The sequence below is a fragment of the Quercus robur genome, chromosome 2 (genome assembly GCF_932294415.1).
Source record: "Quercus robur chromosome 2, dhQueRobu3.1, whole genome shotgun sequence".
Classification (NCBI taxonomy): Eukaryota; Viridiplantae; Streptophyta; class Magnoliopsida; order Fagales; family Fagaceae; genus Quercus; species Quercus robur.
The window spans coordinates 76879136-76951224 of NC_065535.1; the positions used below are offsets into that span (position 1 = coordinate 76879136).

Sequence of the window (72089 nt, forward strand, 5' to 3'; positions counted from 1 at the left end):
CCCTAAATTATCCGACTGCACACTTTGCACCCTAAACTATCACACTTATCACACTTTGCACCCTGGTGTCATTTTTGCTGTTATATTTAACAGAATCTTGTTGCATATGACAAGCACATGCTTCTTGCTTAGGTGGAACAAAGTTAAAAGACTGAAACACTCTCCTTCAAAATCAATTAAAACAAAACTCAAAAATTTCCACATCTCCCTCTGTCTCACGTGGTGCCATCCTCTTCCCCATCCACCTTCCCTAGTAAAAAGAAATGTCACCTCCCTAAAAGCTTGAGAATCCACAGATGTAATTCTTTGGCTGATTTTTTTTTCCTTTTATCGTTCTCTCCTTTGAACGAATTCACAGACGAATGTAGACTTAAAATAAGACTGCACAACTATTAAAACCAAAAGTAACCAAACAAGCCCATTAATTTATATGATCCATAACAAAACAAAAAAAAAAAAATCAAACAAAGAGGTAAGAACTAACAAAAACACTTAAACCATTTAATTATGGATTTAACAAAGTAAGCATTTTTAAGCACAAAATTAATCAGAGAAAAATAGAAAAGATTAAAAAAACCATAAACACAAATCTCCTAGTGGACAAATCGCTTCCAACAAGAACAGTAATGGCAACCTGAAAGCAAACCCAGATACCAAAAACATTAGTAAAACAAAAGTCAAAAGTTTAAACCAAAAAGTACCCAAAAGACAAAGACCCATGTTTTTGTTTTGGGTAATGAAAAAAAGAGATAGACAGAATGACGAAAGAAATGGGTAGTGAACCTGAGATGCGGCCAATTGAGCCATTGATGAGATCAATTAGAGAGGTTTGAGAGAAAGCTGAGAACACTTTGAGAAGAGAAGTGTTGTCAATAGCATTATAAGCTGACAACACTTTGAGGTGTGACTCTCTGAATGATCCTTTCAATAGTGCTATGAATTATGCTATGGAATTAGAGAGGTAAATTTAAATAGTTTAAAATTGAATCTGGGGAAGAGGATGACAACACGTGAGACAGAGGGAGATGTGGAAATTTTTAAGTTTTGTTTTAATTGATTTTGAAGAAAGGTGTTTCAGTCTTTTAACTTTGTTCCACCTAAGCAAGAAGCATGTGCTTGTCACATGCAGCAAGATTCTGTTAAATATAACAGCAAAAATAACACTAGGGTGCAAAGTGTGATAGGTGTGATAGTTTAGGGTGCAAAGTGTGTAGTCGGATAGTTTAGGGTGCAAAGTGTAATCTAGTGCATAGTTTAAGGTGGTAAAGTGTAATTTCCCCTTAAACTTAAATCTGTTAATCTAGTTTGGCAATGTTATCTAACTCAAAGGCAATCATCATATACCATCATAAATTAACGCCCAAAGCCAGTAATGTGTAACAAGTGATGCCTCATAGAGTCTTTCTATTTAGGTGTAGGTAGTCCACATCTTCAGGAATACATAAATCACTAAGCCCCTCTTCGAGATAATGTCTAGGTTTTTACACCTTCCCATGTGGATTGAAACTTACCCAACAAGAAATTTCACACTTAACAGCACTCCTATCATTAGGCCATCAACTTTCTTAATCATCTATGCATGTTCGGATCAGCTTGCTTTCGTTAGCTTATTATTTATATACATCTTTTTATAGTTTCTCTTCTTTTCAAGTATAATTGTACTTTTGTCGACTTTTAGCAAATACGCTTATGAAAAAAAAATCCAAATGCACATATTCTCTTACAGAGTTTTCCAAGTTCACAAAGATGTTTTTAGTAAACGTTTTCCTACGCCTGATCACGACGATCCCCTTGTAATAAGAAGGCACCCTTCTCTTAAAGTATTAGCATTTTGACAGAAACCAGATTCTAAAGTAGCCTAAAAAGGAAGTTGTTGATCCTTTGCTCTCAATAAGGAAAGAGATTGTAGAGCAAATATGAATGTAATTCAACCACTTCAAAACCCATCGACTTGGGGCGTAGAAAACATCACTGTTAGGACTAAAATGGTTCCCAGGAGTTATTTGACTAATATAACATGTATATCAAAGTAGGAAAATTGATTGTATTTTATAGAGCAACTAACATACATAAATAGTGTTAGATATGTTTTATCAACTGGACAAGAATTACTCAATCTTAGCATCTATTACAAATTTCTTACACAACATTAGCAATAAACCACTATCTTATTCACACATTAACAAATAAAAGACTTTTCAAGATGAGAGAGAGAAATGGTTACTGACATTTTTTACGCTTGCTCTGTTCAACCTCTTTCGATTGTAACAGTTGGAGAGAAGAGAAAGGAAAGGGTCCACCATTACCACTCAACTTATTATGAAACAATCACAACTTGACACGTTAGTTTTGTGTGAAATTGAGTACGTGCCTAGACATAGTGTCCAGTGAAGGATTTGCCTAGTCTTTAACACTTTTCTAAAGACACACTTCTAGAATCCTTAAAAGCAATCGTGGAGGTCTCAAAGGATCCTCCATATGCTCCATGCTTGACTTAAAGAAATACTTGTAACTGTTTGTTATTTCTTGTGTTTTTCAACGGGCAAAGGCATGCTTAAAAATAGAAAATAGACTAAAATATACAACCAAAGAAGATAAATACTCACCATTTAAACTGATAAAGAAGATGACCTATAGCGACCAAACATCCAGACCTGCTGGATCATCCCCATATTCTACTCACTATAGTGATCCAAAAATCTCAAGACCTCATTCAAAAATAAAAGTTGGACAAGTGGTTATACAGTTTGGCGGATTGTTTAACCACACTTTAACATACTTATCATAATTTGATTTTAGGTTGGCAGCATCTTTTTTTACCCCTTAATTTCTCTCTCCTTTGGATTTAAAAAAATAAGGCAAAAATGTATTTTGATCCCTATATTTTAAGTTCATTTCTGTTTTGGGCCCTATTCTTTTTGGGCACCTATTTTAGTCCCAAAAAATAAAAAAATCATAATCATTTTAGTCTCTATCGTCATATCACTAACAAAAATTGCTTGTTGTAGACAAAGTGTACCGTTGTCGATGTGGATGTGACCAATAAAATAATAATAAAAATTTTTATTATATATTTTAAAATGCCATCTCAGCAATTTAATTAAAAAAATAAAAACAAAAAAATATTAAAATTTTAAATTTTAAATTTATTTTGATTGAAAAAAATAAAAATTTTCAGTTTTAAAGATTGAGAAAAAAATTTATAGCAACTTTCTCAACTTTTCTTGAACTTTCTTGGCAAACAAACACATCACAAAAATTAAATATATCAGTTTTTAGAACCATGGAAAAGGGCATCTGTTGATTTCAAGTGTTCGATAATGAATGGAATAGGAAAAAAAATTAATAGTTCAATTTTTGTCCATAAACAATGACATTGGGGTCATTTTATTCAAATACTTGGGACAAGTTAGACAATAGAAAAATAATAGGCAAAAATATTATTTTAGTCTTCATATTTACATAATTGTCAATTTAATCTTTTTTTTATTATTTTTAATTTAAAATTAATTTGATTTTTACCATTAATGGAAGATTTTTATGTGACACATGATGTGCACAATTGGCACACTCCAAGTATACGCAGCCTCTAAAATAATATATATAAAAAATTATTTAACCATTAAAAAATGCAAAGTCAGTAGGTAAATTATAAATAAAACAAAAAAAAATGATTCAGAATCAAATCCTAGTGGATTTTCTGGGATTTTCATCGAACAGAGAGTGGGTATTTTCAAGATCTAGCAATTTCAAGGCTTCTCGCTTATGTTCTTTGCTTCGGAAAAACTCCAAATTTTTCTTGCACGACATAAATCGAAACCGTACACAATTCGATTCAAAAAGCAAGCAAAGAGAAGAACGTGAAGATTGCTTGTGCAGTACCAATCGAATATTTTTCTGAAGAAGTCATGGAGCTGGCCGAAAGAGAAAAGCAAGCCGTAGCTGAAGTAGGTCGTCAACTTGATCAAATACAGAATTGTTATCATTTTCACTCAAAGCTCTGTGACAATAGTTTTGAATCTGAGAAAAGAAAAATATGAGAGAATGAGAGAGAAAGAGGGATTCATAGATTGAAGAAATGATTGGATTTTTGACAAATCCTCTTTTTGGAATATGGAATTTTTCTTTTTTTTCAAATTCCTTTTTTTGGTAGGTGAATTTTTTTATTTTTTGACCTTTGCTTGTGCTTCTCTGGTTTTAGGTTCGATGTTCTTGGAATGGTCAGGGAAGGTGGAAGGGGATTTGGAATGGTTAGGCAACTTAGGCCGCTTTGAATTTCTTTTCAAAATCTTGAATTCAAGTTTCACAAACACAATCAAATTCATCACCGATCTCCACAGGATCTTTTTCAAACTGGCCTCAGTTCTACTTATACACCCAGATAAAACCAAATTCTTGATGCAGAACTAATACAATTCCATAAGATTCCTCACAATTTACATACAAGTACAATATCAAAACGATTTTCCAAAGATTATGAATTTTGAAACGCAGGTGTCCACAATAAAAGAAAGACCAAGACATAAGCAACACAGGCACCTATCTAGCATTATCTTCATACACAGATGATCTACACAATTACATATCCAGGTATTTACGTGTTTATCATTATCAGTTCATCACCATGATCACACAGAGGATCCATAAAAGTAAATTTCCATGTGTGACAGCGAGAACAAAACAGTTTCGCATAAAAATTAAAACCAAATGTATCAGCAGGTGATGAGAAAATATCTATTCCTGGCCCATCTGCGTGTGTGTGTGTGAAAGAGAGAGAGTGGAAAAAGTTAGCAATGTAATGATGCATTTTACTGGGGCTAGAGTGGAAGGGTGCACGTACATAATATAGTCAAGACTCAAGAGTAACGAGTGAAGAATTAAAAAAAGAACATGCTCTTTGTTTTAGAGTCCAAATTACTTGAGCATGGACATTAATTACTTAATATTTTGATTGAATGCTCTAACGTGATATTTTGGCCTGCTCAAACATGATTCTTAACAAATTCAATATACAGGGAACAAGAAGTTGTGTTTAATTTGGAATATCAATTTGAAGGTACGAGGGACTATGTATGTATATAATTGGGACACCAATTCTTTTACGTCCACAACCTTTGCCACACCTTGCAAGAATTAATCATGATTTGCTTAAAGTTTGTCACATGGCATGAAAAGGGGAGTAAAGCTTCAGCTCATTTTGCATGAGACGGACTTTATAAAACAAAAATTGCAAGAGACGGATGATATCAAACCCATTTTCCTTTTCTAAAACAACAAGAAAAAGTTTCCCCATGTAGATGTCGTGGAAAAAAAAAAACCTTATCAAAGAGGAAGATAAGGAAGGTTCAATCCAGAAAAATGAACACTTTTGGATGTCTTTTCTTTCCATTTCTTAAACCTTTACATTTCAAAAATGAACGCTGATGTTAGAACATTAGCATCCAAAAATATATTTCATATCCCGTTCTTTCGTACTACTCAATTTTTTTTGCAAAATATTACAATGTTTAACAAATTTGGAGAGAACTATAGAATTCGTAATAAGTTATCTTTCTCTCTGTCTTTTTTTTTTATTATTCAAACACTCTCACTTCAACAACAAAAAAAATTTGGATGTATAAAAAATTGAAGAAAATGTATATGGTATATTTGAAAAGTGAGTAGTTAAAATATAAAAAAGTGATTTTTCTTTTGTAAAATTTACAAAATCGGATGTAAATACTCTTAAAAAAAAATATATATATATATATATATATGGCCATTGGTGCCTTCGGAATAAAGTATATAAACCCCTGAATCCTAATGCAGCAAAACTCCCCAAGTTATTAAGTATATGGTCTATGAAATTGCATTTTTTTTTAATGGGGAAATTGCATTTTTCTTTTAAGCTTTTTATTTTATAATATTCTTCTGAAGCTTCCCTTTCTTAAAGTCACGAGTTTCTTATAAAAATACAGTTGTGTATATTATGTGTACATTCTTTTTTATTTTTGTAGATAATAATTTACTATGTGCACTAGTCATTTCTTTCTTTATTATCAAACAGTACTAAGAATAGTTACAACAGTCAACCAACGATGTCAACAGTCAACTCGTCAGATTCTTGGGAACGAGTCCTGAACCAAATTGCAAGCTACGCAACAAGTCCACTAGATAGATCTAGACTGACAGACAACCAACGACAGAGAAATGTGGAAATGCTGGCTTCATTATTTCTTGCGCTACGCGGAAGATATAGGGTTGGAAGTGAAATTTCCACGATGATTTGTAGAAATCATTCAAAGTCATTAGTCAAGAAGAAAGAAAAAGTAGTTGCACTCATTTAAGTGACGTTTTCAGTCATCAATACAGGAACAAAATTGTCTTGTGTCCTTTTCATCCAAATTATATAGCTTTATGTTCTCTTCCCAAACTAATTTAGGAAATGCCCCTCTTTTGAAATTCGACTTTCTTAAAATCAAGTTAAACACTAGAGTGATGTTTTTAAGAACCTATAGTGATGTTTTAAGAACCTATAGTGACGTTTTGTAACTCGAGCTCCATGAAATCGAGTTACAAAACATCACTATAGGTCTTTAAAACGTTACTGTAGGTCCTTAAAAAGGTCATTATAAGGCTCTAGAATTTTTTTTTTTTTTTTAACTCGATTTTGAGAAAATCGAATTACAAAAAAATGGGCATTTTTCTAATTAGTTTGAAAAGGGGCATAATGCTATATAATTTGGGTGAAAATAGCATAGGGCCATTTTGTCCATATATAGAGTATTTACCAATCAACCATTTGTTCTTGCATTATTGCACTCTATCAATCGATCATATACTCTAAAAATGCAATTTTTACAACATTTTCACAACAGTTTCACAAATAAATTTTAAATAGTAAGTTGTTACTACCTGTTATTGGTAGACTAAAAAGTAATTTCTGTGGTAGATTCAATTAGAACTAGAAAAAACTGATCATTTAGGATTTGTTGTAAAAGTGTTGTGAAAATGTTGCGAACGTAACACTTCTCAAAAAGTAATTTTTTTTTTTTTTGTACTTTAAAATTTACAAAACCAGATGTAAATACTCTTAAATATTAATGTGTATGGTAGGCCATTGGCGCCTTAAATATTAATGTGTATGGTAGGCCATTGGCGCCTTTGGAATAAACGATATAAACTCCCAAGGGCATTTGCATCAATGCTTGTATAATAGAAAAAGTACTACATTTTAGCCAATTAATCCCAAAATTTACCCACATCAAGTCATGCAAAGTTATGTAAAATACATAATTGCTACAATAATCGTATAAATTTACATTAGCACTGTTCATTTGGCATATAGTATTTTATTCTTTTTTTTTTTTTTATGTATCTTGAGGATAAAGAAAAAGAGTAAATGGTAGTTATTGTGTGAAAAAAGAGAAACAATTTAAAAAAATCAAGAAAATTTGATTTTTTAATGAAATGTAACCTAAATTTGATAATATGATGTGTGGTGTTTTGAAAAATAAGTGTAAAATAGGAAAATTTGGTTCTAATGCTAAAATAGTTAATAATTTTTGCACCAGCTCACCTCCCTGAGTAAAACTGAGTATATGGTCTATGAAATTGCATTTTCCTTTTAAGCTTTTTATTTTATTTTTTATAACTCTGAGCCTTTACTTTCTTATCGTTTTATAATTTTTATTACCAAACACTAAGAATACTGATTGAACTACTAAGGTTCTTCGCAACTGCGTCTGCGTCCTAGTTAAGTCCTAACTCAAATTGCAAGCTACGCTGCAAATCCTCTAGATAGAATCTTGACTAAACAATCAAACTAACGACAGTGGAATATGAAAATGTTGGCTTCAATTGCATTACGAGGAAGATTCGAAGATAAATTAATTTCCACGATGATATAATTATATGGAGGAAATCTTGCGGGAAGGTTCCAAAAAGACAATAGTACTTGGTGAGAATCACGTTGGTATTCATTCAAAGTCAAAAAGAAAAAGAAAAAGTAGCGCACTCATTTAAAGTGATGTTCAGTCATCAATGTATATAGCAATCAACCATTTGTTCTTGCATTTGCACTCATCAATCAATCATACACTCTAACAAACATGGCTCCCTCTTCCTTTGTCTCCATTTCCATTCTGTTAGTAGCATTGGTTCTTTGTATCTTCATGCATGCCACAACAATGGTTAATGCAGCTGTCTCTATGGCAGCTTCGAAATCACCAGCGCTAGAACTAGAAGCGAAGGCTCTGATGGAGACTAGGTGGTGGATTTTTCCTTCCAACGGTAAATACTTAAGTCATTGCCAGTGGTATGGCATTACATGCAATGATGGCGGAAGCGTCACAGAGATTGACATGGCTAGGTTCTATCTAGGAGATGAGATAAGTAAATTGAACTTCTCTTGCTTCCCGAATTTGATCCGTCTCAGTCTTTCTCTCACGGGACTTCGGGGGAGCATCCCACATGAGATAGGTACACTTTCGAAGCTTACCTACCTTGATCTATCCAACAATGTTCTGGAAGGTGAGTTGCCTATTTCACTTGCAAACCTCACTCAATTAGTGACATTTGACCTTTCTCATAATCTAATCAAAGGTTCCATCCCCAAAGAATTGGGAAATTTAAATAATCTTCAAGATTTAAGTCTAAATAATAACAAATTCACTGGACCAATCCTTTCAGCTCTTGCTTTTTTAACCAATCTTTCCAATTTGGATTTGTCTTTTAATGAAATCAATGGTCCTATTCCCCTAGAATTAGGAAACAATAAGAATTTGAGTTCCTTGAACCTCAATAATAACAGGCTTATTGGCTCCATCCCTTCTTCTTTGGGCAATTTAACCAACTTGGTCACTTTGTCTCTTCATTTGAACCAAATCAATGGCTCCATCCCTTCTTCTTTGGGCAATTTAACCAATTTGGTCACTTTGTCTCTTTATTCGAACCACATCAGTGGTTCCATCCCTTCTTCTCTGGGTAATTTAACCAATTTGGTCACTTTGTCTCTTGATTCGAACCACATCAGTGGTTCCATCCCTTCTTCTCTGGGTAATTTAACCAATTTGGTCACTTTGTCTCTTCATTCGAGCCACATCAGTGGTTCCATCCCTTCTTCTCTGGGTAATTTAACCAATTTGGTCACTTTGTCTCTTGATTGGAACCACATCAGTGGTTCCATCCCTTCTTCTCTGGGTAATTTAACCAATTTGGTCACTTTGTCTCTTCATTCGAACCACATCAGTGGTTCCATCCCTTCTTCTCTGGGTAATTTAACCAATTTGGTCACTTTGTCTCTTGATTCGAACCACATCAGTGGTTCCATCCCTTCTTCTCTGGGTAATTTAACCAATTTGGTCACTTTGTCTCTTGATTCAAACCACATCAGTGGTTCCATCCCTTCTTCTTTGGATAATTTAACCAATTTGGCCACTTTGTCTCTTCATCAGAACCAAATCAATGGTTCCATCCTTTCTTCTTTGGGTAATTTAACCAATTTGGTCACTTTGTCTCTTCATTCGAACCACATCAGTGGTTCCATCCCTTCTTCTCTGGGTAATTTAACCAATTTGGTCACTTTGTTTCTTGATTTGAACCACATCAGTGGTTCTATCCCTTCTTCTTTGGGTAATTTAACCAATTTGGACACTTTGTCTCTTCATTCGAACCAGATCAGTGGTTCCATCCCTTCTTCTCTGGGTAATTTAACTAGTTTGGTCATTTTGTCTCTTGATTTGAATCACATCAGTGGTTCCATCCCTTCTTCTTTGGGTAATATAACCAATTTGTTCACTTTGTCTCTTCATTTGAACCAAATCAGTGGTTCCATCCCTTCTTCTTTGGGTACTTCCAATTTGGCTATTTTGTCTCTTCACTCTAACCAAATCAATGGTTCCATTCCCCAAGAAATAGGCAACATGTATTATTTGAGGGAGTTGTACCTTAATAATAATGAGCTCACTGGAGAGATTCCATTTGAACTTGGGTATCTACAGCATTTAGAGATCTTGAATCTTAGCTACAATTCTTTACACGGTCAGATCCCAAATGGCTACTTAAAATTTTCATCTTACACATTCCTGGGCAACAAAGATTTATGTGGTGACATCAAAGGTTTCCCTCCTTGCCTCCCACACAAAAATAGATCAATTGTCCACCAAATAAAATTTATTGTTCTCGGCTTTTTGCCTGCGCTTGTAATTCTTGGGTGTGTTTTCCTCTTTCAAAGCAGGGACAAGAAAACTAAATCTAATCCAATGGAAACAAAGAATGGGGACTTGTTCTCAATATGGAATTATGATGGCAAAATTGCATATGAAGACATCATTGAAGCAACAAAAGACTTTGACATTAGATATTGTATTGGAACAGGCAGTTATGGTAGTGTTTACAAAGCACAGTTGCCTAATGGTAAAGTGGTTGCCTTAAAGAAACTTCATCGTTTAGAAGCCGAGGATCCGACATTTGGCAAGAGTTTCAAAAATGAGATCAAAATGTTAACAGAAATTCGACATAGAAATATTATTAAACTTTATGGCTATTGTTTGCATAAAAGATGCATGTTCTTGGTCTATGAGTACATGGAAATGGGAAGCTTGTTTTCTATCCTAAGCAATGATGATGAGGCTGTGCAATTGGATTGGATGAAAAGAATGATTGTCGTCAGAAGTATAGCACATGCCTTATCTTATATGCATCATGAATGTGTCCAAGTTATTGTTCATCGAGATATAAGCAGCAACAACATTCTATTTAACTCTGAGTTGGAGGCTTTTGTCTCTGATTTTGGCACAGCTAGACTTCTTGATTCGAATTCCTCCAATCAAACATTACTTGTTGGGACTTATGGTTATATTGCTCCAAGTGAATTTTCTTTTCCAACTATACCATATTTCACAATTAGGGTTTTCTTGATAATCATGCTACTTAGCTTACTTTATTGTTTTGTTATATGAACCAAACCACATATTCATGGTAGCAAACAATCATTTTCACAATGGAATTTTATATAAAAACCAACCTCTTCATAAAAAATTTAAAAATTCACAAAGAAAGAGTTCAAAAGAAAATTCAAGAAAAATAAAGGCACTACTCTTTTTTTTAATACTTTTCCTTGTTCTTTTCTTTATGTGTAGAACTGGCATATACTATGGAAGTGACAGAAAAATGTGATGTTTATAGCTTTGGTGTGCTAGCACTAGAAATATTAATGGGAACACATCCAGGTGAACTCTTGACTTCATTATCATCACCATCACACCAAAATATGATGCTTTTTGAAATATTAGACATCCGTCTTCCACCTCCAAACCGTCTAGTTGCCCAGGATATTTTCTTCATTGCTACAATTGCATTTGCATGCTTACATGCTAAACCAAAGTTTCGACCAACAATGAAATGGGTGTCTCAAGAATTTCTTTCCCAAAAGAAACCAAAAATGAAACCCTTACATGCTGTTTCCCTATGGCAATTGAGGAACCAAGAAACTTATGCGGTTGGAGAGAGTGCTTCTTGTTCGATTGAGAACCTTATTGTTTGAGCTTCTATGGAAGGAATAAAAAAATGTTGTGTATTACAATAACAATATCTTAAAAAGATTTCAATGCATTGTATCGTTTTTTTCTTAATGTTTTGTAAACTTTATTTTGCAACATGAAATTTAATTCGTTATCAATCTGAATCTTGCAAATTGAAATATAATATTAATCTAACACTTTTCTAATGACAAGCATCTAGAATCCTCATAAGAAATGCTTCATGCTTGACTTGTAGAGATACTTGTAACTGTGCCAGTTATTTCTTGTGTTTTTCAAGAGGCAAAGGCATGCTTAAAAATAGAAAATAGACTAAAATATACGCCCAATGACTAGGGACTCTGATGGTTCTGTGCTAAATACTCACCATTCAAACTGAGAAAGAAGATGACCTCTAGCGCAGACCTGCTGGATCAGCCCCATAATCTACTCACTATAGTGTTCTAAAAATCTCGAGACCTCATTCAAAAATAAAGTTGACAAGTGGTCATACAATTTGGCAGATTGTTTAACCACACTGCAACATAATTATCATAATTTGATTTTCAGTTGGCAGCATCTTTTTTTTTTTTTCTTTTTTTCTTTTTTTGTTGCTTCCTTCTCCCATTTGGATTTTAAAAAAATAATAATAATAATAAGAGCTTAGGGAATGAAAAATCCAAAGGAGTTTAATCAATCAATGGAGAAGGGCATCTGTTGAATTTCAAGTGTTTAGTAAGGAATAGAATAGGAAAAAAAAAATTAATAGTTCAATTTCTGTCCATAAACAGTGACATTGGGGGTCATTCTATGAATTTTTCACATACTTGGTACAAGTTAGACACAGGAAACATAATATATGCACGGGTAACTGGCCTCAGTTCTAAATATACACCCAGATAAAACCAAATTCTTGATGCTAACTAATACAATTCCATAAGAAACACAGGCACCTATCTAGTATTATCTTCTTACACAGATCATCTACACAATTACATATCCAGATATTTACCTGTTTATCATCATCAGTTCGTCACTATGATCACACAGAGGATCTATAAAAGTAAACATCCATGTGTGTGAGAGAGATCAAAACAGTTTCACATAAAAATTAAAATTAAATGTATCAATAGGTGAGATAATGTCTATGCCTGACCCAGCTCGATCCGTGTGTGTGTGTGTGAGATGCAAGAAAGTCCTTAAGACGTAATAGAACAGTTTCCCTTTTTCTCTTAAAAAAAAAAAAAAAAAAAAACTATGGACACTTAGGCACCCAATTTCACATCTTGCTGAGTTGACAATGGGGTGAGCAACATTATTTTCAGATGGCTCCACTATTGACACTCAACTTAATATGCACCAAACAGAAGTTGACACATTAATTGGGTAAAATTAGGTGCGTCCAAGACTTTGTTTTAAAAAACCATTGTATGTGAACTAGAGTGGAAGGGTGCACGCACACAACATAGTCAAGCGTAGGTGGTGGTTCCTCAAACCAACGAAGGTTTGGAAAAGAAAGAAACGTGCTCTTTTTTTAAGGGTCCAAATAACTCAAGTATGAAGAATAACTGCTTAAGATTTTGGTTGAATGCTCTAACATGATGCTTTGGTATGCTCAAACGTGCTTCTTAATGAAATTCAATTGAAGTACAAATATGACCCTAGAGTAATTGAGAGAAGTTACAAGGGAAGACACATATATATAATTGGGACACTGGTTTTTCTACGATCACAACTTTTACTACAATTTTCTTAAGTGATCAACTATGAGTAGTGGAAAATCACTTTCTTTTGAACCTACCATTTTTATAGTAAGCAATAGAATGGAATAGAGAGAGGCAAAATAAATAAATAAATCTGTCCATACTTGGTACCAATAGACACTGGAATCATAATATATGCACAACTTACTGGCCTCAGTTCTACATATAAACCCAGATAAAACCAAATTCTTAATGCAGAACTAATATAATACCATAAGATTCTCCACAATCTACATACAATATCTGAATGGTATTTCCAAAAAATTCTGGATTTTAAAATGTAGTTACCTACAATGCAAAGAAAGAGCAAGACAAAAAGGACCACAAGCACCTATCTAGTATAATCTTTCTATATAGCGTCTACACAAGTACATATCCAGGTATTTACATGTTTATCATCATCAGTTCATCACCATCATCACACGGGATCTACAGAAGTAAATTGAAGCATCAGCTGGCTTCTACATTAACAATCTAAATTCAATCAATTGGTATAAGCACACAGCAGCAAGATAGAAACTAATGTTGCAATTATATGATTGTATCGTGAACACATTAATAGTAGATGTGAGACATATTTAGTATTATGTAAGAACACAACAATTGGTTTCTTTGGGGCACAAACTTATCAAAATAATCATAATAATAATTGGTTTCTCTTCACAATTATGCCAGCTGCAAGCAAAAGTAAACAAGGCCTAAAATGCTGAATTACATAACTGGTCTTAGAGGAATGAATATATTGGTATAGCCAAGAAAAAAGGGGTTGCAAGATCCATTCAATTTTCACCAAACCTCTATGACTGCTAACGTTCAAAGGGAAAGTCATGAAAATAGAGCATAAAACCCATAAAACAAGCAATCTACAACAAACATATATATATAAGCAACAGGCCAAAATAACTTCTTGAACAGCAGCAAATCTTTGGAGCAAACTGAGATGCTATGTTCTGAAACTCCAATTTATCTCGCTTAAAAGATAAATCTGTGTTAGTGCTTCAAATACTAAAAATTTTGGTATCAATTGATCCAAAATAGAATGTTTAGCATACGAATAAGCTGTATCCCAACGAAACAAGGATAGCAGATTATTGAAAACGATTTCATTACTTTTTTTAATAAGTTCATAGATTTCTCTTTCTTTGTTATTGTTATTTTTTAAGTAATGAACTATAGCTCCAACCATATTATGATTCTACATAACAGTAGAATCATCAATGACTCTAAACAGGAGGTCCAAAAGTGCAGATGCATTGACCTTCAAAACTGATCGGACATTTAATCTTCATCCTAAGCTGAAAACTTAATTCAATTATTTGAACAGGGAGGGCCCAAAATCTATGTGACAAAGCTACCTAGACATCTTATTTATTTCCTATGTTAGACATCCAGATTCAATTATCTGATATTTATAGATTGAAGCCAGGTGGGAATAACATTAATGATAATGATAACAAAAGATGGTATCATGTATCAACATTAGTAGTTGTGTGATTCATCATATGCAACTGGTTACACAAACAATAGAATTACCAGTTAGAGTGAAGTTAGCTACAACGCAAAATTTTCCATTGCAAAAGAGAAAAAATACAACCATTCATCTAGAGTATGTGTATATTAATGATTCTAGTGGCAGTCAGTAAAAAAGGTTTAAGAATAAAAAACAATAACAGCAAAAAATATATAACAATCACCACAGAAGCTCCATCAAAGTGCAAACTGCTAACATCCATCTGACAAGTCATGAAATTAAAGCATGTAACTGAAAAGTATTAAGAACTAAGAGAACAGTATAAGAACATGGTAAAGTGCAAGCTCAAACTGCAGTACAAAATGTTTTCTGTGAACTGAATACTAGTTTCTGACCTCTTTTTGATAAGTTACTAGTTTCTGACCTCTGACTAACCTCTCTTTCAACATACATGTGTAGTATTGCATTCAAATGATACAAACTTGAGGTTCATCTGAAGAGCATCAAAACTGCTTTCTTTTACTTCTGAACAGTTTGTCTCTTTTTGAATAAACATAAAAGAGAGCTAGCAAACCTCCTGCAGAGAAAGAAACCAAAGTCCATGGGAATGGTGGGTCCTTAAAGCATACCAGTGATGCCTCCAGTTCATCAGAAGCAGTATAGACAAGAGAGTGGATGGCATACAGATCATGATCAGAAGACTTCAAATAGTACAAAGCCATCTCAAAATCCAAATGTGACAAAGCAGAAACTGCTTTGTCAAGCTTGTACTTGAACAAAGTCCACCTTTGTTCGAACACAAGATGTTGATTCTGTTTAAGTAGCTTCCTATCACCACCATGTTCGGCAATGGATTCAAGAAAATCAATGGCACTCGTTATACTGTAATTCATCATCGTCAAAAGAACACTCCTCTTAGCTGCATCCTTCTGCACAAAAGACAATGACAAACTCTCCGAGAACGGCCCAAATGGGGTCTGCCCTACGCTCCATGTATAATCCACCAAAGTACTATTATGTCTAGGGCTCCACAACAAATGGGTAGGCGAAACCCCCCACATGCTCTGCAGAATCGAACCAACAAGCGGCCTCTCAAGACTACTCGTCTGAGTAAACATGTGACGACCATTACAAGTATAATCACTCACAGTCTGCGTGTTCCTAGTCCTCACCGCGATAACCATGTCTTTAAAAGCAACAGACTGGTGATACCGATCGAGCAACAAATGATTATTGTAATCCAAATCAAACACATAAACCGGAAGAACCCTACCGAAATCGTTATCCACTGGCATTTCAGCCTCACTCCTAAACACCTGACCCGACTCCAACAATATCTGATGCAAACGCTTTGAATCCAAATACTCATTCACAATCAACGTATAATTATCGAAAAGAAACCTCGAGGTGTATGAGTTAATCGACCTAGAAACTGCGAACGAGCAAATCGGACACTTATCGAAACTCACCTCATAATTCTTAAACCTCAAGGTTTGATCACGTAACAACAATCCACCATCCTCACTCAAAGTCCTCTCAATCTTCTTCCAATCCAAACCATCCGAACTCGAATCCCTAGCGCTACCACTACGAACATGTATGAACTGAACCAGCAACGAATTCTCAAAAGGAACAGGAATTCTCAAAGAAGGAACGAGGAGTACCTGATAAGCACTCCAAATCAGGGAAGATACGTCGGCGAGGAGCGATTTCTGGGACTTCTGGCGGCTGTGGAAGGCGGCGAGGGGGTGGAATTCGCCGCGCGGGAGCACGCCGTCGCCGGACAAAGCCGGGCCGTAATCGACAGGTCCGGCGGCCAAGTCGATCCATAAATACCGATTTTTGGATGCGTGGATCGTTCCGAGGCAATCGGTGAAGCCGGCGGAGGAATGGGAGTCGGAGTAGGTGTAAGCGTAAGGTTTTGATTGAGGGCCGAGGTATAGGAGGTAGATGAAGATTCCGTCGCGGTTTTCGTGTTCGTTTTCGCTGCGGAAATCGGAAGAGACGATGGTATCGATCGATGAGAAGGGGATGGAGAGGAGGGAAGAGCGGAGGGGGGAAGGGGATTTGGAGATTTGGGAGGAAAGGGATTCGGAGAGGGTGGAAGTGAGGGAAGGAGGGGAGAAGGCGATATCGAAGTGGGGAGTGTGTTGGATGGAGAGAGAATGGAAAGGGGGGTTGAAAGGGGAGATGACGTGGAAGTGGTGGAGGGGTTGGGAGGCGGTGGAGAGGAAGGAGGAGAGGAGGGAAGGGGAGTTAGGGGGGAAAGTGCCGACGAGGCGGATGTGGAGGGAGAGAGGGACGGAGAAGGAGAGGAGGGAGGAGGTGAGGGAAGGGATGGAGGGGAGAGGGAATGGGGAGGAGAGGGATTTTTTTAGGGAGGTTGGGAGGGTGAGGAAGGTGTCGTTTGTGGCTTGTGGGTCTTGGCGTGATTGTTGGGCTAGATAGGAGTCTAGGCCTAGGATTGGGGAGGATGAGGTGGTGGTTGTGGTGGTGAAGAGGAGGAGGAGGAGGAGGAGGGTGGTGGTAGTGGTGGTGGTGGGCATTTTTGGGTTTGGGAGAGTGAGGTGAGAATTTGAGAAGTTGAGAATATGGAGCTTGGTTTAGATCATTTTGAGGGTGTTTCTTCTTGGGAGTTAAAAAAGGGAAATGAGCTGGTTTTTATGCTGATGAGTGACTAGACAAGCTATAGTGTATTGTCTAGTAGCAGTGTTGTCCCAAGGAGGTGATTTGAAGTCAATAGCAATTTCTTTCCACTACAATGAGTCCACAGACTATATGTTGAGAATTCAAGCCTACTTAAGATTGGGTCAGTGTGAGCTTTAGTACTTGGTTTTGGATCAAATAGGACTCATTTCATTGCATGGGTTTCCGACGGCAATCAATGAAAGGAGCAACACCGCTGACTTGTTGGGCTTCTTTAACCATTAGATATGTCTATAAATAATAGTACAAAATTTGGCAATAAAGTTTGGGAATAAATTTAGTTGTAGTCTAAGATTGTAACTTCATTCATTATCTTTTTATTAAATGTGAATTTTAACAAATTCACCATTTGATTAAATTTTCTTTTTATATCTTTCATATTTATAAAAACTCTAAGAGATCAAAGATCAATAACTATATCATCAATTAAATATTTAAATTATAAGTTTTATTGGTATAAAATTATGCATAAAAAATAAGTTTGCTGATCAAATAGTAAATAACATCCAATTTCCATCAAATTTGACATGTGTGTTAAGAATTGCAATTCAATAGTTAGATTTTCAAAATATGCAGTAATATTGATTTTTTTAGTTAAATTGTAACCTTAGGCTACAACCAAATTTGTAGCAAAATTTTGTCATAAATAATATATAATAACGACAAAGTTTTCCATTTGTAAGCAATAGTTACAAACTCCCCTTATATCTTTTTATTATATGTGAATTTTAATAAATTCACTATTAGCTCAATTGGTTATATACTTCATTTTTGCAAAATTTTAAGAAAATTAAATACCTATAACTATGTCATCAATCAAATATTTAAATTTCAATTTTTTATAATCTTAAATTATACATAAAAGTCCAAAGTATTGTAACTCAATTGATTGGCACATCTTGGTTTGTTCATGACATCCACTGTTCAAATCTCACTCCACTTGTAACTATTGAATTATCATAATAATAATAATGCATAAAAAATAAGTTTATGGATCGAATAGTTAATAACATTCAATTTAAACGTAATTTGACATATATGTTAAAAACATAAACAAAGATGCAATACACCGTTTAGATTTTCAAAATATACAACCATGTTAATTTTTTTAGTGACTCATTGCTTACAAAAATCCACCAACCAATCAATTATGTCTATCACCAAAACGAAACTATGTCTGCGATTAAGTATTCATTCAAAGAAACACCAATGATGGTACGTGGAGAATGACATCATAAAGAACTGGTGAGAGAGAGAGAGAGAGAGAAAGAGAGAGACTCTAACATAAATATGAAGTTGTATACACATACATAATTATAATTATGCAGCAACTATTGTACGAACTTAGGAAAACAATACTATATATTATGCACGGGTTCTTAGGAGGAACACAACAATACAATAAGTTTATTTATCAAATAGTAAATTACATCTGATTGCTATAAAATTGGAAGACATAATTTATTACAAGTAGGGAAAATTACCTCATTGGTCAAGTAATGAAGATGGTACAATAAAAAGTCACCGTGGTCCTGATTGAAGGCAATAATGGAGTAACAACAACAAGATTCTCTTCCTGGTTATCAACTCCAGTTCTCATGCTTGGTAAAGTTGGATTCAAAAAATAATAATCTAGATCAGATTCAACATTCACATCACCCTCCAAGACTTTAACTACCATGGACATGGAAGGTCTCTTTGTGAAATCATGTTGCAAACACCATGCTACAACCCTCATCATATTCACAACTTCAGCTCCATGTAATTGCATATCTTCATTATACGTATCAATCAAATCCAACAATTATTCCTCCACAATCTTTTTCATGAAAAGATGAAGTAAATGCATTGCTTCCTCTAACTGAGAGCGATCAAAATTTCTCTTTCCACACAATAGTTCCAAGAGCACAATTCTGAAGCTATACACATCCACTTTTTCAGTTATTATTGAACTTAACCATTCTAGAGCCATATAGCCTGGAGTCCCTCTCATGATTGTAAGAACTTGGCTCTGATCACAGTTAAATAGTTTAGACAACCTAAAATTAGAAATTTTTGCATTGAAATTTTCATCTGAGAGGATGTTATGAGGTTTTATATCTAAGTGAACTATCTTTTGTCTACAATCCTCATGTAAATAAGTTAGTCCCCTTGCTATGTCAAGGATGATCTTTTTTCTTTGTTGCCAATCAAGCAACATATCAAGAGTTTTATGAAATACTCATTTATCTAAAGATCCATTGGACATGTACTCATAAACAAGAAGCCTATGATATTTTTCAGCACAAAATCCAATTAGTCTCACCAAGTTGAAATGATGAACGCTACCAATTGTCTTAACTTCAGCCAAAAACGATTTTTTGATTTGACTAAAACCATCAAGACGCTTCACTGCAACTGTTGTACCGTCAAATAGAGTCCCTTCAAAAACTGTGCCAAATCCTCCATGACCAAACTCCTTATTGAATTGTTTTGTTATTGCTTGCAAATCAGCATAAGAATACCTCGTGGGCATTCCTGGTACAAGATCTAAAGAATACTCAGCTTCATCAGCATTTTCCTTTTTCCAAAATAGAAAAACAAGTATTCCAATGAAAAGAAGCAAAGCAAAAAAAGATGCAAGAGTGGATCCCAATATTATTTGAAGCTGGTTTTTTTGCTGCTGAGGAGGAACATTATTCTGCACCTTGATGTACACTTCAAAGTAAGTTTCTTCTTCTTCTTCAACAATGGACCTCAGTGAAAAAAATTGGGATTGTAAATAGCAATTCCCAACAAGGGAGATCGAATAATAAATAGCAGCTTTGCAAGAACAATTTTTTAAGCATGCCTGTTTACAACTCTCTAGATTTATATCTTGGTGGTCTGGATTTATATCTTGAAAGTATGACTGTTTTCTAAAGGGAAAGTATGTGACGTTCTGGGGCTCTAAAAGAATGTGATATTTGGAAGCTTCACAAGACAATTGAGTAACCAGAGAGCATCCGAGGTCGGGCCGCCTTTCTTGGATTTGCTGAAAATAGCTTGTCCCATTTCGGGGTCCAGGACAACTACACTGGTCGTTTGTAGTACAAATAGAATAATTGCCATAAACCGTAGGGTAACCACAGAAACCAATATCACTTGTTACCAGAAAATATCATACACTCTCAAGTGTCCGTCAAGCTTCATATAGCAAATTTGGTATTGACTTGAACTAATAATTATTTTGGAAAATGAACGGTTTCCTTCGATGAAATCAAAGGATTCAGTTTGAAATTGAGCATAACTAATTTTATAAGAATTACTAAATGTATAAGAATAATAGGGTTGAGGAGGATAAAAATTGAAATAAGCAAACAACCCATAAGTGGTGAGAGAGAGCGAAAACAATCCTCCTTCCCTAGTAAGTTGCTGCCCTGGCACCAAATTTTGCCCAATAACAAGCGTGTCAGTTGGATGATCAAAAGATTGCCAAATTGTTGCATTGTTTTCATCCAAAAGCTGCAGGTTGCACTTGTCGGTTAAGTTTAGACCAGCCACAAATTTGTCGCTGCTGATGTTTGTCGACCACGCTATAGTTCCATCAACGTTTTGTAACACCAAACCTCTATCTAAGGTGAGATGAAAAGTCGCATCGTAGCTAACTGGATTCTTTGGGTTAGCAGACCATAAAACATGTGGAGTATGATCACTCAGAGTGGTGTTTGCGGATAAATAATAAAGACTGAAAATGGCAAAGTGTGTACTGTTATTGCATGTTTGACTACAGAAGAAGCCACAAGCACAGGTATTTACCTGGTATATATTGGAGGGTTGACTGGAAAGTATGATTCTCACAAATGATCCATCTTTAAATTTCACAGAATTGGGAGCAGAACGACTGTTGGTCCATGAAGTAGAAGAGTTTGCAGTCAGAAAACCGCGAGGCTGGGCTGTGATTAATAAGATGGGGAAAGGTTTTTGAAAAAGAGCAAGGTAAAGAAGAAAACCACAGGAAGCCCAGCTGCTGCATATACCTATTGATTGTCCATAACACAAATACACAATGTTGTTAGAAGAAAGGCCGAGAGGACAACCAAAGGGGGATGAAATTATTGACAAGCTTAACTCAATGTTAATGGTATATAAATTAAAAACCTCTGGTCGACCAGAATAATTTATGTAATTTCAGCAATCCCTCCCTCTTGACTGGTTCACCTACAAAAGCAACTTTCTGTCCACAAGAAGCAGGACCTCATTTGGAGGTTCTTCTCTCCCTCTTTCACATGGAGATGGAAAATTACCTAATAAAATAAAAAATGAAAAATAATTTGTCAACAATACTTTTACAAAATTTTCTCAATAAATCTTAAGTGGTAAGTTGTTCTTAGTTGACAAAAAAACAATTTCAGTGATGTACTCAAATTGTAACCAATAACAATTTATCATCTAGAATTTGTTGTGAAAATGTTATGAACGTAACATTTCTCATAATAAAAAATGGACAAAATTTAACTATAAAATTAGTTATAGTATTAAGTTATAACCTTACTCAATATCTTTTTATTGGAAATGAAGTTTAACAAATCCACCATTAGATGACATATTCTTCTTATATTCTTCATACTTGCAAAATTTTTAGAAAATTAAATATCAATAGCTATGTCATCAATAAATTGTTCAAATTGCAAGATTTTGTAGTTTAAAATTATGCATAAAATATAAACTTATTTATTGTATAGTAAATAATATCCAATTAACACAAAATTTGACGTGTATATTAAAAGTATAAAAAACATGCAATTCAACCGTTATATTTTTAAAATATGTAGTAATATTTATTTTATTGAATATGATTGTAGTTTTAGGTTATAACTAATTTTGTAATTAAATTTTATCCATAGAAAATTACTAATAGTCACACTCAAAGTCTCACATATATATGCACAACATGTTTGGGGTTAATTCTCAAATACTGTGTCAAAACCGCATCGGATCTCACTATTATGATTTTCATTTTATTTTCACTCTTTTTGGCTGGTAGTGGACTAATAGTGGCTTTACATTGATGTCAGGCTATTCATATATACGAACGCCTAGACTTAGAAAAAAAAAATTATTTACATAACTATTTTTAGCTTAACTTGTTTTGTTTATCCAAAATTAAAAAAAAATAATAAAAAAAAAGAACTGAACATCTTAACTTAAGAATTCTAATAAGTGTTACTGTTTACACAAAAAAAAAAAAAAAATAGAATTGTTTATCTCATATTAGTTGTGTGTATCTAATGTCCATTGTTTATTACCTCAGTTTACAACTACAAACGTTAGACCATTTTGTAGTTATGTTCTAATTATGTAATGTATTATAAATCTGGTTTAAAATACTATTGTGGGGTCCAATAGTTTATGGGTCCAGCCCACGCGCTTATGGGAAGCCCACCGGCCCTAAACTGAAGGAGGCCAGGGCCCAAGCTCGAAACTAGGAAACATAAAAAGTGGCCCGAAGACACAGTCGAGGACGGTTTCGTCCTCGACAAGTCCAAAACCTCAAGGATAGAAATGGAACACGAGTAAGCTAGAAAGATCAGAAAATATCCTGGGGAAGTTGTCTTTAATACCCTTCCTTGACATGACACTGCCCCTAACAGAGCCGGGATCTTAGGCTTTATGGATCATCTCCAGCAATTTTGGGATTAGACTGATGGGACAGATATCTGTCCTGGAAAGATCGACCCTACACGTGGACGAAGGACAACGAACGTAGGCTAGTATAAAAGAGAATGTTATGTGACCAAAAGGGGGGCTCTCCCATCTAGCTTCTTGAGAAAGACTTGATGAAAGAGAATGCCTGGATAATATACGCCGGACACCATATAAAAACCCACCGACGGGTAACCGGGGACAGCACCATCGCTCCTCGGACATGATCCGAGGAGCCAAATCCTCCTGGATACAAGATTGAAGGGCCTGAATCTCCAGCCCAAAGCTCTTTCTCATATTGGTTCACCTATAGTCCGGCCCGAAATGTCGCCCTGTGATCCAACGCTGGCCTTTCAAGCCCACTCTCTACAAATATTATTGTGAGGGACTTTCCGTGTGCAAGCCCAACATCGTTGTTGGGCCGTTAAAGATTTTGTGTCCTTACAACTATTATTACTATATTTGTGTGTGTGAGTTTACTCAATTCCAAAAATTTGGGTTCTATAAAAATAATTTTGGCCCTCCTAAATATAATCCATTAAAAAAATCCCAAATAAAAACATTAAAATTAGCATAAACAAAGAATTTGGGTTCAACAAAAATAATTTTGACCCCAAATATTTCTTAATATCTTAAATAAAAAATAAAATAAAAGCCCAAATAGCAACAATAAAAATTAGTCCAACAATAGTTCAAACAACAACAAATAAACAAAATATTCAACAAAAAAACTTATTAAAAAACAAAAACCCTTAAACATTTTTTATTTGTAACTCATTCAACCCATTTCATAAAATAGTCTCTAATTTATTTTTCTTGAAAAAGGTATTGAGAGAGATATTATGGCCATGTGTTCTTCTCAGCAACTCAACTCGCAACTGCAACATGCGTCTCATCTCTCTCTCTCTCTCTCTCTCTCTCTCTCTCTCTCTCTCTCTCTCTCTCTCTTCAATATTCTTAGTTTTGACTACTTTATCTCTCATCCATCCTTTTTTTTTTTTTTTAATTTTAACCCTTCTTGCCATTTGGCTTTTGCCCAACTCCTGAGTTTCTATAAGTGCTTTTTTTTTTCTTTTCTTTTTTTTAAATATATAAATATAGACTATTAGTTTTTCTTTTAAGAATATTTTAACTCTTAATGGTTTGGCAACATTATTTAGTATATTTTTAACTTGTATGATAAACTATTAGACTATTAGATTTTGTATAATTTAAATTTCTTAATGACTATCCTAGAAGAAAAAAAATACAAATTAATCTTTAGTGTAAGTAAGGTTCGAACTTAAAACTCTTATTCGCCTGTTAAAAAATTTAACAAGTTTAGTGTAGTGAAACCCACCTTTATTTTCACTTCTAATTAAATTATTAGTTTTGATACAATCTAACACAGTAGAACTGATAATGTAGCATGGAGTTTATTTTTGGTCAAGTATTTTTTTGATTTGTTTTGTTTTTTATCTGTGTGTGTATATATATGTATTTTTTTTTTTTCTTTCTTTCTTTCTTTTATTATGTTGTCCAGGTCCTACAGGACAGCCGACTCTCATATAAGCAGGCACCATGCGTGATGCGACACTAAACTTTTTTTCTTTTTTTTTTTCAATACACGGTCAAAAATAACAAACAACAAAGACAAACATTAGAGATTCAGTTTACACTTTACCCCCCAAAAAAAAATAGAGATTCAGGCAAAAAAAAAAAAAAAAAAAAAAAAAAAAAAAAAAAAAAAAAAACACAAACATTAGAGACGGACCAAGAAGAGATAAACAGGTAAAGCAAATGTAAAGGTTCTGAGAAGAAGCTTAAAGATAAAGATGACAGAAGTAGTGTTAAGAAGAAGGAGCTGAAAAATAAATAGAAGAAGAGAAAGGAAAGAGAGCTAAAGTGCAGAGTACAGAAGAGAAAGCTAAAGAATAGCAAGGCAGAAGCTACAGTCGTTTAACACAAGTGACTGAAAAACTACATGTCGTGTAACACTGATTGTACAGTTAGTCCAACAGATAGTTTAGTTTGTTGTTGACTGCTGGTAATCACAGCTATTAGTCCATGTGTCAGTTTCTCATTGGTAGATTAGTAACTAGCTTAGAGTTAGTCCCAGTTCTGGAGACATATATAATGTGCTCTTGTAATTAAGATCAATGAATGAATTCATTTTCTCACTCAAGATTCATAGCAAAACCAAAAGGCCTACCAAAGGAATAATTCCTAAAACAAATAAAAATCAAAGGATTCTATTGCTCAGCACCGAGCTAATTGCAAATTGCAATCCCATACCTCAATGGTATTTTCAATTTCACCGTAAAATCACACCTCAGAAGAGTATAAATGTATGTTGGATATCTCTGAGTACCAACAGTCAGTAACCGATCATTTCTTTCTTTTTCTTTTCTTTTTTCTGAAAATGTTAAATAAATAGTTCATAATTAGAAAAATCACCAATTTTCCATTGATTGAACGTAAGCAGAATAGATGTAACCAGATTAATTAGCTAACTAAAAATTGTTCAGCACTGGTTTGCAATCTAAATTATCTAATACCTCAAGGATATTTTAAAAGTTCAGAACAAGCACATGTCTAACGTTAAACCTTTTTGTTAGATAGCTCTATCTCCAATTTATAATGCATTGAGCCAATATTTCAGGCTATAGTTAATGGATAATATAATATAATGTCTGAGTTTCTTTTTTGAGGAAAATACTAAACTGACAAAGTTGCCTTAGATTCTTTATCATCATCACCCTTGGAAAAATGATCATTTCCATTTGAAATGAAATCATTTCATTGTTTAGATTAAATATTATAAATCTAAAGATATACAAATTATCTATTTTTAAAAAATTTATACAATGTAACATTATCTATGTTGTTAGATTCAGAAAATAAGATCTTAACTGTGAAATTGATTGATTTAGCGTGCACACAAAAAAAAAAAAAAAACTGTGAAATCGATTGGAAATAAAAGGACTCCTATCCACTAGTTGATTTGACTTGAAGTTCTTGCCACACTTCCCCTACATAATTTCCAGATTTGCTTGCAGATAAATCACGCTTAACAAAGAAATCAAACAACGTTTGTATATTCTCAAAACTTAGAGCATCCACAATAAATGTGCCAAATGTCAAATATTTGACACACCAAACACAAAAACGGAGCTTTATGAGATGTACCAAATGTGTTAAATTTTTGCAACATGCTACAGTACCGTTGCATTTTGCCATGATATGGACTCAAATGGCATTTGTACTTAATTATTTTTTTATTATTCATCTTTCTCTCTCATCCCACTCAGCCACTCCATATCCACTTCTCCGAATCCTACTCTATCTCCTCCCTCTGTCCAATCGTCCTCTCTCTAGTGAAGGATGGGTTCCAATGTGGGTATATTTTGGATTAGGTTCCGACGTGGGTCAGGTGACGGTGTGGGTCATGGGTATGGCGGCATGGTGGGTCGCGGCGAGCTAGGTCTTGGCGAGGTGGGTTGCGGCAATGGTTGTTGGTGGCTGTTGTTGCGGCATTGGTGGATGTGCCGTTACTGAGTTAAGTTTCGGGTTGCTGAGTTGCTGGGTTCTAGTTTGAAAATCGGTGGCAGCTAGCTGTTTGGTTGGTTGATACTTCGCGTGGTGGTGGTTTGATGGTTGTGGGATTGAGGTTTGGGTCTGATGGTCTGATGGATTAAGGTTTGGGTTAGTGGGTTTTGGTTGATTTTGTGCATTTTGTAGTTTGGGTCAGTGGTTGATCATGGTTTGGATCAATGGGTTTTGGTTGATATTCAGAGTTTTTTGGTTTGTTGCGATACTCGGCGATGGTTGGTCGTTGATCATGGGTTTGGTGGTTTGTTGTGAATCATGTTATGTTTGGCGGTGCTATGGTAGTGGTTCAGTTGGTTTGGTATGGGTTTTTGGGGTGGTTCTCGGTATTTTTCTATGTGAATGGTTGTGAATGGTGGTGGGTCTTGGTGTTTTGCTGGGTCTTGGTGGTTTGTTGTGTTTGTGCTGGTGGTGACTATCAGTGTTGTTGCGGCAGTGGTTGTTGGTGGTTGTTGTTGCGGCAGTGGTGGATGTGCCGTTGTTGTGGTTGATGTTATTGATGGTGATGAGAGGGATGAGATAATATATTATTTTAATGTGTAGTAAATATTATTTTAATGTATAGAATTGAATGATGAAACATCTGATAAATGAAATATTGTAAAATTATATGGTAAAATAATAAAGTAGGCTTTTGGTGTATCAAAATGGCATTTTTTTTGCAACATCTGTTACAGATGCTCTTAAAAAGTGATTGTATTCCATTATTTTATATTGTCGAGATTACAACTAAATTTGTAGTCAAACTCTCTGAGTCTTGCAAATTAGCATTTGTCTATTTTCAGCATTTTGAAAACCTCGCAAATATATTAAACAAGTCAACTATATATATTATTTCTTTTTATTTGTACACCTTTCAAAAAAAGGAAAACAATTACACTGGTCTGATCAATCTTCTATACCAAAAAACAACCCTCACCATCAAACAACGGCAAGTACTAGTTAGTATTTAAAACAACCACAAGACTACAAATTATCCTGTAGTGAGACTTGTTATGCAAGATACAAATTATACCGTTCAGGATCTGAGCCATCAGTATCACTATCACTATAAGATTGTGGATCCCAAAACTTTGAAGCATGCTCATCTTCAGATTTGACAACAGGACAAGTAGCATTGTTGAAGTCCCTAAAGCGGAGACGGCTAAGTCCCTCGCCACAACTACCAGTAACAATACGACATCCATTTACAGCCAGGGCAGTACAACCAGAGCTTGGCTCCTCATCAGAAGAGCAACTTAACGAATTTATTTGTGTACCAGTGTCAGTCTCCCAAACATTAATGAAAAAATCCTCGGGGCCTCCCGTAACTATTTTGTATGGATCCATGTGCACAAATGCCACTGAGCCTGTGTGTCCATCCAACTCAGCTATAGGTCCGGGACTCGTCTCCTGGTTTCTTCTAATATCCCAAAGCAGTGCTCTGCAGCATTTTACGTATATATTTGTCAAGCATTGTTAAAATACACAATTTAGCATAAATAGTTTGAGTAACTCAAAATAATCCAGGGATCAAAAAGAGGAAGAAAAACTATAAAATAATAATAATAAAATCCAAAGAGAATACTGTCCCAGCATTTCCTTAGACAGTCCACTTGTATAACCAAGTGAGTTGCAGATTGCTAAAAAATCAATTCAAACTATGAATTCTAGTTTCATCTTACCTTCCACTAACACCAGTACAGATTAAGGATTTTGAAGGCAACATCTCAAACGAGTGCAACTTTGGCTGATAATTTGCAGCAGTAAGAACTTTTCGCATTGTCCGTAAATCGATTGCAATGACAGAGGAACCAGTAGCCACATAGAGCAGAGATTCATGGCACTTCATATTTACTGGTGAGCCAGGAAGAGATGCCATGCCCACACAGCATGATGAACGAACAGAAGATGACGCAGTTGTATCCCAAACCCTCACCTGTCAAACTCCACTATTGTTAGATGAAAAGCCAATCTCAAAATTTCACATGTCAAAAAAAAAAGGCAATCCAATTAAAAAAATGAGATGAAGTTCGTTGGTCCCCTGTAGCTTGAACAATTGTTTGTTAAGTTTTTTAGTTACTCATTTCCAAAACGAAAGTTAAGTAACTTCTATACCAAGTTACTTGTGGCTGCATTTTTTTTCCATCTACTCAAGTATAAAACGGATTCATACAATTCTAGAATTGGGAGGCTCCTTGCTGAATTCAAAAATTCCAGATCTGCTGAGATGGTTTCTGTGAGACCAACGGAGTTGCTTCAAGCATGGTCACCTCCTAGGCGTTTCTCAATTAAAATTAATGTGGATGCTGCAATTGGAATAAAATTTTCTGCTGTTGCTGCAGTGGCAAGAGATTGGAGAGGAAGGTTGGTCTTTGCTTGCTCACAAAAGGTGAATACCACCTTCCCTCTCCAAGCTGAAGCTGAAGCAGTTAAATAGGCTTTGTTGTTGGCAGCCAAGTTGGAAGTTGAGGATATTTATATTGAGACCGACTCCAAGATATGTTGTGATGCTCTTATTAATCCAAGTCAAGCCTCCCCATGGAGAATTAGGTCCAAAGTTATGGAGATGCAGATCCTGCTATATGCTCTGTCTAATGTTTTTGTCTCTTGGGTTCCTAGATTAGCCAATAGGGCAGCCCATTCTCTAGTAAAGTGGTCCTTGTCTTGTAATTTTTTTGGTTCTTTTGATACTAGCTGCTGTCCCCCTAATTTTGCCTCTGTTGTGTGGGATGAAGCTGGCAGCTAGTTGTATTTTTGTTGCTCTTCTTTGTTAATAAAGATTTTTCATTCATCAAAAAAATGGATTCATACAAATCAGGACTGAGAAAACTACATGTGCTATTTTTTTCACAGTAATCGTAATTAAGCCCGGAATTATGGTCACTTGTCCATAAAATCCTATATTATGCTTTAAAGAATGGAACATTCTGCATGAATAATAAATGTCAATAAGCCCTAACTCAAATGGCATCTCCTTCTTCTATAAGAACATGGTGGAGGGTGAGGTTTTGCATTTGAGACCATTTGGTGCATACATAATTTACCAATAAATAAAATGTGCAGGAGTATAAATAATAACTGGCATATAAGCTTTTGAGTTATCACAATTTTACACGTCATTATTTTAATATGTATGTTTAATTGAATTTAAATTCTATCGTATATTTAAACTTTTCATTCAAATATTGACATATCATATTTTCTTTAAATGTTAGAATATATAGTTTCATATACAAACACAATCATAATAAATGCGTAATGCTAAAATATATGGTTCCATATTTAAACAAAATAATAATAAATACCTTTTAATAATTATCATAATTATCGAATTACATATTTAAACAAAATAATAACAAATACCTATTAATAATTATCGAATTACATATTTTTTTAAATCATATTATGCTACTTTTCCATGCATTGCACAGGTTACCAACTAGTAATAAAAATAACATGTTCAAGAAGCATAGATAGTAATTGTCACTTAAGAAAACCTAAAATGCATGTTCAGGTTCCTCTTTCAGTTTCCATTTGGATGCTGTCCTAAGGTACGACAGAACTGTTCCACATGAAAGTCAAGACCTAAATATTTTCAAGAAGGTGGCACATTGAAACAATTCCTTCAAATTGGGGTGTCAATAGAAAAAAATTGATAGTTCTTTTTTTTTTTCTTTGGGGGGGGAGGGGGGACATTGTAAATGGGGTGAATGTTAATCATCGTTATACACTCCAGTATAATAACTGGAAAGAAACAGAGAGTTGCATGGAATACCTTGGAATCTCTCGAAAGAGTCACCAAAAGAGAAGTTTTATGCCTGGAAGAGAGGTGGAAGCAAGCATTGGTCAGTTCAGTTAGAAATAGCCACCCATGGGATGATAACAAAGATAATGATAACAAACAACTTAAATGTTCCAAACATTTTTTTAAAAGTCTATATGAGATACAGTTAATTCAGTGATTCTTTAATATTTAAAAATAACAGCAGTCGGCTGACTATACATCACTGATGTCAATTAGTTCCAACTGAAAGGACAGTGTGCTTGTGGGTTCCAAAACTCAGTGGATGAACGTGTCACTTACCGATTAAAAAAGATCAGATATTACTCATTGGTCAAATTCTTACAGTACCCAAGCCAGTTGCAAAAAGAACAACAAGAGTTAATGAGTCTTCTATTTACAACCGGATTACCAATTCTTTAAACATAAAACTAAGCAACTAGTGCTGATGAACTCTAGGTCAAATGGCACTTCCTCCCCTCAAAATAATGTGATGGAGGGTAAGATCATGAGTTTACAACTCACTAGGTGCGTGTATAACTTACCAAAAAAAAAAATTAAAATAGAGAGTGAGAAGTTGAGCAACTAGTATAATATTAGTGCAATCTTTTAAAACATAAAAGATAACAAGTGCCCAGTAAAAAAGTTGTTTTTATCTAGTCTTAGTGATTAAAGAATTATCATACCCCGCAACTGACATCAACTTTACAGGTTTCTCATGCCCATACAGAGTAGCCTTTAAAGCACTCTTGCCACGCTTGCCACTGGAGTTAAGGGACCAGAGGCGAACAGTACCATCTTCCCCTCCACTTGCCAGTACTTTGCCAATACCATCACCTAACAATTTATCTGACAAGGTAGTGACTGGCCCATTGTGACCCCTAAAACATCGTTGGCAAGAACCCTATAATGAAACCAAGATATTGAGGATCAAAAATAGGTAGAAACAAGATCCCAGAAGATAAACAATATCCTCCTGCCACCAATAATAACAACAATCACCATGAGACCAAGTAATGAAATAGAAATCAGAACTAATATTTGTTCCTCTAATTGGTTCACTGCAGTGAATGCAAGTATTGAAGATCAAGAACAGAGATCACAAATATCCACAAATTTCACTAATCCTTTGCTACAGGGTTTCAAACCAACATTAATTTATGAATTACCTTCCACCATAGACGAATGGTGTGGTCACAGCTTGAGGTGACCAACACATTTTCTTCACTTTGTGTTTCACTTCGAAACAGAGAAGTTTCATTAAGGGGAAACAACCTGCAATTAAATGATTATAATAAAAGATTAAGCAACAATTCTTTTTATTTTATAATAATGGATAACCATTTACAGATGGAAATTGGAACTATGCTAATAAGCTTCACATGATATGTTAAATTGATCTAAGGCTCATGTTTTGATGTGCGGTATAACAAAGAAAAGAATTGTTTGAGACCACATCTATCTTTAAACTAAATCCATTTCTAAATTTTGCACATTTCCAAAAAACATTTACAAGCAGAGAATTCTTGTTTGAAAATATGTAAAATGGAAGTCCAAGGGCGCAACCTATAATAAAAGATATAACGCCAAATGGCTATTTAGCATAGTCTATAAGCCTCAAGACTAGTTATCTTTTTATTAAATTCATGGGAAGAAAATACTCTTGCAAAAAGGAGCCACTGATGAAAATATAAATTGCTAATACGATGCCACTTATAACCTTTCCTGTTATAGTTCTTCAAACATCCCAGTTAAGTCCATTTGTTTGTTTCTATACACATAGGAATCCATGTCCTACATTATCCTAGGAAATTATAAAGAAGATATTTGTACCCACCCAGTCCAGTTTTCAGCCAAACATGCTACTAATAACACAACTTGATTACAAGTTTTACAGTGAAATGTAAATGACCTCGTAACTAATAATGGCAGTGTGAATACATGCAAGTGGCCCTCACTAATGCTTGAGAAATTATTATATCACTGCATGTAACATCAACTTCGGAACAAGAGAAAAGGCATGTAAGATTCTTACCTCATACAAGTTATTCTTGCGGAATGATCACTTAGCGTGAGGAGAGAACTACTCTCACATAAAAAGCAATTGATCTTTCTCATTTCAATCAATGAGCCCTAGTTTAACACACACAGCAAAGTCAATGTCAGAATGAATTTGAAAGTTCAGAAATACTAAATTATTCCCCCCCCCCCCCCCCGGTATTTTCCTTTCTTTTTACCCCTCTTCAAGCAATAGCTATAAAAAGTGTCAAAACGTTATAAAATCCTATCAACCACAAACAAAACCTCAAAATATATATCATGAGACTTGTACACAAAGATATCATAGAAGTTGTATTAAACCCCATGCATCATGGAAAGAAAGCATAACAAAGGGAGTACTCATTTCAATACCTGTGAAAAGACAAAATCATTTTTCTCCAATAATATTTGGTTGTAAGGTTTTGGAAATGTATAAATGTCAGCAACTAAGGGATCAATAAACTTGAACTGCTGCAGTGCTGTACGCCTTGCCAAATATGCTTCCCTCACATCTAATGTTTGTGGGGAGCTCGAAGGTGCTTGTTGTGGCCAATGCTCCCTATCCAATTGAATGCCAGACATACAACAGACCCTTCAGTTAAAACTTAAAAGAAAGGGAAAGGAAAAAAAAAACAAAACAAATATATTACATACTAGAAGCCTTAAAATTTCACATGAATTTTTTTTTAAGAGAGATTTTAGTCACAGCTTATGTTTACGTTTGTTATTTTTAGTTAATAGTAACAAATTTTAAATATAGGGTTTAATGTGAACACACTCCCCACCCCTCCCTCCACCCCAACCAAAAAAAAAAAAAACCTACATCAAAACAATATAATCTGTTCAAGTCTTTAATAAAGGGCAGTCAGTTAATGCAAGGAAACTGTAACCTCTTGTCATAGTGTGCAACCACGGCTTCTAAGATCCAACTTTTATTATTATTTTTGATGAAGTGGATCCTCATCAAGGCAGGGCCCTTTGGACCCACTCCTAGGGAGTAAACCCAACTTTCTTATATAGTATATTATATGCTTAAATTCAAGTTACATCTGATGTTTTTCCGGTTAACATTACACCACCTATTATCTTCTAATTGGAGAAATATGTCATCTAATCCCCTTTCAATTTATTTGTTTTTCCCATATCCACCATGCTCACCAAATATCAAGCCTATCAAAGATTAAGAATCATCTCATCTATGCCAAAGGCCTCTTGGCCTGGTGGCCCCTCTGGCTCTCCCCTAATAGGGTGAGCTCAAGCTCTGGTTCAACCCACCAACTCCCTCTATGGGGTGAGCAACTATAATAAACTTGAATGCAGAAAACTGTTTGCATTACAAAGATCAATATGTTTCACTTTCACACAGGCAAATATTTGTTCTTTTTCACTACGTCCAGCTTGAAGCAAGAAACACTCACTAGTTGCAGTGAGTCACAAGGGTTACTCACAAAAGAACATTTTGATGAAAAGAAACCATTTACAACAAAATCCACAACCTAAATTAGTTATCCGAGAAATGCCATTAAATATTTTCTCAAGTATCTAAAACTACAATTGACACACATTTCCTTTTTTTTTAAATAAAAATAAAAGGTCACAATACGCTAATAGTCCTAACAAACTTAAAGTTGTCACTTTTAATCACTAAAATACTTTAAGTGATTGTCTTTCCAGCTTGTTTTGATGGAGGGAAAGGAGAGCGGTAAGGTTTAATGAACCATGATTTGAAGTATTTTAAGGAGAGAGGGGGAGGGGTTACACTTACACACCTATATTAAAAAAATTTAAATTGTCAATTTTGCCCTTACAATGTCAATTTATATATATTTCTTTAAAATTAGCAAATGAGAATCATAATTGTCAATTTATATGACCATTCCCCTCCCATCCTCTCTATTCCATTTACTTAATTTTTTTTTTTGATAAGTAACGTAAGAATATTATTAATAATAGAAAAAGTGCCAAGCCGAGTACATTGGGGATGTACTATGGGGGCACAAATTAAGAAACAAAAGTACAACGATCAAGAAAAATAGGAAAAGAAGAACAAGAAAAATGAGAAAAAACCACACTCCATTCAAAGAGAGTGCGCAAGAAAAAAGACTTAATCTCCAACAAAGAACGTTCACAGCCCTCAAAACTTCTAGCATTCCTTTCACGCCAAATGCACCAAATCAAGCAGTGAGGCACTAATCTCCAAACATCAATGTGACGATGTCGTGCAAACTTTCCTTGCCAAGCCTCAAACAACTCAAGAACAGTATGAGGCATAACCCATTGGACACCAAACAAGCAGAAAACCAAAGACCACAACTCCCAAGCTACGGGGCAATGAAGTAGAAGATGATCTACCGACTCCCCACATCTCTTACACATATAGCACCAGTCAAGCACTATCACACGTCTTTTACGAAGGTTGTCTGTTGTTAAGATCTTACCTAAGGAAGCCGACCAAGAAAAGAAAGCCACCCTTGGAGGAACCTTTGATTTCCATATCATTCTCCATGGGAATGAAACAAGGGTAGGAGGGTAGAAATAGCTATAATATCCTCTAACCTCAAAACCTCTGTTCCTAGCAGGCTTCCAACAAACCTTATCTGGGCCAAACCCCCGCACTGTCGAAGAATAGACCAACCCCATAAACCGATCAAAGGCTTCTTCTTCCCAATCTTGTGGTGGATGACGAAATTGCACATTCCAGTGAAATCTCCCAGCAGACCAACTCATAACTTCAGCCACCGAGGATTCCTTTGACCTACTAAGACAATAGAGCTCTGGAAAGGCCTCTTGGAAAGTACACTCCCCGCACCACACATGCTTCCAAAATTTCACTCTAGTACCATCCCCCACATCATATACAAGGAATTTAGAGAAGTTCAACCAGCCACTTCTAATGTATCTCCACAGGCTGACCCCATAAGGACTTGTCACCTTTTTCGTACACCATCCACCCCAAATATTCCCATATTTTGCCTCTATAACCCTCCTCCATAAAGCATCAGTCTCCATGCCATACCTCCACAACCATTTTCCTAGCAATGCAGAATTAAAGCTTCCCAAACGTCTAATACCCAACCCCCCAACCTGCAACGGCTTACAAACCTTGGCCCATTTAACTAAATGAATTTTAGGTTCACCACCAATCCCATTCCATAGGAAATCTCTCTGTAATTTCTCCATACGCTTAGCCACCTTACCCGGTAAAGGAAGAAGGGAAAGGAAGTATGTAGGTAAAGACGAGAGTGAGCTTTTAATGAGTGTCACTTTACCCCCTTTAGATAAATACAGTCTCTTCCAACCTGCTAATCTCCTCTCCATTCTCTCTAGGATAGGATTCCAAACAGTTAAATCCTTAAACTTAGCACCTAAAGGAAGGCCCAAATATTTCAAAGGTAAAGAAGATTGCCCACACCCCAACAGACTCACCAAAGTGTCCAAATTGTGCACCCCACCAACAGGTACCAACTCAGATTTTCCCAAATTAATACGAAGCCCTGACACCCCCTCAAATCTAGCAAGAATCGCCCTCAAATTAGCAATCTGAGAAGGATCAGCATCACAAAAAATCAGAGTGTCATCTGCAAATAAAAGGTGAGACACCATCACTGATGGGCCAGCCGTACTACCCACAGAAAAGCCTGAGAATTGCCCAGCAGAGGCAGCCACATCCAACATACGACTTAATGCCTCCATCACAATATCAAACAACAGAGGAGATAATGGGTCACCTTGCCGAAGCCCCCTAGAACTTCCAAAGAAATCAGATGGACTACCATTGATCAAAATGGAAAACTTTACAGTTGAAATACAATAACTTATCCATTTTCTCCATTTCTCAGAGAAACCACACCGCCTAAGCATATACATTAAAAAATCCCAGCTCACATGATCATACGCCTTTTCCACATCCAATTTACACAACACACCCGGGACTCCTGACTTCAATCTGCTATCAATACATTCAGAAGCAATCAAGACTGAGTCCAAAATTTGTCTACCCTTCACAAAGGCATTCTGTGAATCCGAAATAAGCCCATGTGCCACCCTACGAAGCCGATTAGCCAACACCTTAGAGATAATCTTATAAATCCCACCAACTAGACTAATAGGCCGAAAGTCTTTTACCTCCACAGCATCCACTTTCTTAGGAATAAGGGCAAGGAACGAAGCATTAAGACTCTTCTCAAACACCGCCTGAGTATGAAAATTGTGGAAGACAGCCATAATTTCTGTTTTCAAAACACACCAGCAAGACTGGAAGAATGCCATGGAAAAGCCATCCGGACCAGGTGCCTTATCACCATTAAAATCATTGATTACCCCAAACACCTCTTCCTCCTCAAAAGGTCTATCTAGCCAACTTGCATCCTCCACCGAGATACTAGAGAAGTCCACATCATCTAAGACAGGTCTATAAGCCACATCCTCAAAATAAAGCTGCCTATAAAACTGAGAGATACAATCTGCTATAGCTGCCGGATCCGAAGACAACTCCCCCTCCACCATAAGTCTATCAATAGAATTAAACCTCCTATGAGAGTTAGCTATACGGTGGAAAAATTTAGTATTCCTGTCTCCTTCCCTAACACAGAGAACTCTAGATTTCTGCCTCCAACAAATTTCTTCCAGCAGAGTAGCTTTTTCTAACTCATCACGAATTCTTCCCACTTCTACTGTTTCCTCCGCTGATAAACCCCGACTATCCTCCAAATTCTCAAGAACACTAAGGTCCTTCCACAATTTTTTAATCCGATCTTCAACATGACCAAACACCTCCACATTCCATCTTTTCAAATCATTTTTTAAGAGCTTTAATTTATTGGCCAAAACAAAACTCGGTGCACCTTGAAACTGATAGGATTCCCACCAAGACCTAACCCTATCCACAAAACCCTCATCCTTGAGCCACATATTCTCAAATCTAAATGGCCTACTCCCTCTCTGAAAAGATCCACCCTCAAGGACAACTGGAAAATGATCCGAGCACAACCTAGACATCCGTCGTTGAGCAACTGTTGGAAACTTATCCTCCCAATCTGCAGAAAACAAAAATCTATCCAGCCTAGCCTTCGAAGCAACTTCTCTAGAATTTGACCAAGTGAAAGTCCCCCCTTGCAGAGGCAGATCAATGAGGCCCTGTTCCGAAATAAAATTGGAGAACTCCCGCATAGCAGCAGTGAAAGTATTAGACCCCAATCGTTCGGAAGGGAACCTAACCACATTAAAGTCACCACCCACACACCAAGGAACACTCCACCAGCTGTTTAAACCACAAAGTTCCTCCCATAAAAACCTCCTGTCCCGATGTACATTTGGACCATAAACACCAGTAAATGCCCATACAAACTGATCTGACACACATGTAAATTTACAGGAAACTGAAAATCTCCCCACTGCTTCCTCCATTTACTGTAAAGTTTAAAGGCTTAACTACACTTTCCCCCTCTATCTATTGAGTCATTCACAATTTCCCCTTAAACTATAAAATCGACTAATGTCCCCCCTTAACTATTTAAAATAAGTAAATAGGCCCTGGCATCCACTTTGCTTTTAAGGACCCAACTGACTCTTTTGATTTCTTTTAAATTCCATACCGAAATGACTAAAATACCCTTGAAGGGAATTGAAAATGACCCAATTGTTAAGAGCATTCACATCAATTCTTTTATAAATGTGTAAAATACAAATTTTGACCACTTTTACACATTTTGAACCAAAAAACACTCCATATCAGTCCGTTTAAAAATGTGTAAACTTTTGTAAAATTATCAACTAGCTACAGTACCCGTGTAAATTTACACGGGCTCTGTAGCATGTGTATTTAGTTTTTTAATAGTTTTTTCTCTCTCCTCTCTACCTGACTCTCACCTCCCTCTCTCTCAGGCGCTGTGCTCTCTCTCAGGCGCTGTGCGCTGTGCGCTCTCTCTTTCTCTCACAAAAAACCCACTCCATCCTTTCATCCTCAATTCTCTCTCCCTCTCTCACATCTCTCTCTCTCATTCAAAGCATGCCACCGGAGTTCACAACGTGGCGAGATTGGCGATGTGGGTCACAGCGTGGCGAGATCGGTGCGTGGCATGTGACGTAGTCTCGATGGTGGCAGTGTGGGTTTGGGTCGATGATCGATGGCAGCGACGTGGGGAGGTCTCGATGGTGGTTTATCTGAGTTTATGGTGTGGGTTGGTCTTGGTTTGTGTGGGTTTGCTTGGTTTGGGTTGATTTGGGTTGTGGGTTGATCTGGGTATGTGTGGAGGTGTGGAGGCGTGGAGGCATGGAGATAATGGCATTTTGATCAGCGTTGATTTTTCTCTGTGTGGGTTGATCGGTGTTGGTTGATCTGATGTTGATTTTTCTTTGATTTTGGGTGGAGATCGGGTGGGTTCTGATGGAGTTTTGATTGGCGTGTCTGGAGATTGGTTTCTGATTTAATGGCTTTTGGTTTCTAATGATGGTGGTGATGGCGGCTGGGTGGTGATGGTGGTGGTGATGGTGGCTGTGGGTCTGTGAGAGAGAGGGGCAGTGAGGGAGTGAATAATAAAAAATTGTAAAATAATGAATATTTTATTAAATAAATGTGTAGAATAGATAAACTGATGTGATGTTTTGTAAAAGTGGATGTGTAAAATAGAAAAAGTAGATTTTTTTGTGTAAAATAGACAGAAAATTTAAAAGAACTGATGTGAATGCTCTAAGGGAGGAATTGCAAATGACCTAACAATTCTGAATAATTCCACCCAAAGAACCCATGAGATGCATTTTTCTTGTATTTATCACAACTGAAAAACCTTCTAAAATTTTCATCTGTGAATGCTTTTTTCAAAGGAAGCCAAGACAGACAGTAACATTCTCATCCATAACACTCCCCCCACCCCCCAAGCTATAGTCTATTGGGTCAATGGTATTTTAGTAACTTTGGTATGGAAGAATAAAGGAATCATAAGATTCTGCTGTGTGTTAACAGCAAAGCAAACAATAGGAGGTATTTGCTTATTTTCACTAGTTATGGCCCTTATGGGGGAACATTGGTCGATTTTATAGTTTAGGGAAATTGTGAACAACCCAATAGCTAGAAGGGAGGGGGAAAGTATAATTTACCTATTTTTAAAACATCCAAACATCCAAAAAAGAGGGAATACTCCCCTCCCCACTCCTCTCCTTCCCACCTTTACCTTCTACCCTACTCTTTTTCCAAACACGCTGTTAGACTAACAAACAAACTTAAAACTGATCGCCTTTAGTCCCTATGAAGCGATGACACGTCAATAAAAGATAAACTTTAAGGACCAACAGTTTATTTAAACTAAGGTTAATTATTGTTGCATACAGCCATACACAGCCTATGAAAATCGCATTTTCAAAACACAATTTCAGTTTTTAATTGTAAAATCCTGTTTTCAAACCGCAATTCCAACTGACGTGGTGCAATGCGGCGCAATGTGTGTCTTACACGTGGTGTGTAACTATCACTACCCTTAAACTAAAAGTACATTACTTGAAATCGTGTTTTCAAAAAGCAATTTCAACTGACGTGGCGCAATGTATTCCGTACACACAGTTTGTACTTTGTAACTCATAAACTAAAAAAGTAAATTAGAAATAGTGTAAAGAGAAGAGAAGGAAAAGGAGGACCTGAACCAGCGGAGCCAAATGGAGTCGGAATAGGCGACGCGTTTGAAGTATTTGCAGGACATGGCTAAGTTTGAGAGGTCTTGGAGATTGTCGAGGTAGTTTGCACAGTGAGCCAACGAGTCCTCGTCCACATCAGTTATCTTCGTCGTCGTCGACGATTGCGATTGTGATTGTGATGGCGATGAGTCCGCCATGTTGAATTACACGATGTACAGAATGCGAATTCGTTGGAAATGTATATATTCCGAAACCCTAGAAAATTGCAACTATAATAGGAAGAGAAAGATTTGTGACTGAGCATGTGTTATGTGTTTGTATAAGTGAATCATGCCACGGGATTTTGTGGATTGATTGCTGCTGATATCGCACGACTTCTCTTTGCTTGTTTCACGTGAAAATTAGGATTTTTTTTTTTTTTTTTTTTGAAGGTAAAAATTAGGAAAACTAGAAATAATCTTGACTCAAATTTCATACACCTTTTTGGTTAATAAACAAAAACAAAACAAAAGTTTTAGACTGGACTATAATTTTAAGTAGGTTGTAAACAGGAATAGGCGAGAGCCTATAAGCTATAATTATAAGTTAAAAACTTCTTTTTTTAGATAGATATTAGTTAAAAACTTATTTATATAATAAAATCACGTCTAAAATTTTGTACCCCTCTAAAATTTTATGATTTTAAACAAAAACGGGTGGTATGTGTTATCATAAATTATAAATAATAATTTAATATCATATAAACTTATTTATAAGTTAAATAGAGTCTTTTATAAGTTGAATCGAGTCTCTAGTTACGAAATTATTCTCAAACATATTATTATAATTGAGCTTAGCTTATTTAATAGTTAAGCCTAAACTTGAGATTGAATTTAATTTCTTTGCAAAACAAACCTTTTTCTCAAGCTAAGCTCAATTTGTTCATAAATTTATTTACAGCCCTAATTTTGACCTTTAAAAGTTTGAAGTTGTTTTTATTTTAGCCTTTTATATATTAAAACTTTCATTTTAACCACAAATGTTTGATTTCGTTTTTATATACCACGCTGTCTATTTTTATTAGTAATATGATATTCTATAATATTTTTTTCTCTTTTTTTTTTTTTGAAGTGAATATTTTTTTCTTCTTACAACAATAATTGTTATTCAATAGTATCTTAAAGTTAGTATTTTGTGAAATAATTAAATATAGGCACTAAAAATGCATATTTCGAATGAAAATGGACGGCAAAATCAATATTAAAATAGAATCAAACCTTAACATGGAAATAGAATCAAACCTTAATGCGGAGTTAAAGATGGATGGAGTGCTTTCGCTTTCGAATTAAAAAAAAACCTATGGATGGAGTGGAGGTTGTGAGGGTATTGAGGTGAGAATTAAGATAGAGAAATTTTTGTTATAGGTAAAAAAGATACAAAATACTTGGGGTCCATTTAGTAAGAGATTTCTAACAACGTTGTTTAAGTATTGTAAAAATATGTATGAGTGACAAAGTGTTGTAAAAATATGTGTTGTGAAAATACGTATTATAGTGTTTAAACAAAAAATTATTGTTTAAACAATGATACCAAACAAACCCTTGATTATTGGATATAAATAAAACCTCCCTCTGGCTAGTCTAATAGATTCGTCTACCATCTAATTCGACAGTCTCAGCACTGAAATCATCCAATCATTCTTGACTAAACCATATCAGGCACAGCCCACAACTTTTCATTCCCATTCTAAATTGCAAAGCGCATATGAAAATGTACATATAAGGTGCCAATAGCAATAAGGGTTCCAGTTATCAGTACAAGAATTTCAAAATGGCTATGGTGTTATCAGTTATGGTCTATCCAGCAACATTGGTCTGCATGGAATATACCCGCAAGCTTGCCATAGAGTACACAACAGAATAGAGATATAGCATTGTCTTGCAAATCAGCAATTTGTCCATTTGCAGCATTTTGAAAACCTTGCGAACAGAATAAACAAAACATATCTCAATATGTTTTTCCTTTCATTTGTACACCTTTTGTAAAGAGGAAAAACAATTACACTGATCTGGTGTCTGTCCGCTATACCCCAAAACAAAAACCCCCCACATGACTACGGGCTATTAATTATGCATTAAACAAGTAAATCTGCTCGGCAATTTGAGTCATCAGTAATCAGAATAGTCATCTGAGCTATCAGTATAGTCATCTGAGCCATCAGTATCACTATAAGATTGTGGATCCCAAAACCTCGAAGCATGCTCATTTTCAAATTTGACAACAGGACAAGTAGCATTTTTAAAGTCCCTAAAGCGGACAACGCCAATTCCCTCACCACCACAAGCAGTAACAATACGACAACCATTTACTGCAAGGGCAGTACACCCAGAGCCAGTAGTTGGTAAATCATCAGAACGGCAACTCAATGAATTTGTTTGTGTACCAGTGTCAGTCTCCCAAACATTAATGTTAAAATCCTTACGGCCTCCTGTAACTATTTTGTATGGATCCATGTGCAAGAATGACACCGAGCCTGTGTGTGCACCCAACTCAACTATTGGTTCTGGTTTCGTCTCCTGGTTTCTTCTAATATCCCAAAGCAGTGCTCTGCAGCATTAAACACATATTTAGCCAAATAATGTTAAATATAAAATTTAGCATATATGTAGAATAACTTGAAATAATCCAGGGATCAAATAACTTGAAATATTCCAGGGATCAAAAAGAGGAAGAAAAATTAAAATTAAAATAAAATTTTAAAAAATTTAAAAAAAAAAAAATCCAATGACAATGAGACTACTGTCCCAGCATTGCCTTAGATGGTCCCCTTGTATAACTGAGTGAGTTGGGATCCACCAAAAATTCATTCAAACTGAATTCGGGTTTCATCTTACCTCCCACCAACACCAGTGCAGATCAAGGATTTTGAAGGCAACATCTCAAACGAGTGCAACTTTGGTTGATGATTTGCAGCAGTAAGAACTTTTCGCATTATCCTTAAATCGAATGCAATAACAGAGGAACCAGCAGCCACATAGAGCAGAGACTCATGGCACTTCACATTTACAGGTGACCCAGAAAGAGAGGCCTTTCCCACACAGCATGATGAATCAACAGAAGATGATTTAGTTGTATCCCAAACCCTCACCTATCATAAACTCCATAATTGTTAAATGAAAAACCAATCTCAAGATTACAAGTTTCAAAAAAAAAAAACAGATTTGTATTAGAAAATCCAATTGAAAAAATGAGGTGAAGTTCTTGATTCACAATTTTGGTCAGCAGTAGCCAGAACAATTGCTCATTATTTTTTTCCATACTCATTTCCAAAAAGAAAACAAAGCTTAATACCCAGTTATGTTTGGCTGCATATATATCCCTGGCACTGATCAACCATCTACTCAAGTATAACAACAACTCATACAAATCAGAACAGAAAACTACAGCACTACTTTGTTTCACAAAAATCATAATTAAGCCAAAAATTATGATCACTTGTCCATAAAATTCTATATTAGGCTTCAAAGCATGGAACATTTGCACGAGTAATAAATGCCAATAAGCCCCAACTCAAATGGCATCTCCTCCTATAAGAATATGGTGGAGGTTGAGGTTGTGGATTCAAGACCATTTGGTGCGTACATAATTTACCAATGATAAATAATCAAAACATATGCAGGAATTTAAATGGTAATTGGCACATAACACTAGGTTCCTCTCCAATTTCCTCATGGATAGCTTCCTTTTAAGGTTAAAAAATGGTCCAAATCAAACTAAGAAACTAAGAGCATGTTTAATTGCCTGTTTTAGAAATAGGTTTCATGATTTAAAGACAAAATGTGGTCACCTCATTATAGAAAACTTGTTTGGCCAGTTATTTCCAAAAAGCATAACTTAAAAATGGTTACTCATTTTACTGTGCAAACACCAAAAATTTTAAATATCTTTTGGGCATTTTCCCTCGTTTTCTGTTCTCAAATTACTATACACGCCATAAATTTTTTTTTTCATTCAGTCGTTCCTCTCTCTCCCTCTACATCATCCACCGAGGGTGGGAACAACAATGGGATGGGTTAGGGAGATAAAAAGGTTGGAGGGAGATGTCAGAGTACTTGGATTGATGGAGGAGAGCGATGATGGGTTCGGTGGAAGCATTCTTACAGAGGAGGCTGCAGGACTTCCTCCACCTATGTTGTCGTCTGCCTTCTTTGTCCAAGCTATCCTTGCCACCATCCTCTTTATTGCTACTGTGCAATAACCTATCGCAGTCATGCTCTCAGTCTGTATTGCCCCCAATCAATCACAATTTTTCTTTCCACTCCCTCCTTGATCTTTTGTGGAGGCTGCATTTACAGCGGTGACATCATCTAGTGGTGGGATTTTTTTGCAATTGTTGCGGATTTGCTGATTTGAGATTGTTGGAGTTTTGGACGTTTGCTGTTGCAATTTTTCTTTCTGGATTAGAAAATATATATAAAAATATAATAAATAAATAAAATTTCTTGAGGTGGTGGATTTTGCTGTTGTGATTTGAGGTTCTGAACTGGTGGTGGTGGTTATGATTTTTTTTTTTTTTTTTCATTTTTCATGGAAGAGAAGGATTGAGAGGAAAAAAAAATTAATAGAGATAAATTTTCCAAACAAAGTTTTTTTTCTTTCACATTTAAAACCTATACAAAAAATGTTTGGGAAAATATTTTCAAAACCTGTTTTTGCCCATTTTGAAACATATTTTAAAAATGGTGAACCAAAAAGGCCCTAAATGATTTTCAACATGTGCAAGAAGTACAAATAATAATAAAATGTTCAAGTATGAATAGTAATTGTAACTATCAATTTGCTTGATTGACATGACAATTTGAGAGAATTGTAACAATACACCCCCTACCGTCAAAAATTGAGAGTTATATTAAATGGAAATTGTGGTTTTTAATGTGATCAATGAGGGAAATTTCATAATTACACCCAATTTCCATCCCATTTAACATCCAATTTAGACAATAGGGGGCACATTCAAACAATTGAAAGTTTAAGGGACATTGTAAATGCGGTGAAAGTTTAGGGTAGAAAAGTGTAATTTCTCACAAAAAAAAAAAGAGGTTGGCTCACTACTCCAAAACTGAATCAATGTTGGAAACTTATGTATAAAAACTGGAGGGAAAAAAAAAAAGGTTACATAAAACCTATAGTTAAGGGTACCTTGGAATCTCTTGAAAGGGTCACCAAAAGAGAAGTTTTATGCCTGGAAGAAAGGTGGAAGCAAGCATTGGTCAGTTCAGTTAGAAGAAATAGCAACCTGTGGCATAATAACAAAGATAATGATAACAAACAATTTAAATGTTCCAAACATTTTTTTAAAAGTTCTTTATGAGATACAGCTGATTCTGTGGTTCGTTAATTTTTAAAATAAAACCCATTGGCTCTATATGTCACTCATGTCAATGAAATCTAAATCAAATGACACCTATCTCCCATAAGTACAGAATGGGCGGTGTGCTTGAGGGTTCCAAAACCCATTAGATGCATGTTTACATACCAATTAAAAAAAAAAAAAAAAAAAAAAAAAAAAAAAAAAAAAACAGATTACTCATTGGTCAAATAATTATATTACACAAGCCGGCTGCAACAATGACAATAAGAGGTGATGATTCTTCTATCTCCAACTGGATTCCCAATTCTTTAAGCATAAAACTAAGCAACTAGTCCTGATGAACTCTAAGACAAATGGCTTCCTCCCCTCATAATAATGAGATGGATGGTAATATCATGGGATTGAGTCTTTAAGACTCACTCAATGTGTGTATAACTTACAAAGAAAAATAAAATTAAAAGAGAGAGATAGAAAAAGAGAGAAACACGACAACAAGCATAATATAAGAGCAAACTTTTAAATCCTCAAAGATAATTAGTGTCCATTAATAAATTTGTTTTATCTTAGTCTAAGTGAATGAAAAACTCACCCTGCAACAGACATCAACTTTACAGATGACTCATGCCCATACAGAGTAGCCTTTAAAGCACTCTGGCCACGCTTGCCAACAGATTTAAGGGACCAAAGGCGAACGGTACCATCTTCCCCTCCACTTGCCAATACTTTGCTGTTGCCATGACCTAACAATTTATCTGACAAGGTAAAGACTGGCCCATCGTGGCCCCTAAAACGTCGGTGGCAAGAACCCTACAATGAAACCAAGAGACTAATAGATATCTAGGGTCTAGAAAAGGTAAAAACACAAACCCAGAAAGCTGATAAACAGTATCATCCTGCCACTGATAGTAGCAACAATTACCATGAGACCAAGTATTAAATAGAACCAGAAATAATATTTGTTCCTCCAATTTGTCACAGTGAATGCAAGCATAGAAGATCAAGAACAGAGATCACAAATATCCACAAATTTCACTTATTGTTTGCTAAAGGGTTTCAAACCAACATTATTTCATAAAATACCTCCCACCATATACGAATGGAGCGGTCGCAGCTTGCGGTAACCAACACATTTTCTTCACTTTGTGTTTCACTTTGAAATAAAGAAGTTTCATTAAGGGGAAATGACCTGCAAATTGAACGATTATAAGCAAAAGGTAAGAAGGTTAAGACAGTTTTTTTTTTTTTTTTTTTCAATTGGATAACCCTTCGCATGTGGAAATTGGAACTGTGCTAATAATTTTCATATAATACGTTAAATAGATCTAAGGCTCACGTTAGGATGACATATAACAAAGAAAAGGCACATCAGACATCATATGAGATGACACCTCTTTCTCTATGAACTAAATCAATTTCTAAATTTTGCACATTTCAGAAAGAAATTTATAAGCAATCAGTTTGAAAATATGTAAAATGGAAGTCCAAGGGTGCAACCTGTAGTAAAAGACAAGGAGCCCAATGTCTATTGAGCATAGTCTATCAGCCTCACGAGTAGTTATCTTTTTATAAAGCAATACATGGGAAGAGAATACTCATGCAAAAGGGAGCCACTGCTGAAAAAATAGATTGCTAATATGATGCCTCTTATAACCTTTCCTGTAATAGCTCTCAGATACATCCCAATTTAGTTCATTTTCTTGTTTCTATAAAAAGTAGGAATCTATGTCCCACATTATCCTAGGAAATTATTAATAAGTAATTTGCACCCTCCCAGTCCAGTTTGATTACAAGTTTGACAGTGAAATGTAGATAACCTCTTAACTAATAATGGCAGTGATGAACACATGCAAGTGGCCCTAAATAATGGTTAAGAAATTACGATATCACTGCATGTAACATCAACTTCAGAACAAGAGAAAAGGCATGTAAGATTCTCACCTCATACAAGTTATGCTTGCGGTACCCTCACTTAGTATAAGGAGATCATAACACATTCTTCTTAAAAAGTTATCAATCTTTCTCATTTCAATCACTGGGCCCTAGTTAATGTGTACAGCAAAGTCAAAATCAGAATGAATGATACAGGACAATATCAACATGATAATAAAAGAACAAAAAATATATAAGCCTAAGAATCAACACTTAGGGGTCGCCTTGAATTGCACCAAGAAAGAAACTTAGGAATCAACACCAAAGCTGTTAGGAATTAGCACCCACCAATTTGGAAAATCTCCAATCTGAAATTTTATTCATCAAATGTCTCCTGTTACAGTAAAACCCCCACCTGAAACCTTTTTATAGAGCTTCCAGGAATAAAAAAATAATCCTATCTAAAAACTAAAACTAATCTAGAAACTAATCCCAATCTAAAAGATAATCTCTACCTGAACTCAAAATAAAAGGAACAAGTAAAATCTTAAATAATTTTATGAACATCTTATGAAAATCTGAAATAAAAATTCTTAACTAATCTTGGTTGTGCTCCTGGATCATACTCCCCTGGTTGGAGAAAACTCAACCTCAAGTTTGTGTTGAAGAATTAGGACTTTGGCACGTTACGCTTGCTTCAATTCAGAAATCACCTTGGGGAGCACTAAGAATAGAAAAACCTTACATTCTGCCACTTTATACTCTTATGGAATCATAAAAGCAACATGTGGAATTGACATATAAACCTTTTTGACTTCATCAAGTGTAGATCTTCATGCACCATGTTGGATTCTTCAAGCATAGAGGGTTCTTGTTGTTTAGGCTCTATAGTAGACTCTTCTGGTTGCATGATCATTGAAACAACTTCAAATTGACATTTGTACTTCCATGTCAAGACCAATCTCCTCTATTACCGATATCTCATTATCAATCTCATCTTCTATGCAGGTAGCAGTAAGCTCATTGTGATTTACCATCCTTGGGACTCCGATTTAATCAAGTTGGGTCTTCATTTGCTTCGTCTAAACAGTCAAGTCTTGAACAGCTTTCTTTAGATATTCTAAGTCTTGATGCATGGCAGATATAGTTCATGAGTAAGCGGAGTACAAGAAAATGTAAGAGCATTCATCTTATTTTGTGCAATTGGTTGTCAACCATTGCCTCATTATCTCTAAAATCTTTTTTTTTATAGGTATATTATCTCTTCAATCTTGAAAATTGTTAGGAGAAGATCGGGGTAGATTCTCATAAAAATATTGTTGGAAATATACAATACAAAGATCTTTCATTCTTTCCCAAGTAATTCGAGACCAGTTGCATCTAAAGTGAAGGTTCTTATAATGGCTCCAATACTCCAAAGCTCTACAAAAAAAAAAAAAAAAAAAAGCTCTCATTTTGGCATACCAAACCTTTCACATATGATAAACCCAATTTTACAAAGAATTGATCCATCTTGAATTTCCAATTTCCAAAACCAACTGTTGAATTCCATAGGTGGTTTGGAGATACCATGATGCATGAAAAAAATAAAGTCTCAGAAAATAAGTGGAACAAAAACCTGAGTTGTTGTCTGGTTGATGTGCTCTAAACTGATAATTGTATGAAAGTCATCGGTTATACAAAGACCTTTCATTCTTTCCCAAGTAATTCGAGACTAGTGGCATCTAAAGTGAAGGTTCTTATAATGGTTCCAATACTCCAAAGCTCTAAAAAAAACCCTCGTTTTGGACTACCAAACCTTTCTTTCACTTAAGATAAACCCAATTTTACAAAGAATTGGTGTGGCTAAGCTTATGAAGTCCACTAATGGAGTTCTCTTTTGGGATGTAAATTTCTTTAGGGGTGTGCATACTCGGGAATTAGAGGCTATGTTGGGTTTCATGGATACCATTTATGGTTCTTCAGTAAGGCGGTTTGGTGAGGATAAGATGTGTTGGAAACCTAATATAGACAAGAGGTTTATGGTTAAGGATTATTATAGTATTTTAGTGGACTCCAATGACTACTATTTTCCTTGGAAAAGTATTTGGAAATAGATGATTCCTTCTCGAGTAGCTTTCTTTGTTTGGACAACCGCTTTAGGGAAATGCTTGACGAGTTGATAATTTACAAAAAAGGAAGGTTTGGATACTGGATTGGTGCTACATGTGCAAGTGTAATGGTGAATCAGTTGACCATCTCTTTCTGCATTGTCCAGTTGCTATGGATCTACGGTCTATGGTGTTGGGTTTATTTGGAGTAAGCTGGGCTATGCCGCAATCTATTGTGGGGCTTCTAGCTTGTTGGCCAGGCAGGTTTGGTCGTCATCGAAATGGTCATATTTGGTTAATCGTTCCCCATTGCTTAATGTGATGTCTTTGGAGGTAGAGAAATAGTAGGTGTTTTGAAGAAAATGAGAGATCCATACCAGACCTTAAGTTATTTTTCTTTAGAACTTTATTGGATTGGTTGGCTGCTATACAAAACCAATCATTCTTTTCTTTTCTTGATTTTCTTGATTCTTGTAATTTTTGTACTTGAATTGTTGACCCCCTATACACTCCCTGTGTACTAGGGTGTTCCTTTTTTGATATCAATAAAACTTATTACTTATCAAAAAAAAAAAAAGTTTTACAAAGAATTGGTCGGTCTTGAATAACCAATTTTCAAAACCAATTGTTGAAATCCATAGGTGGTTTGGAGATGCCATAATGCTTGAAAAAAAATAAAGTATCAGAAAATAAGTGGAAGTGTGGAACAAAACCTGAGTCGTTGTCTGGTTGATGTGCCCTAAAGTGATGATTGTATGAAAGTCATGGGTTGGGTCCTACAGCTTGCTAATAGTTACTGTGCTTTTACAAGCTGGGTCCTAGTCTTTCAAAACTGGATCGGGTCAAACTTTGTTTTAAGAAATTCTAAGTTGTGGTCAAGTTTGAGACCTTCACAGGTACTTGGAGAAAAGTGGGAGAATGGCATCAGTGAGGCTGACAGCAGTCACGTGCAAAGAGGTCTGGAAGTTACAGCAGCGAACATGACTGGCCTTAGCAGTGCATCTCGGCAACAGAAGTTGGCAGCAACAAGGTGGTTTGTGTCTCAATTTCACTGGGTCTGGGGTTTGTTTGGCCAGGTTGTGATCTGAGGTCCTGGGGTCCCTGAGAGTGACGGCAGCTGGGATTATGGGTTGCGGGTGCTTTATGTATGGCTTGAAGGTTGTGTTCCCGGTGATGAGGGGTATTTTTGTGGCATTCACACGGCTGATTTGAGGTTTTTTATTTTAAATGGATGGATCAGTTTGCTTTGATACCAAGCTAATGCAAAGACAATATCAATAGGAAAATAAAAGAACATAAAAATAAATTTAAGATAACCCAAAGAATCAGCACTTAAGGGTTGCCAAGAGTCAGCACCAAGCAAGAAACTTAAGAACTAACACCTAAACTGTTAGGAATCAGCATCCAACAATTTGGAAAATCTCCAATCTGAAAATTAATTCATCAAACGTCTCCCATTACAATAAAACCACAAAAAGCCTTTTTATAGAGCTTACAGGAATAAAAGATAATCCTATCTAAAAACTGCAACCAATCAAGAATTTAAAATCAACAAGTGAAATCTTAAAATCTAAAATAATCCAACAAAAATCTGAAATAAAAATTCTAACATGATCTTGGTTGTGCTGCCACATCAATGAATGCGAAAGAAAGTTCAGAACTACTAAATTCTTCGCCCTCTTTTTCTTTCCTTTCCCCCTCAAGCAATACTTATAAAAGTGTCAAATCATTATAAATCCTATCACCAACAAAAAAAATAACCTCAAAATACACATCATGAGACTTGTGCGCAAAGATTTCATAGAAATTTTATTAAATCCAATGCATCATGGAAAGAAAACATAACAAATGGAGTACTTATTTCAATACCTGCGAAAAGGTAAAAGTGTTTTTCTCCAATAATATATGGTTGCAAGGTTTATGAAGTGCTAACATGTCACCAACAAAAGGATCAAAGAACTTGAACTTCTGCAATGCCGTGCGCCTCGCCAAATATGCTTCCCTCACTTCTAACGGTTGTGAGGGGTTAGAAGGTACTTGTTGTGGCCAATGTTCCCTATCCAATTGAATGCCAAATATACAACAAACATTTCAGTTATGTGAATATTTGTTAGATTAGTTAATTGTAACTCATTGGAGACATGAATTGAAAAAAAAATTTTAAAAAATCTTAATTTTAAATATAGAATTTAATTTAAAACCACCCCAAACTATATGGAAATTATACGATTTATTCAAGTTAATGTTCCCTATCCAATTGAATGTCAAATGTGCAACAGACCCTTTAGTTAAAATTTTATAAATAAGAGAGAGAGAGAGACCTTTAAATATATATAAACATACTAGAGGTCTTCTAATAACACATGAAAATTCTTTTAAATAGGTTTTAGTCACCGCTTATGTGAATTTTCTGTTATTTTTTTGTTATAGTGACTCATTGGAGACGTGAATTGAAACAATTAAAAAATCATGATTTTAAATTTAGGGTTTAATTTGAAACCACCCCAAGCTATATGAAAATTATAGATTTATTCATGTCTTTAATAAAGAGTATTCACTTGACAAAGGAAAGTGTAACCAATTGTCATGGAGAAAAGATAATAACTTTGTGCAACCACAGCTTTCTAGGACCCAACTTTAATTATATGGTATATGATATAGTTAAATTCAAGTTACACCTAGTGTAACTTTTGGCCAATATTACACCACTTATTATCTTCTTATTGGATAAATATTTCACAAACCCACCTTTCAATTTATTTGTTTTTCCTATAGTCGCCACACTCACCAAATATCAAGCTTATCAAAGATTAAGAATCATCTCAACCATGCCAAAGGCCTCGTGCTTTAGTGGTGCCTCTCAGGTTTGACCCACCAACTCTCCCTATGTTGGTGAGAAACTATAAAAGACTTGAATGCAGAAGACCATCTGCATTACAAATATCAATATGTTTCACTTCCACATAGGCGACTTTTCATTCTTTTTCACTATCTTGAGCTCGGTGACAAAAACACTCACTAATTACAGTGAGCCTCACAAGAATTACTCACACAATAACAACTTGATAACACAAACCATTTACAACAAAATCCACAACCTAAATTACTTATCCAAGAAATGACGTTAGATATTTTCTCAATATCCATAACTATAATTGGTATACATTTCCTTTAATAAAAATAGAAACCCAAACTTCATTTCATAAGTGATTTTAATACTATAATTGTTTTAAATGCCTAAAAAACTTATGCTATGTTTGGTTGAGGTGAAAACAAAAATTATGGAAAATGGAGAGAAAATTGTGATTTTTCATTTTTTGATTGAAGTGAAAAGGGAGAGAAATGAAAATTGGTGGGATGGAGTTTTTCCATTTGGGCAACCATTTTTATTCCTTCCAAATTAGGAAGAGAAGATGAAAGAAAATGGTATTGAGAAGGAAACTACAAATTACCCCCACTTTTCCATCTTTCTACTTTTTTTTAATAACAACATAATAGTGACCATCAAAGGTGCAGCCTAGTGGTTGAAGGCTTAAGATGAGCTATAGACCCAAGCATCTTGGGTTCGATTCCCACTAGGAGTCCCCCTAGATTACTTGATACATAGTTCTAACGGGTAGGGTCATGTATCCATGGTTTACTCCCCATGGGTGGATCCAAATTTGGTGAGGTTTCCATGTTAAATAATAATATAACAATAAGAACATAATAATACTATCTATCATGTCACTCTTCAATCCTCTCTACCAAACACACAGTGGACGACAACACAAATAGTTTCTATCTTCCCAACATTTTTCCATCAATCCAACTAAACAGAATCTTGCCCTGCTTTTGGGAGGAGGGAAATAAATGAAAATAAATATTTTTGAATATTTCTTTCATTCCCTTGTTTTGGTGTTTGAATAGAACAAACGGAAAAATCATTCATTTGTTTGGAAGTTTAAGAGCGAGAAAATGGAATTGGTAGATCGAATGAAATGAAATAAGGTTTATGAAAATTTTCACAATAAATCCTAAAATAGCCTTGTACATTCAGCTATTTATTTATTAGTAATATTGTTATAAAATAATATTACACTGTTCATTATAAAGGTGTTATATATAGGTAAGAAAAAATATTATTAAAAAAAAAAAAAAGACTACTTTATGCAAAAAACATAAAACATCTAAAAAAATACAAAAGAAACAATAACTCTTTACAAGAAAAAAGTTAAGAGAATCACTAGATGTGAGTCTCCAATCAAATAAGGTGCCAACAAAGGAGGCAAGCAACTGAAAATCAAAACCCTCCAAACGAGGTTACTACATTTCATTCATTCTCATTTCTTTATTTAAAAACATCCAAACGAAATCGCGCTTCATTCCATTTTATTTCTCTCATTCCATTTTATTTCTCTATGAACTCCCAAACAAAGTGTAAGAATCAACAATGTATTTAGGAACGAAAATAAAAAATTATCCAAACTAAAAATGGTGTAATATAGACTTTGGCCACCAAAAAAAAGAAAAAAAAACAGTAACATAGAACCTGAACCAGCGGAGCCAAATGGAGTTGGAATAGGCGACACGTTTGAGGTATTTGCAGGACATGGCTAAGTTGGAGAGGTCTTGGAGGTTGTCGAGGTAGCTTGCACAGTGAGCCAACGAGTCCACGTCCAACTCCGTTATCTTCGTCATCGTCGATTGCGATTGCAATTGCGATCGTGTTCGTCGTGATCGCGGTGGCGATGAGTCCGCCATGTTCGAAGAAACCCTAGAAATTGCAATTACAATTTACACGGGGATTTGGAGACATAGAGAGAGATTTGGGAGTGAGTAGGTGATTGATGTGTTTGTTTCTATAAATATTGTGTGAATATTTAAGGCGCGAAAATTCACGCGGGTACGAGTTTTGTTTTTTTGAGTTGACAAACGAGTTAAGGCCGTACAACCAGTTCAAATTTGATTAATTTTCATTTTTCAATTACCTCCTACTTTTCAGTTTTCTCTATTTAAAAAATCAAATATATTTATATATATTTATATATATATATATAATTAAATATATTTATATATATATATATATATATATATATCATGTGTTGAGACAAGTTGAGAATTCAATTAGAAAGGATCATTTTATTTCAAACATGGATTGAGCTTGAATTTTTTCAAAAGCTTAATTCATTATTCGTTTTTCAAATAAGTTTAAGTTTACTTACGAGGCACTCGATTTAATTATTCTTTTCTCATATATATAATCAACAATATAATTAAATTTTGTTACTCTTTACATATGTATGCTGATAATTACTAAAAAATAAATTATATTATTTGAGTTATAATTAAATATAATAGTTTTTGTTTCTAAGCTTATCAATTTTTTAGTTACCAACCTTATATTATTAAATATTATACATAATTTTTATCACAGGATGGATTATTTATATTTTATAGCATTAATGAATTACAAATAATAATTTGATAGCCTGTAAATTTATTCACAAATAGACTCAATCCAATATAAAAATTTAATTGTCTTGTTTATTATGTATGGGAAAAGAATAATTTAAGTATGAAGTATATTTTCATACATGTGTACTTATAAATATATAATATTATATATACTTAAATTCAACCTCATACTCACAAGCTTGTTCACAAATACGTTGTTATATTTGACTCTTTTTGTTGAGGCTAAATTTGGGCTCGAGGTTGACTCATTTGTTAAACAAATGAAACAAGTTTTTTCTTACGCTCTGTTTGTTTCGTTGGAAAACCTTCTATAAAGATAGTTTTCCACATTTTCCAGTGTTTGGTAGCACAAAAAAAGCTGGTCAACGGAAAACTATTTTTAGTCAATGAAAAATCTTAATAAAAATAAGGCTTGTTTTCTATAGGTTGTTTTCCAAAAAAAAAAATTGGAAAACAATCTCTCTCTCATGGTACACTCTTTCTCTCTTTCCTTTTCTTTTTCTTTCCTCACACCCTCATTGTCACTAACTCTGGTCTCCCTTCTTCCATAGATCTCTCTCTCTCTCTCTCTCTCTCTCTCTCTCCATGTTTCTCTTCCCCTTTATAACATAGTTCTCTGATTAGATTTTTCTTTTTCCCCTCATTACTATGTAATTATTTCATTCCTCTCTACCAACTTGCAAAGAAAAACATATTTGCAGTGGTAATTATTTCATTATTCTTTACCAAAATCTCAATTCTTTACTTTGAATTTCAAACTTGATTTGATTTTTTTCTCTAAGAAATTTTTGGTTTGATGGATTGCAGGTAGTTCTTTTTTGCACATAAAAGTGCTAAAAAAATATAAAAAATAAAAAATAAGAAGAAAGAATGAGTGAAGTAAAAGACAATTTAAACATAGTGCCTATACGGCTCTAAATTGCTTTTACATAGGATAATATTTACAGTAAATTAATAATATTGTTATATAATAAATGATAATTGTTCAAGGAAATTGTATTTGTTGGTAGATATATTATGTAGATACTATGCAGTGATAATATATTATGTAGATACATTATATAAATACATAATTTCGGGTAATATTAAAGACGTGGTTGACTATAGTAGACAGTTAGTGTACCAGTAAAAATAATAGACAATTAAAAGTTATTATTATTTGTACTTATTAAAGATGTATTCCTATGTAAATTTTATGTATATACACAAATGGTTGATATATATATATATATATATATATATGAATGTATGTATGGACGTTACAGTCTATATATACAAACAAAATGAGTGGTAGAGATCATGAAAATTTGACAATTAATTTTGATTGTATCTATTGTCAAAATTTTAAAGATGAGTTGGTTTACATAATACACATGTTTTAAATTACACAAGAAATATAAAAAATAAAAATAAAAATTTGCATACCAAACACTAGAAAACATTCTTTAGCTCATTTTCAAGGTTGTTACCAAACACTGAAAAATGATATAGTTTTCTAGAAAATGCTCTTTGGAAAATGAACTATTTTCCAGAAAATGTTTATACTGAAACAAACAGAGCGTTAAGTTAAGCTTGAGTTGTTCATAAATAGATTGGTTCATTTACCCTCTCACTTACTAATGAAGTTATGGATTTCTCTTTGCTTTTTTCCCATGAAAATTAGGAAATATAAAAGGATTATGCTATGGATATTACATCAACAAAATGTTGTTAATATTCACCAATTATATTCATTATCATGGTAGTTATCTTGTATAATAAAATTTATATAATCTCTAACTTCTACCAAAATAAAAGATAATACCCAAATTTCACACTTTAAGAACAAAATTTGTTTGTTTAAAAAATAAAGATACAAACTTCAAATGATTGACTTAATGGTTCCCAAGACCTTATTATGTTCATGAGATACCAAGATCGAAACTTCTTGCCCCATCTTGAGGTCATTACCAAGAGATTCCTCATTGTAATAACTTAGGGTGTGTATTATAGGAAATGTGAGACAGTAAAAGTAAAAGTAGAACTACATACACCCAAATAAATAGTCTAGATACACTCCTTGGTTAAAAAAATAAAAATAAATAAAAATAGAAGACCATTTATTAGACAAAACCTAGGTACAATTCTTTACTTTGATAATTGCTTTTAAGTGGGGGAAAAATCATTTATGCTTTATTGGGACAATTAAATGATGTAATTAGTTAAAAGTAAAATTCTAATAAATTCAATGAAAAGCCATAATTTTATGTAACCACCAACCTATTATTTTTATTATAATGATAAATAATATAAAAAAATCCGATTTCTCCTCACATCCAAAATATATTTGACCAATTTGATACAATGACTTTCCCTCTACATAACAAATACAAAAGCTATTATTTTCAACACACAATCTCGAAAACGGTGCAGGAGGCTTCTCTCTGCTACTCATTGGAGGATGACACGGGGAGGAGATTTACAGAAGATTATGCTTAAACAAATCACAAATAGTTATTTCTAGATGTTGAAATTCGACTAAAATATGAAGACAACACTGTCATGGACTCGGGATTTCTGGTTCTGAGCTACACATTCAGAAATCCACATCAGGTTCCTTATCTCCTGCTCCCTCAACCTCATGTACGCAAAGAAAACAGCATAATGGAACTGCAGATCAGAAAGGAGGACAATATAACATCGTGAGTAAATGAGCTATGGCTATGAATAGTCGATGAAAATTTGAAGACAGCAGGAGTTTGTAACAACAAAGGAACGTAGATATATAGTCAGGAATGCTTATCTTCTAAATCCCATAATTAACTACTGCTAATGGAATAAGTAATGGGGACAAGGCCTGCTCAATTACTGAGACACAAACCTGTTGTTCAAATGCTAAGCAAAGCCTTTTCACCTCCTCTTCATAGAATGCCTTGTCTAGCATCTGGCTTTCTCCATAGGACATTTTAGCGAAGATAGACTGATAAGGAGGATATTTTTCCATAACACCACGGACCTACAATGACAGCCAAACAGAGGACTAAGGTCACAAACTCTGTTACAATTAAGAATCTGAAGCACAAATGAGTACAGGACCGCAAAAAATATGCAATCATGTCTCCAGGTTTAGAAGAAATCCTGCCAAATACAGAACAAGACAACTAAGCGAAAGCTCAAAGCTACTGAACATTTAATCTTTCCCAAAAAAAAGTGGAGTCCGATTCCAAGGGAAATGACAGACACAAAAGCTCACAAGCATTCCCGAGCATCACATAGGTATCTTCTTAGAAGATACCAAAACTCAAGAAACCAGAAGACCAGAGATAAGCATTAACACGGTAATGGATTATGATAATCATTCTAGACACAAAAAGGCTAAACTTCCCTATTGACCAACTTAAAGATCTTTTGCTACTAATACCACAACCTAACTACCCAGAAGGAAATAAATCTTGCATGTCTGTTATCATTTAATTATTAGGCAGATCTCCATCAACAAAAAAAGGGCCCCCAACATTTTCTAAATCCAATACTAAAACTCATTTCCAAATCTCCTGAATGAGACTCATAGCACACCTACTCCAAGGGCTAAGAAAATACATACCTGGTCAATGTCTTCACAAACAGCAAGTTCCTCATGGCCATATGGGTAACTGTTGAACACAAGCAGCCAATGTCAGATCCAACTAATGTTCACTGTTAAAAGCATATCAAGATTGAGCAAAGAGCTTACAGTAAACCAAAGTTAGAGTACAACTTCCGACGATCATCTCGGGTAAGCTCAGTTCCAATGCTGCATGAAGTGAACCAAATCAATGCTTTAAAAAAGCACATGTAATTGAAAAATTGGAAAGATTCACATGAATAACAATAAAAAAACAAAGAAGAAAGCTTGTGAACGACAACAGCACCTATTTATGGTAATATTGACAGCTCTTCTGTCAGCCTCAAAGGAAAGGAGGTCAGACATGATCTCTGCTGTGGCACCCCCTAGTTTCTGTCCAGAATATCAGATTAAATTTCAAAGATATAGAATATGCTAAAAAAGTTTCCAAAATCTGTAATATTTTTTTTTACACATAATTATTAATCGAAGCTCACCTGGCAAAACCTGTAAAAATCCTCAAGGTATGCCTTGTAAAGAGTGTTCCTCATTATTTCAATGTTCATGTCATCCAAGTCCTACAGGATAGGGAATCAAAAGGGAATGTCATCAAGAGTTTTCTACCAGAATCACATGCAAAATAGCCAAACAAATTGATCATTCTATAATAGTGATGCTAACGCTTTTGCTGCCAAAACTAGCTCATTTACTAAGATTAATGAAATAAAGAGTAAAGACAATAAAAGGTTTTCTGAAATTCTTCCGAGAACTTAAAAAGATGTGACCTTCGTGTCTCCACGACAATGGCAATGGTTATCATCTCTAGTTCATTGCCATTGTATCACACACCCTTTCTTTAATCTCTCTCTTTTTCTTTTCTTTTTTCTTTCTTTTTTTAAGTAATATCACACCCTCCTTTAACTACTGCAATATCAAATGTGCATTCGACAGAATTAGGACTGTTTAAAGAAAATAAAATTAGTGATTAATTTAATAGACTGTGCAGCCCCACAAAGATGAAGATAGCCAATGTAAAAGAATGACCACAAAATGCCCATAGAAATATAAGAAAAAAAGAATGTAAGAGGTGAGTAAAGCAAGTTTTACTGGTCCACACCTCTGATGTAATACACTCCGAGAAGTATGGAGCAAGTGGTGTATCAACAAGAACCAGCCTATAAAGCTCCCGCATATTCTGAGCAACTGCCAAGGTAGCAATGCTGAGGAGAAAATATAAAATTAAGAAAATATTTTATAAGCTGTCAAAAAAACCAACACAAAGCAGTATTTAGCATTGAAATTACCTATCAAACATGCCCAATGGGTGGCATTTTTCCAATAGTTCATGAACATCTCTCTCATGCAAGGTTCCAGTAACAATCAGGACAACATTGTCTATCATGTGACCGTATCTGTAAGAAGCAGGAGATATAATATGAAATAAAATTTGAACAAGTACAATTTCTAATTCCTTTAGTAGTTGTAATCATAACAGGTTCAATTTCTCTTTTGTTAGTCATTGTTTAAAATAATAAGGTGGTGATTTCATAGTTTATCTCCAAACTGCTCAGAACAGTTTTCCCACAAGTAGTTGGATGGTCAATTAGTTTAAAAAAAAATTAAAAACAAAACTGATGTTATCAAGCTGATGAAGTCCACATACGTAATGTACTCTAAGAAGGTTGACAAGGGCTCTGTCGCTTGGCATAACATGTGCTTGTACTCATCAACCAATTTAAGAGTGCATTTCTCAACAATTGTAGTTGTATGCAATGGGGAAGGTTCTGCAATAAAGTTATGAAAATCAACAATTAGTGACTTTTAATCAAATAAAAAACACTTTTTTAAAAAATGTACAGCTTATGTATGTGCTTAAAAACAGAAAATCCAATTTATCCACTTGTAAAGAAAGCAGATAGATTTAACAGCAGACAACAGAAAATATAACATTCAAATTCATGGGAACAGACAAATGGGACCACCAGATCCAGCAGTTGAACGATCCAACAAACTCATCACCATTATCTGCACTATATCAAATTGATTCCTTTTTCTTTTTTTTTATCAGTCATTAATTTAATCTTATTCTGTTAAATGCTTTACTAGGCAAAGCATGACAATAAGTGTCAGAAATTTTTAATGAGTAACCATTTCATCTGTAAAGCACAAACCAGAAGTGTACAAATTACGTGCCAAAAAAAAAAAAAAACCAATTTTAATATCTAAAATTCAGTCTATCAATTAATTCTATAAAATCTGACAAAGCAGGAAACTTGGCAGTATGCTCCCACTGATGCAAAGTCCATAATAGTAGATACTTCATCTTTGCTACCAAAATCCCGTTCCCTATTATTCCCTCACAGCCTCAATCAATGATAACCTATTTTCCCCATTTCTAGACCTTGCAAGATAAGAAAGATACAACCAAGCCCCAGTACCTTTCATACTCAACATCCAAAATTCCACTTCCTACTGTACTCCAAAGTCATCCAATTTTATATAATTAATTTTGAACAGATAGCAAGCTTTCTAATTTCACAAATCATACACCAAATACACGAACAAAATAAACTACAAATTCACTTTCAAATAAGTATCCATAATCTTCTCTCTTGCATTAGTCAAACTATAGCCTCAATCATGTCTTGTCCAACTCTACCCATATCATCTTCTTCAAACTGCATCATATTTATACTGAATACAAACATTCGTTCCATAATTATCCAGAACATTCCACCAAAACCACGTCCCAATATCATTAAAACATGATCAGACACGCTCTTTAAGTGCTAGAATAATAGTTAAATGATAAAATTAACCACTTTCTATCAGCTACAACTTTTAGGGCTGGTGATATTTATCTTGGTATAGGACCAAGTAGCCCTAAGTATCCTAAGTTTGAACACCCCGTCTCCATTATACCTTCCATTTAAAATTTAAAATCCCATGTGCTAGGAATCAAGTGGACAAGTGCCAAGAGCCTTGTAGGTCAACTTACACCACCTGTTGTTTCTAACGAAAACGTCAAGGGTTCAAAATTCAGATCCCCCCTCCCCTAGTGTAACTATTGAATTTATCAACAAAAAAATGATTAAATTCACTCTTCCAATTGGCTTAAACTTTTGGAACAAGTGGTAATTTATCACAGTATCAGAGTAGGCGGTCCTAATTTTGAACCTTTGTCTCTAATCTTCACTTTACCTCTCATTTAAAAATTAAAATTCCACATGTTGGGTCTCAAGATAGTGCTAGAATTATAGTTAAATGATTAAACTCACCATTTCCTATCAAGTTAAGCTTTTGGGACATATTGTAATTAATCATTAACTAATCTAAGCCCAAAAAATCCCATCTTGATCTCTAATCATTAACTATCTAATGTTCATACCCTAATAAATCAACATCACTAACGCTAGAAAAATAAACAATAAGTGACTTTTTAAGTTCAACTAAGTGGTATTTTGCATTAATCAAACAATGACATGATATATAGCAATGCTAAATTCAAATCAGAGACATTAACAATCGAAAGCGTAATTTTCTCAAAAAAGAAAAAAGAAAAAGACCCAAATTGAAAGAAAAACGCACCGTTTTGGAGGTAAGGGCCGTACTCGGTGGCGGAGAGGTGCATCTTGATGTCGTCGAGGTTTTCGCACTGGCACAAGTTGTTGTAATCAGAGGCGGTGAGAAGCCCAGCTCTGTGTCCCCTCACGATCGCTTCCAAGTACCCTCCATCTACGTTGAACGTTAAGGCTTCGAATCCGTACATTTTCTCTTCTTCTTCTTCTTCTTCTTTCTCGGCGATCGATCAGAGAGAAAGAGATCTGAACGAGAGAAATGCGAAGTTTCTCTGAATGAGGAGGGGATTGTGTTTTTGTTTGGTTTTGGATTTTTGCTGTATTCAGAATATCAGATCGAGGACACGAGGAAGGAGAGTCGATATGGATTGCCAATGATGTGGTTGTGAAATTACTATATTGCCCTCCCGCTTTACGTTAATGACTGCCAAGTATTCTGAGGATGGGGACGAGTGGGTCGAACTTGGATTCTGTTGTTGAGATGGGCTGTACCATTGGGCTAGATTATAAAATTTGCAATTGGAGCCCCAAATGGAGAAGATTGGTGTGTTTTTTTTTTCTTTATTTTATTTTGGCAAAAATTCAAAACTGACCTTCTAACTTTCAAAAATTTTCATTTCAGTTCTCTAACTTTCAGTTTTGTCATTTCAATTCTTCAACTTTCAATTATTGTTAATTAGGTATTTTGTTAACTATCTGTTAATTGTCCCCATTAAATGACCAAAACAACACCGTTTTGGCTATTTTTTTTTAATTTTAATTTTCATAATTAAAAGAAATTGAAAAAACTGTTATTAAAAATTTTTAAAAAATAAACATTTAGGAGAACGATGTCGTTCCCCTAACCTGTTTATTAATTAACTTTAACATCACAAAATAATTACACTGCTCAACTTTGTTCAAAAATTAAATTGCCTTAATAGTTTGGCATCACAAAATAAAGGCGAACCAAAGGCATGAAATTTCAATTCTTATACATAACTAGTTTTGCCTTTTGACTTTAACCTCACAAACTAAATTCAATATTAGTCTACTTCCTTCAAAAATTAGATTGCCTTAATAGTTTGGCAATAACATCACAAAATAAAAGCCATGTTAAGAGTTTGGCATCACAAAATAAAAGCAAACCAAAAGCATGAAATTTCAACTCTTATTTATAACCTGGCTTGCCTTTTGACTTTAACATCACAAACTAAATTCAATATTAGTCTACTTCCTTCAAAAATTAGATTGCCTTAATAGTTTGGCAATGACATCACAAAATAAAAGTCATGTTAAGAGTTTGACATCACAAAATAAAAGCAAACCAAAGGCATAAAATTTCAACTCCCATACATAACCTACCTTACCTTTTGACTTTAACATCACAAAATAAATTCAATATTAGTCTACTTCCTTCAAAACCTAAATTGCCTTAATAATTTGGAAATAACATCACAAAATAATAGTCATGTGACAATGTTTGGCCAATTACATAATAAACTACATGCCTAAGTTCTGAAGTACTGTCGCTAGAATTAACCAAGTTCTACTGCTTTGTTGACTATTAAAATTTATGTAGCTTTGTTGACTACCATCAATTCCTGCTCTAAATCTCTTCGAGTTCCCCTTAATGTTGGCAGTCTAAATGTAAAAAGTACATAGACATTATAAGTTGATAACAAAAAGATGATATATATATATATATATCACACATACATTGTTTTATTGGCTGCTAAATGCATCGTCTACTTGCACTCTAAATCCCATGAAGTGCTCCTCAATGACAGCGGCTTCCTGCATGTGAAAAACTTTAGCAATGTGCAAAATTTGCTGCATTAAGGAAAGAATTTAAATGAATTCAAATACCATCTTTCTGCCACTACTCGTTGCCTTGCCTTTGCCATTGTCAGTTGCCGCCTTGCCTTTGCCCTTGGCTGTTGCTACTCCTGGTGGTCTTTAATTGCTCCTACAAGTCCTTTTGTTATGCTCCAATTGAGGATAATGTGCACATCTTAAACTTGTTTGATTCCTCTTCGTTCTGCAAGGGTTATAAACTTCATCTTTATCCTTTCTTTTTCTTTCAATCTTAGGCCTCCCTGGCTAAATTTTATGAATTGAAGGAAGTACTGCATCTCCATCTACGTCCGATCACAAATCAGGACCATTACATGACTAAATGAGATGCGAATATAAAACAATATATGTATCCTTCTTATAGAAGTCATGCACATAATCCTCAGCCCGTTCTTTCCTGAAAGTTATTACATGCACTACATGCTTACAAAGGATCCCAATCAAATCCCAACAGTTGCAAGCACATGAACGTTTCTCCACATCAACCACAAACTACTTCCCATATTGACCAATGGCTTTTCTCTTGCTTCCACGATCTTCAAATTAAAAGTCTCACAAATGTTATTTAACAGCATATCACACTTTGGATAATAGGGGAAAACATGTTTAGCCCACTATAACAGAGACCTACCCCTTAATTCATCACAAGCTTCCTTGCTTACTATTTCCATTTGCTTCATATAAATTTCAAATGCTACTGTTGCCAATGACTTAGCTGCCCCCCACATCAAGTCCTTTAACTCCTTTCCTTGATGGTTCTTCTTGAAGTTAGCAAACAAATGTCTCACACAGAATCCATTGTATGCATCTGGGACCACATCAGCTAAAGTAGGAAGCAAACATTTTTGTTGGTTTGAAATAAAGCACCATCCATGGTCTCTCATAGGCCTTATATCACCTACTAAATTCTCCAAAAACCATGTCCAAGTCTCCTTATCTTTTGCCTCAGCAACAGCATACGCAATTGGATGCATACCATCATTTCCATCTATACCCACAACTACTAGAAGTTGGCCAGCAACTACGCTCTTCAGATGACAAGTGTCTAAGATGATCAATGGTCTACAATAACGAACAAATCCCTTTTTACATGCAGCTACATAGACCCTCTTGAAATTATGGCCATGGACAGCAACTATGACTCTAGTTGTGGTACCTGGGTTAAATCTTCTCAACTCCGCACAGTAGCATCTTACCTTGGAGTATTACTCACAAAAGTCCCCTCCTACCATGTATTTAGCAATATCTCTAGCTCTATATACCTTTGACAAGGAAAACTCCATATTAACATTCCGCCCACTGCAGCTACCAAATATTTAGCTTGAAATTCAATATTAGTATGAAATTGACCAACATACTTTTCTATCACCCAATGTGAAGAAACCTACTTGCTATGGAAAGACCTACTGCATGTATGAGTATCATATAATGCACTAATCCAAAGTTTGCCTCTTTATCCTTATATGTAGACACCTTCCAAGGACAGCCTTCAACACATTTATACCTCATCCTAGACTTCTCATTTTTTGTCAACTTGATGCCATATCCATGCTTCAACTTGTAAGCTCGTGCAAACTCTTTGAACTGTTTGTTGTCCCTAAAGGACATCCCAAACACAAATTCAGGATCCTTTAAGTATTCAAGTTTGAATTTGTGAGAGTGCTTTTTCTGTAACACTCAGGCCTAAGGATCCCGGGCCGAATAGTTGTAGTTTGGTGGACCAGCTTTGATTCACCGCAGCTAAAGGGCTGTTTAAAAATCAAGTGGTGCACAGGACATACTTCCTACAATACACATAAACTAACAAACAGAGATATTTGTATTGAACAACAATCAAAACAACAAAGTAATGTAGAGAACAAAATAGTAAAAGCACAAAATAATGGTTAGAGATCCTCAAATCAGTAGAGAATATTTCATTGAATTTTCTTTATTATGATTACAGTACGCTCACTAAGACGTGATACAAGGTTCAAGTAAGCTCAAAAATTACAGTCTTAAATGGTTATTCTAATTTTTAAGACTTGCAAAGTTTGATTCTTTTTGAATTCAAGTATGTGCTATAGTGGCTTTCTCTAGGATATTGGGAAGTAATTTCACTAATTTTCTCTGAGTTTCTCTTCTCGACAGAATTTTCTCAATGATTCTCTCATCTCAAATTTCTTGCCCCTCTTCGCAATCCTTTCCCCCTTTTTATAGTGTTATTCTGGAGTCTCAGGGAAACTATTAATTCCCCTGTTTTACCCTCTGGGTACTAGAGTATGTGTTGTGCTCATCGCCCAGTAGGTTCAATTTCCCTGTTCTTCATTCTTTCCTTCCTTTTAGTTTTGTTTCTTTGAAAATCCATGGCTGACTACCTATTTCGGAATATGCTGAGGTCACTCTCTTCACGATCCAACTTTTGGCCATCCTTCTTCTTTATCTTTTTTCTCAAACGGGCGGAATCCCACTCTACCGGTTTGAAAGTCTTTCGCTGCTACTCCATTTTTTATACTTCTTCATTCTGGTTCCCCGAGGTGCTACCCACTTGCGTTATGAGAAGTCGCTGATTCTTCCCTCTTTTTCTTGCTGGGTCGTTTGGCGCTTGAGAAGGACGTGGCCTCTCCTCTGTTTCTTGTGTTTCTTTTTGTCTTTTTCTTTTGAACTGTCTTAATATTTTCTTAACTGTGCTTACACGCCTGGGGGATCCCGAGTCTTTTTGGCAGTTTCTGAGGATCCCGGCTCAGCTTTCTTCTTCAATCCTCTGACATGGGTTTCTTTTCTTTTTTTCTTTCTTCTTTTCTCATAAGCTTCTGGGCTTGCCATTTTTTCTTCTTGATATTTTTCGGGCTCCAAGCCTCTATTTCTTTGGGCCTAGGTACTGTGACTTTTTAGACCTCAACAGAATTCAAGTAATTTTTTCTTTTGCTTACCATCAGAATTGTCGGGAGGCTACAACTCATCTATGCATAGTTAGATCCAGTTGGAATTTCATCCAACGGCCAATTGAAAAGAGTTAGAACTAGATCTAGGTGGGATAATGATTGATTTACAAAATTAGGTAGGTGTGACAATGAGTCGATAGCAATTGTGGGCTCTTGTGAGGGCTGATCGTTACGGGTTATGATGAGTTGAAAAGTGTTGCCATCAACCTCATCCATAATAATTTCATATAACTTTTCATTGGCTGGGTTATCATAGTTAGAGTTATACCATTCATAATCTACATCTCCCATGGCACCATTCCCATCATTGCCCTAGCATCATTCCTTTCATCAACCAAATTACCACCCTCCTCAAACTTATCATTAACAAGAGCCTTATCCCAATCCTCCACATCAACTTCATTATCATCACCATCACCATCACCATCATCAACATCCACATCCTCAACAACACTAACATTCTTGACTAACATTTGTTTCTGAATAGGAGTTGCATGTTTTACATAAATGTCTATTTTTGGATCAATGAGGTCAAGGCACTTAAATAGTTCCTGAGTATCAGCATTAATGGACAAATATCTTAGGTCAGTGTGAAGATCCAACCAAGGCACAAGAAAATAAAACTGGACATAATCCAATACCCCCAACTCCGCACAATAATGCTTAACCTCCGGCATGAGAAAATAGTTTGAATCCATGTTATCATAAACTTTCACCTTACCACCTATATACTTCATCTTCTTAGTCGAATGGTGCAATACTCCATTGTAGTGAAAAAATAATGTGAAATTCTAACCAAGCATCTTTACTGTGAAAGTTTTAAACTAAAAAGTCAACAAACAACACAGTATTTTAACCGACAAAGACAGTGTTAAGTACCCTACACACACCAAAATGTCAACAAAAAAATAAAGTGCTAACTTCTAAGTACCCCACACAGCAAACAACTAGTGGGGACCAAGTTATAATAAAATAGAGAAATTACATGTGAAGATGTTTAACAGACAATTAAAGTATATTATCCACACAAAAAGAGTAAAAAATAAAATAAAGTAGATTATCCCAAAGCATTTACTCTCACCAATCAATCAACAAAATCCAACATAAACAAACAAAATGAAACAAAAATACTCTTTAACAAAAAAAGTCACCAGTTTTATATAACACACAACAAAATCTAGCACAAAATTCACCCTAACACCCAAATAAACATAAAAGTTCAAAAGAGTTATATCATCATTTACCCAAAACTAGGGCTGTCCACGGGTCGAGTTGGCCTGGGTTGGGCCTAACTCGCACTTGACTCGATTGGGTTGGGTTGTTGGAAAACTGACCTGCACTCACCTAAAATACGGGGTGGACCCGCTGAGTCGGGTCATTGGTTGGGGCGGGTCGGATTCATTGGGTTGGTGGGTTTGGGCCACATATTAGGCCAAATTTGTAGATTTTCATGGATTTAATTTTTTTGGGCATTTAGACAAAATTATTGGGCTTTCTAAATTACAAGGATTTAAACAGCTTTTGAATGTTGTCATATTAGATTGGGCCTCTTTTTTACTTCATTTCTTTTAAAATGGGCTTTCAAGGGATTGAATTTGTCTAAATTAATATGTTCTAGTAGGCCAGTACCCTTTAAAATGAGCCTACAAGCTCTGCTTGAAGCAATATCAATCCAAATATATACTTCCCAGAACCCACATATTGACATTTGGGAACAAAAAAAATACAAAGTAAAACCTGGACATAATAGCAAACAAAAAGCACACAAAATACCATTTTTTTACCACTTGTTAATCATCCACACATTACAACAAATATTTTCCAAAATTGTCTAAGCCTAAAGGTCTGGGCAATGGGCAGTACCCTCAAAATCTCCTCAAGAAAACTTAGGCATATAAAAGTCAATTTGAACACATTAAACCTGCAAACCATTTCACACATCAAGTAAATTTCTAGAACCACACAATCGCAAGCATTGCTACTAATATTAGAACATCTTCATAATTTCACACACACACACACACACACACACATGTATATATAGTAAGCCATAAAGGCAGCAGAGAAGACACTTACTACACAAGTCTGTAAGGCAGTAAACCACCAATGTAATAGGCAATATTCCTAGCAGTATATATAATTATACAATTATGAAATACTATAAGTATTTCCAAATAATAGATTTCCTAAAGCAATAAAGAACTACTCTATTATCTATAGTCAACAAGTTCATAACTTATAGAAAGGAAAGCCAACATAGATGCTAAGTTTTCCTTCCTATAAGTAAGAGTTCATGTATAGTTAGAAAAACTATACATCTGTCCAAAAAAGCTTACAAAATATATCCAAAAAACTGCCTCCTATACAAAATGCGACCTTCCTTCCTCCTACAATACAAGGGGAAAAAAATATTTATCAATAATATATAAAGACAAAGAACATAAACTACAAAATGACCAAAAGGGAAGTAACTAATATCAACAAAAATTACAAGGGCAGAAACATACTTGGTTAGTGATCATTCATCAATACTAATTGTGGTGGGTACCACCTTTACTTGAGCAGAAACTAGAATTTGTTGTTGTTGTTGCTTGATTCAAAACTAGAAAAGAAAAAAATTTAGGCAATAGATTAAATTTTGCTCAAGTATATGACACATTTAATAACACTTAATAGACAAGAAGTTTGGAAGTTAAACATATTACCTAAGTTATGAAATTCATCCTTCAAGGCCTCCATCTCATCCTTTGACTTGCAAAAAGAAATTGGGACATGGGCTTGCAGCCAATTTTGAGCACAAACAAGATTTTGAACCAAGAGAGGAGGGAGTAAACTTCGAAATGAATCAAGTATGCGCCCTCCGGTACTAAATGTAGATTCAGAAACAACCGTAGAAATAGGTACAGCCAGCACATCTCAGGCCATTTTGGACAGCACTTGGTACCTATTTGAATTAGCTTTCCACCACCCTAAAATCTCAAATTTCACATCCCTTCTACTCTCACAATTTTCAGCCAAATATTTTTCAATCTCATTGCTACACCCTATAGACTTCTCAACCTCTAAGAAACACTCATATCAAGAATTAACCATCACATATGGATCAATGCAACCAATTTTATCACCTTCTATGTGTGTCCTCTCACTCTCACTTGGTACTACCACATTTGGTGAATCAACACAAGAGTAATAATCATACAACCTATCTATGGTCTTCCTCACCAAATCAACCATCTCATCAACCACTTCATAACTATAAATTTCAGAAAAAGAAAACTTCAAAAACCTCATTTTTTTTCTTGGATCAAGAACCACAGTCACATACACATACAAAAGCTAATTAATTTTATCCCCTTTCCCCTAATACTTTTCAAATTTAGCTTCCATTTTAGTTGCCATGTTTTTTAAGAGATGATTTCCAGATTTAATTAAATGAGCAATATTCTCTTGAATCACAAACATCTCATCAAAGAAGGTATTTAAAGTAACATAAAAAGAACTGGGGAACTTCTTTGTTGCATTGAAAAAAAGTTTCAAGAAACCGACAAACATCCTACAATTTTGAAAATCAACCCCATAAAGAGATCCCAAACCACCACTATTTTCCTTGTTCATAAAGTATGAAGAATAACTATCATCCTCAAAGTCCATTCTTAGGAACACTTTCTCAAATTTTTCAGCAATATCTAACATGAGGTAGGTAGAGTTCCACCTAGTAGGTGCATCTAGACTTAGTAAATACTTGGATTTAATACCTAATCTCTCTATAAAACTCCTAAAAGTTTGATTTCTATTTGGTGAGGACTTCACATATCTCTCTGCTTCACGCATCTTAGCAATGGATGCATCAATTTCTTTCAAACCATCCTCCACAATCAGATTTAGGATATGTGCACAACACCTCATGTGCAAGAACTCATGTTCTAAAACAGTCTCCTTCCAATCTTTAGTTATTGTTTGTAAAAATTTAATGATAGCACCATTAGAGGAAGCATTATCCATTGTCAAGGTGAATATGTCATCAACACCCCACTCACACTAACATGTCTCAATCTTTCTACCTGTAGTCTCCCTTCTATGGTCTTCAACTTGACAAAATTTCAGAATTTTCTTATGCAAGTTCCAATCATCATCAATAAAATGACATGTAAGAGATATATAATTCAGATTTTGAATACTAGTCCATGTATCCATAGTAAGGCACACCCTACGACCTTTTAAGGCTTTCCTTAGTTTTTATCACTCAACACCATAAATGCCAATCACATCCCTAGCCACATTTTGACAAGATGGGATATCCTTAATTTGCAACTTAAGTTGTAAAGTTGCTGAATATCTTTGAAACCTATACCTTTCAACAAACCCAAAAGGCAACTCATCTATTATAATCATTTCAGCAAGTGCCTTCCTAGAAACCTCAATAGTAAAGGTTGTTGGTACAAGTTGAAACCCTTCCTCCCCATTCATTTTGGGTTCAAATGCTAAGGTTTATTACCCTTTAAGTGCATCTCTATTAGGGTTCTTAACACAGTTTGGCGTATGATTTAATAAATTAGTAGTACCATGGCCCTTATTATTAGCAAGATAAGTTTTTTGGCAATAATGGCAAACGGCCTTAAATTGACCCTACTAATCTTTATTTTTTCAAAATGATCTCAAGCAGTAGATTTTTTTCTATTATTACCACAATTAGTAGCTATCTCACTCACCTTAGCTTTACCATTAGGTTTAAGTGGAAATGCCTCAGCATTAGTTGGAGTGGCAACAAGTTCAACTTGGGCGGCGGGTTTAGCTTGGGCAGTGGGTGTTGTTTGGGAGGGGGTGCATCACTGAGGGTTCCATAACCTAAAGACATCAAATTTAAGCATTAGCAAACTATCATAACAATGAGATTACTAACCTAGTAACAAGAACACCCAAAAGTGACACAACAACAACAACAGATCAAAGCAACAACAAAAACAACGACAAAAGTAACAAACAATAACAAGAAGTTAAAAGAAAAATAACAGATGAGAAATAACAAGAAGTTAAAAGAAAAATAACAGAAGAGAAATGATACCTCAGAGAATTCTTAGCTGTTAGGGATTCGACCTTGGAAAGGAAGCAAAAAGAGTAGCCTAGTTGAACAACTTTCGACTTCTATATAAAATTAGGATTTCAATTTTTTAAGTTAGGAAAGCAAAATGAATCAGACAAATGAACAATAAAGTACAAACAGATAAGAAAATAAAAATGTGTTTGGATTTCATCTTTTTAAAATGGGGGTTCATCTTTTTTTTT

The 72089-nt window shown here is 35.0% G+C and overlaps 4 protein-coding genes, 1 long non-coding RNA gene and 1 pseudogene across 8 annotated transcripts; 1 reads left to right on the top strand and 5 right to left on the bottom strand.

Annotated features, from left to right (window-relative positions):
- The first annotated feature begins 8085 nt into the window (after positions 1 to 8085).
- LOC126715096 (probable leucine-rich repeat receptor-like protein kinase At1g35710) lies at positions 8086 to 11056 on the top strand. Its single transcript, XM_050415532.1, has one exon. It carries the CDS (start codon positions 8091 to 8093, stop codon positions 10938 to 10940), a length of 2850 nt encoding a protein of 949 aa, XP_050271489.1. The 5' UTR covers positions 8086 to 8090; the 3' UTR covers positions 10941 to 11056.
- Positions 11057 to 15000: 3944 nt separating this feature from the next.
- Positions 15001 to 17397, bottom strand: LOC126715097 (uncharacterized). The gene has a single exon (XM_050415533.1). It carries the CDS (start codon positions 17276 to 17278, stop codon positions 15236 to 15238), a length of 2043 nt encoding a protein of 680 aa, XP_050271490.1. The 5' UTR covers positions 17279 to 17397; the 3' UTR covers positions 15001 to 15235.
- A 1533-nt stretch (positions 17398 to 18930) lies between these two features.
- On the bottom strand, positions 18931 to 21658 carry LOC126703625 (G-type lectin S-receptor-like serine/threonine-protein kinase SD2-5; annotated as a pseudogene).
- A 5837-nt stretch (positions 21659 to 27495) lies between these two features.
- On the bottom strand, positions 27496 to 54242 carry LOC126715098 (uncharacterized). Of its 4 annotated transcripts, none has more exons than XM_050415536.1 (8): positions 53960 to 54226; positions 32866 to 33052; positions 32489 to 32586; positions 31623 to 31728; positions 31140 to 31357; positions 30448 to 30490; positions 28355 to 28608; positions 27496 to 28113 (listed from the first exon to the last, which is right to left on the bottom strand). In XM_050415536.1, the coding sequence occupies exons 1-8, from the start codon at positions 54169 to 54171 to the stop codon at positions 27684 to 27686; spliced, it is 1548 nt and encodes a 515-aa protein (XP_050271493.1). In that variant the 5' UTR covers positions 54172 to 54226; the 3' UTR covers positions 27496 to 27683. The 4 variants fall into 4 exon arrangements, with proteins under 4 accessions (XP_050271493.1, XP_050271494.1, XP_050271491.1 ...); XM_050415537.1 differs by lacking the exon at positions 53960 to 54226 and adding an exon at positions 40123 to 40631; XM_050415534.1 differs by lacking the exons at positions 27496 to 28113; positions 28355 to 28608; positions 30448 to 30490; ... (2 more) ...; positions 32489 to 32586; positions 32866 to 33052 and adding exons at positions 41843 to 42705; positions 42993 to 43246; positions 45298 to 45340; ... (2 more) ...; positions 47408 to 47508; positions 51298 to 51484 and having other exon boundaries at positions 53960 to 54242.
- Positions 30115 to 30441, bottom strand: LOC126715099 (uncharacterized). Its single transcript, XR_007651797.1, has 2 exons — positions 30244 to 30441; positions 30115 to 30190 (listed from the first exon to the last, which is right to left on the bottom strand). It is a non-coding gene; the product is annotated as an uncharacterized LOC126715099 (long non-coding RNA).
- A 2884-nt stretch (positions 54243 to 57126) lies between the features above and the next one.
- On the bottom strand, positions 57127 to 62404 carry LOC126715100 (V-type proton ATPase subunit d2). Its single transcript, XM_050415539.1, has 10 exons — positions 62057 to 62404; positions 60132 to 60252; positions 59773 to 59880; positions 59586 to 59688; positions 58966 to 59046; positions 58776 to 58861; positions 58598 to 58657; positions 58469 to 58517; positions 57746 to 57880; positions 57127 to 57534 (listed from the first exon to the last, which is right to left on the bottom strand). Exons 1-10 carry the CDS (start codon positions 62235 to 62237, stop codon positions 57403 to 57405), a joined length of 1056 nt encoding a protein of 351 aa, XP_050271496.1. The 5' UTR covers positions 62238 to 62404; the 3' UTR covers positions 57127 to 57402.
- Between the last annotated feature and the right edge of the window lie 9685 nt (positions 62405 to 72089).

Excerpts from the sequence above, each read along its gene's own strand:
- LOC126715100 (XM_050415539.1), bottom strand. The coding sequence starts at position 62,237 with ATGTACGGATTCGAAGCCTTAACGTTCAACGTAGATGGAGGGTACTTG. Across the intron at positions 60,253-62,056 it reads CGGCCCTTACCTCCAAAACG|AACCTTCCCCATTGCATACA; the intron begins GTGCGTTTTTCT and ends ACTTTATTGCAG. Across the intron at positions 58,658-58,775 it reads GTCAATATTACCATAAATAG|CATTGGAACTGAGCTTACCC; the intron begins GTGCTGTTGTCG and ends CACTTCATGCAG.
- LOC126715097 (XM_050415533.1), bottom strand. The coding sequence starts at position 17,278 with ATGCCCACCACCACCACTACCACCACCCTCCTCCTCCTCCTCCTCCTC.
- LOC126715098 (XM_050415534.1), bottom strand. The coding sequence starts at position 54,171 with ATGGCGGACTCATCGCCACCGCGATCACGACGAACACGATCGCAATTG. Across the intron at positions 46,656-47,407 it reads GCAAGCATAACTTGTATGAG|GTCATTTCCCCTTAATGAAA; the intron begins GTGAGAATCTTA and ends TTCAATTTGCAG. Across the intron at positions 46,277-46,549 it reads CCATTCGTATATGGTGGGAG|GGTTCTTGCCACCGACGTTT; the intron begins GTATTTTATGAA and ends GTTTCATTGTAG.
- LOC126715096 (XM_050415532.1), top strand. The coding sequence starts at position 8,091 with ATGGCTCCCTCTTCCTTTGTCTCCATTTCCATTCTGTTAGTAGCATTG.